The sequence below is a fragment of the Primulina huaijiensis genome, chromosome 7 (genome assembly GCF_012295235.1).
Source record: "Primulina huaijiensis isolate GDHJ02 chromosome 7, ASM1229523v2, whole genome shotgun sequence".
Lineage (NCBI taxonomy): Eukaryota > Viridiplantae > Streptophyta > Magnoliopsida > Lamiales > Gesneriaceae > Primulina > Primulina huaijiensis.
This window is the reverse complement of record NC_133312.1, coordinates 4015410-4087156: the sequence shown is the minus strand read 5'-3', so window position 1 is coordinate 4087156 and position 71747 is coordinate 4015410. Positions and strand designations below refer to the sequence as shown.

General features: G+C 33.0%; 7 protein-coding genes and 1 long non-coding RNA gene across 13 annotated transcripts in view; 3 read left to right on the top strand and 5 right to left on the bottom strand.

The window, feature by feature from the left end:
• The window catches only part of LOC140981418 (SPX domain-containing membrane protein At4g22990-like), a 10344-nt gene extending 8772 nt beyond the window's left edge, over positions 1 to 1572 (top strand). For all 3 annotated transcript variants that reach the window (XM_073447808.1, XM_073447806.1, XM_073447807.1), the window contains 2 exons: positions 585 to 718; positions 1105 to 1572. In XM_073447808.1, coding sequence (XP_073303909.1) covers positions 585 to 718; positions 1105 to 1343 — 373 coding nt within the window. In that variant the 3' untranslated portion in view covers positions 1344 to 1572. The remainder of the gene's footprint in view (positions 1 to 584; positions 719 to 1104) is intronic.
• A 15041-nt stretch (positions 1573 to 16613) lies between these two features.
• LOC140981412 (hydroxymethylglutaryl-CoA synthase-like) lies at positions 16614 to 21003 on the top strand. The gene is made up of 12 exons (XM_073447801.1): positions 16614 to 16936; positions 17398 to 17504; positions 18340 to 18472; positions 18553 to 18696; positions 18888 to 19046; positions 19460 to 19533; positions 19614 to 19689; positions 19806 to 19861; positions 19943 to 20030; positions 20099 to 20239; positions 20346 to 20495; positions 20631 to 21003. The coding sequence occupies exons 1-12, from the start codon at positions 16865 to 16867 to the stop codon at positions 20820 to 20822; spliced, it is 1392 nt and encodes a 463-aa protein (XP_073303902.1). The 5' UTR covers positions 16614 to 16864; the 3' UTR covers positions 20823 to 21003.
• A 1426-nt stretch (positions 21004 to 22429) lies between these two features.
• On the bottom strand, positions 22430 to 26147 carry LOC140981020 (homeobox protein HD1-like). Its single transcript, XM_073447231.1, has 5 exons — positions 25497 to 26147; positions 25227 to 25347; positions 23390 to 23580; positions 23179 to 23310; positions 22430 to 22677 (listed from the first exon to the last, which is right to left on the bottom strand). The coding sequence occupies exons 1-5, from the start codon at positions 25791 to 25793 to the stop codon at positions 22537 to 22539; spliced, it is 882 nt and encodes a 293-aa protein (XP_073303332.1). The 5' UTR covers positions 25794 to 26147; the 3' UTR covers positions 22430 to 22536.
• A 3928-nt stretch (positions 26148 to 30075) lies between these two features.
• On the bottom strand, positions 30076 to 42500 carry LOC140980516 (uncharacterized). 2 transcript variants are annotated; one of them, XM_073446374.1, is made up of 13 exons: positions 42238 to 42500; positions 40856 to 40974; positions 40582 to 40688; positions 40284 to 40371; positions 37607 to 38486; positions 37457 to 37525; positions 37236 to 37290; positions 37085 to 37166; positions 35539 to 35619; positions 32951 to 33055; positions 32819 to 32868; positions 32233 to 32344; positions 30076 to 30366 (listed from the first exon to the last, which is right to left on the bottom strand). In XM_073446374.1, the coding sequence occupies exons 1-13, from the start codon at positions 42413 to 42415 to the stop codon at positions 30286 to 30288; spliced, it is 2007 nt and encodes a 668-aa protein (XP_073302475.1). In that variant the 5' UTR covers positions 42416 to 42500; the 3' UTR covers positions 30076 to 30285. The 2 variants fall into 2 exon arrangements, with proteins under 2 accessions (XP_073302475.1, XP_073302474.1); XM_073446373.1 differs by having other exon boundaries at positions 37457 to 38486; positions 42238 to 42499.
• A 10105-nt stretch (positions 42501 to 52605) lies between these two features.
• LOC140981273 (agamous-like MADS-box protein AGL19) lies at positions 52606 to 59180 on the top strand. Of its 2 annotated transcripts, XM_073447628.1 has the most exons (8): positions 52606 to 53517; positions 55994 to 56078; positions 56740 to 56801; positions 56893 to 56992; positions 57286 to 57327; positions 57412 to 57453; positions 58550 to 58648; positions 58970 to 59180. In XM_073447628.1, the coding sequence occupies exons 1-8, from the start codon at positions 53336 to 53338 to the stop codon at positions 58979 to 58981; spliced, it is 624 nt and encodes a 207-aa protein (XP_073303729.1). In that variant the 5' UTR covers positions 52606 to 53335; the 3' UTR covers positions 58982 to 59180. The 2 variants fall into 2 exon arrangements, with proteins under 2 accessions (XP_073303729.1, XP_073303728.1); XM_073447627.1 differs by lacking the exon at positions 58970 to 59180 and having other exon boundaries at positions 52608 to 53517; positions 58550 to 58768.
• A 2962-nt stretch (positions 59181 to 62142) lies between these two features.
• LOC140981862 (expansin-A7) lies at positions 62143 to 63420 on the bottom strand. Its single transcript, XM_073448353.1, has 3 exons — positions 63231 to 63420; positions 62763 to 63072; positions 62143 to 62534 (listed from the first exon to the last, which is right to left on the bottom strand). Exons 1-3 carry the CDS (start codon positions 63391 to 63393, stop codon positions 62222 to 62224), a joined length of 786 nt encoding a protein of 261 aa, XP_073304454.1. The 5' UTR covers positions 63394 to 63420; the 3' UTR covers positions 62143 to 62221.
• Positions 63421 to 65106: 1686 nt separating this feature from the next.
• Positions 65107 to 67041, bottom strand: LOC140981104 (glyoxylate/hydroxypyruvate reductase HPR3). Of its 2 annotated transcripts, XM_073447358.1 has the most exons (3): positions 66547 to 67041; positions 65529 to 65847; positions 65107 to 65394 (listed from the first exon to the last, which is right to left on the bottom strand). In XM_073447358.1, exons 1-3 carry the CDS (start codon positions 67012 to 67014, stop codon positions 65354 to 65356), a joined length of 828 nt encoding a protein of 275 aa, XP_073303459.1. In that variant the 5' UTR covers positions 67015 to 67041; the 3' UTR covers positions 65107 to 65353. The 2 variants fall into 2 exon arrangements, with proteins under 2 accessions (XP_073303459.1, XP_073303460.1); XM_073447359.1 differs by having other exon boundaries at positions 65107 to 65847.
• Positions 67042 to 69734: 2693 nt separating this feature from the next.
• On the bottom strand, positions 69735 to 71171 carry LOC140980253 (uncharacterized). Its single transcript, XR_012175913.1, has 2 exons — positions 71106 to 71171; positions 69735 to 69916 (listed from the first exon to the last, which is right to left on the bottom strand). It is a non-coding gene; the product is annotated as an uncharacterized lncRNA (long non-coding RNA).
• Positions 71172 to 71747: the final 576 nt, after the last annotated feature.

The window sequence follows — 71747 nt, the reverse complement described above, 5'->3', positions numbered from 1 at the left end:
CTGGTGAGGAATTCTTCTAGATTTGCAAACAAATTAAACTTATGAAGATTCATTTTGTAGTGTTCAAAACCTAGATTTATCATTTTTCAAACTTTGAAGAAGTGGCATCCAACAACCTAGAAACTTTAGTGGAATTTGGTTACAGTTATTAATAATCATTGAGTTGGTTCTCTAAGTCGAGCTTGGATCTAGTTTCTGGGATCAAAGTTCGGTATCATAGCACTTCTGGTGTGATCTTGAAGAATATTGGTGGAGTATCGATCTTTATGATTCTTAATATTATGCCTGGGCTATGCGTTTGTATGGTTTTTTCTCATTAAGCTCAATAGCTGTTGAGTTTTAGCTCTTAGGAATGAAGTGAGCTTCATGAATGGTACCGGCAATTTGTTATGAAGGTTGTCTTATAAATTGAGTTCAAATTGTGTTTTCGCATCTTGCAAACTGTCTTTTTGCTCAAATTTTTATACAGATGTGTCTGATGTAGTGTAGTTTTTATTTTGTGAAGCTTTGCTAGTTAGTTTCATGTTAGCCAATTGTCTCGTTGATCATTACTGCTGATCAATATCTTTCATTGCTTTTTTTAGGCAAATATTATTGGCATCGGAAATTGTGGTCTTCCTGGGTATACTTTTCAGCTTCCAGTTTATAATCCCATACTCTGTGCCACAATATGTCTGCTCAGGCCTCATCATGTTTGTATCTGCTGAAGTATTAGAAGGTTAGATTTCTATTTTCTGTTACTCTCAACCATCCTAAATAATTTCTTTCAACAATTTCGAACTTTTGGAAATGGTTTTCAGTTACCATATCTGGTGTTTTGCCTCTCAACGATGATGCATATTACCTTCTCATCGTATGAGTGTCAGGACAGCAATAGAGTTGTATAAAAGGTTTTTTTTTATGAGGGATGCACTAGATAACCAAGCAGCATGGGTGCTGTAGAATCTCGTCAAATTTACTATAATTTGTCAAAAAACTTAACTTGGCCCCACTTCCACCTAAAAACACAAAGATGGCCACCTTATCAAAATTTTTGGGCCCGCCCCTACTTGTATGTTCGCAAGTTTGTAGCTTTAACATCGCGCTGATTTGGTACCATTTTAGGGGTAAACCTCTCACTCCTCTCAAGAGTAATGTCATCAAGGCTTTCTCGCGGAACGTTCAATGGTGGCCTATTATCAACAGAAGCTGGGACAATTGCTCGAGTGATCGCAGATGCAACAATCACCCTCGCAGGATATTTGGGTCGGAGTAAACTCTTAAATGTCACCCTTATACCTTCGCTTGTGATTTGCATGATGTCTATAGTAGCCACATGTTTTACCTTCAATTCTTTGTACTAAGCCACCATGTGTGTTGAATCGAAGTCCTCAAGTTGATTAGGTGTCGAAGATCATCAATTTTGATTCATTCTTTTAATGTTGTTAGTAATTTATATGATGGATGTCAATTTCGTCTGAAGTTATGGCAATTTTTTCCCAAGGTTTGGATATTGTCATGTGAGAGTAAACTATCAATTTTGTGTGTAGTTATTTATTGTTGTGTGAAAGTAAACGATCGATTTTGTTTGAATTTTTAGGTTTGGTCATTATTGTGTGAATGTAGATACGAATTTTGTCTGAATTTTTTTTATGGTTTTTACGAGATTGGACTATCGTCATGAGAGATGAGTCTAGCGGTTAAAAGTTTTGTAGGGTCAAGCTCGAGTTTTGAATCATCAAACATAAGCAAAAACTTGTGTGGGACGGTCTCACGGGTAGTATTTTATGAGACGAATCTCTTTTTTGGGTCATCCATGAAAAAGTGTTATTTTTTATGCTAATAGTATTAATAGTATTACTTTTTATTGTGAATATCGGTAGGGTTGATCCGTCTCACAGATAAAGATTCGTGAGACCGTCTCACAAAGCTCTTGTTGAAATCGTGCTTTTAATTGACTTTTTGATATTTTGAACAATGATAAAAGCTATTTTTATGATTATGAAAAAAATTGTGGTAAACTAAAAACTGTTAATATAGTATATCTATTTCAATTATTATTTGTGAAATTTTGGCGAATAATTTTGGTCAGTTTTTTTTTTTTTTTTTGGTGGAAAATAATTCGTTAAGTTGTAATCGTAGTTTAAGATTATCAGATCATATAATTCCCTTGATACTAAAGAGATGCTTATTAATATAAAAATATTTATAATATAATTAAATATTAGTGACGTTAGTTCTTTTAATTCTTTTGTATTGCGTTAAATTTAAACGCTCTAAGCTTGAAATTTGAAGATGCTTATTCTTAAATTAATATGTAAGAGAGACTATTGTAATTATTTGGCGTTTATATTAATTTTTTCCTCGATTGCATGTCATTGCTCAAATCTCGATCATCTCCACGCGTACAAGAAAATATAATAAATTGCAATAGAATTATGTAGATTGCGATAAATATTATGTAAATATTAATTACTATGTTATGTGCATATTTATCAATATTTTCTCACTTTTTTTGTGACACAACAAATAATATTTTACCTTGACGAGGCTCTCCAACTCATTCGGACAAAAGCAAAGAAAGCCATTTTCAAGAAAGCTTGTGGCCAGCGGTGATGATGCCTGCCAAACTTTGAAACATCAGATTGCTTGTCTTTTTGCATCAAACTAACACCACCACCAATCAACTTCACACCTTGCATCACTGCTTAGCTACTACATACGTTAAAAAGAGGTACTAGGCCTAAATCCCATTGATCTTCTGTCCTATGGTGTCTGATAATTTTGTTAGTATCTTATACGTACATGAATTAGACATAATGCAGTTCAGGTCAGGGGTTACAATTGGTTAACTTAATTTCACAGTATGGTTAATGATGTATAATACATTTAGGTATAGTTTGGTACACGAGATAAGAGAGAGATCGATAAATAATCCTCTTTATCCCACGTTTGGTACCTTTTTAGATCATGGGCCGTGATAAATAGTTTTATACAAGGATAATATATCTCTTTTATGACATGTGATAATTTTAATCTAATGATAAAAAACACCACAAATGACTTAATTGTCCTCAATATATAAAAATCTTAAACCATATCGTTCTCTCATTTCACCGCCCCATCAAATAAATATTTTTATTATATAATATGATAATTATATAAATAAACTCGAGATAATTATGTAAATGATTTTTATAAATCTCAATAAAATTATTAGTATCACTCGATTAACCTTAAAAATTGATATTTGAATTGACTCACAAAATCAAGGGCAAAATTATCATATTATATAATATATAAAAATTAGGTAAAAATAAATAAATCATGCAAACATTGTTGGCACATTAACAGATAAGAAATATGAACTCAAGCAATAACTTTGAAATTATAAAATTTATTATGATAAGGTTAATTTTGTCATTACAATCTAATATATAAAATTAAATACTCTTATTAAAATCATATCAAACATTAAATATAATAACCTACATCTTATATATACTTAACTTATCTTTATATCATATATCACATGTTTATCCTATCATGTGTATCAAACTATGCCTAACAAAAGTATGGTAGAATAAAAATTTTGTAGATTAAAGAAACATTAACCAATGAATCCCAAGTAAACAAAAAATAAATAAATAAAACAAGAACAATGATAATAACAAACATAAAATTGGCAAATATCAAAATAACACATAAAATAAATCTTTATTACCGATTATATAATAATAAACTGAGATGAAACATTACAATAAATATTTTCAAATAAACCTTACGATAAAAACAATCAGATATCTACGACAACGTCTACCAAAATCACGTCTTGGAATTATAATACTTATTGGAATATATATATATATATATATGCCCTTCGATACTCTGAATAAAACCACCAAATGTATACAACAAACAATGAGGAATACAACTGCAATCTGTAATTCGTATTATTCGCACGATTTCTTAATATAAACTAATAATTATAAGAACTTTTTTTTATACACCACTCGATTGAACTCAGTTAATATTAAAATATATATGTGTATCATCTGACAACTGTATAAAAACAATTACTCAAATCTTCTTTGACATTCATAACGCAATTATATACATCAAACTTCAAACAAAATGGCTCGCATTATTCTCCACAACATATAAGGCTGCAACTCGATAACGAAAGATATGAAAAGACGAACATATGTTTTGACCAAAGGCAATAAATGTCACTGAAATTAAATTAGATCATGAACCATTAATTACAAATTTGATATTATTAATAATAAAAATAATTTAAAAACCATGAAAATTGAATACAAATAATGTATTCAATCCTGTCACAAATAAAAATCTAACAAACGGTACAAATTTCACTAAAGAGACATATGAAACGACCAATAAAATATTTGACTACCACAAAAAATATACCACTTATATTATATGAAACGACCAATAAAATATTTGACTACCACAAAAAATATAACACTTATATTAGTTAATCATTAAATGAAATATAATCTAGAACAAAAATCAATTTCCATTAATGCTACACTACTAGATATCAACTATATAAATATCTCCACAATTTGCAAATTCTCACACCAACTTCAAATTCGTTATCATCTAAAAGTTCATTTTCAAACTCAAAACCGTATAATCATGGAAAAAGTTAATTATATATCAATAAATTTATTGACAGAAAATCAAAGGAATGTAAAGATACAACTAATAATACTTCGACAAGGAAATCCGATTGCCACGAGACAGAATTCAAAGTTGTTTCGAAAACTCATAGTTGCTGATGATAAGGTAAAAACTATAACTTTGCACACAACAAAATCATGCTATTGAATTCATAAATTTAGAACAATATAATGATAAATCAACATTTTATTTATATATAGGGACAAATGATTCATTGTCTTCTATTTTCAAACATTATCGACCAATTCCAAAGTCAATTGCTCAGCAACAAGAGATATCAAATATTTGAAGTAAATGTCATGAAGATAAATAAAGATTACCCAAATTTCAATCAAGCCATTGTTAGTCATACATACGAATACGACGGTTACAGAACTAATTTCAAACACCACGAATTTTATATGCAAATTCAACTTCAAATCATTTGCAGAAGTGTGTGATAAAATAACAAAACCATAGATATTTTGAATTTTTTTTAAAAAAATTCAAAATATTTTGCATTATGTTGAATTAATGTCAAAATTTACATCAACATATATCATCGAAATTGTGAAGAAGGTCAACCACATAAGTTGTTTCTCAAGGGAAGGAAAAAAACAAGGTTTTGGAAGAGAAATTGTCCCATCAATACACTGTAAGTTTTTGAAAAGAATTTCACTTATTCGAAATTGATAAATGATTTAATAAATTTATTCTATCTATTAGATAACACTAACGTTTATTGAAGTGATTATTACATACAAATACATAAATAAATTTACATTCATAAAAACTAAGTGGAAAAAATTTCTGCTAAATGTTTAAATATAGAAATTGAAAATTATTTCAGTTATTAAAAATTGATTGAATCTGAAAATTTAAAAAATGATATTAAATGTTAACATTAACAGATTGGAAAGCAATAACAACAAAGAAAAAATGAACTATATGTGGATAGACAAACAAACCAAATATTCAACTAGGATCACTATTGAACAATTGATAAAACACAAAGAAACACTTCAAAAAGTAAAATTCAATTGTTCATTAAAATTTATGCAAATATCATGTATAACTAATCGCACTAAATTTTTTTAAAAAAATATATCAATATTCGGAAAATTTTATGTATAAATCATTATAATCTCAAATTTAAAATTAAAAATGAAATTAAATCAGAATTTTCTTATCTTACAAAAAAATTGCAGGATATTCTCTATTACTTTGAAGCAAAGATATCAAAAGTGGAAAACAAAACCAAATCTTCGTACGAGGTATGTAACAATTATATGAGAAGTGTAATCAAAATAATTAATGTAGACAGTTACCCAAAGTGTGTGGGCTTCAAAATCACTAAAATTCCATGTAAGCATAACAAATAATTAAACATATATTTCAATAAAAAAATTCCAACAAAAAAATATATATTAAAATTACTATATTTTTATAGATATCGTTTGACATTATCAGTCCAAAAAAATGACCATGTTGCAATAGTAACATTTGTTTGAAGATACTGCTACAATGCCAATTGGAATACCAGTAAATCATTTCATCCAAATGGTAACAAATAATTCAATTTGAAATATTTACTTTATTATTATAGCTTATTATTTCATTTCATAAAATAATTAAACAAAATACTTAAGTGTATTTAATTACAGATAAACAATCAAATTGACTACTTGCAACAACTTGAAAAAGCACAAACACAAAAATACAAATTTGTATTTAGATTAAACAAATATGGTGAAGATCAAAAGGACAACCAATCGATTATAATACATGCATGGCAGAAGACCAAAAGTATGATAGAAGAAAAAGAAATACAGAAAATGAAAGTCAAAGGGATACAAAAACGAAAAAGAAAGACACGCAACAACCCAATAAAAGACCAAAGTACAAAAAAAAAGCACACAAAGATCGAAGTGATTGAAATTTCAGATGATGCAAAGTTATTGTAACGTTCCAGATTCGACGACTGGTCCCACTATACCAAGACAAGTCTTTCCAACGTGTTTATGTCCTCACTCACACGCACCCTAGGAAACTTCCCAAGGAGTCACCCATCCCAGAATTGCCCTAAGTCAAGCACGCTTAACTTTGGAGTTCTTATCTAGAAACGTCTGCTATTCGTTTTGCTTAAAAAGTACTAGAAATTTTTTTTCAAACCTCACTTAGCATTCGGCCGAACCATAAAATATTTTTGACATCATTTTAAAATAAATCAACCCACTAACATTTGAAAATCAAAGGAAATAGTGTAGCATAAAATTATCCAACATTTTACCAAACCTTAAAACATTATTTGAAAAGTATAGCCCATACTATAACCTCTCAAACACCCCTCCTAAACATAAATAAAAGTCATAAAATATCTTTAACATAACTTAAAATCATAAATCATAACTAGTGCGGAAAACTAGCGTCGATCCTCGGGTTATGTGCACCTTCAGTCCAGCAAAGTCAACCATCAAGACCTCCATTTTCATTATTATCATAGTAACCTGCATCAATCACACCTAGTGAGTCTAAAGACTCAACACATCATATTCTTGATACCAAATAATACGTATAAAACCACAAGCAACGGTGAAAATATTTTTACATAAAAATACTATTTTCATGACATGCATAAACTTCAAAACATAAACATTTTCATAAACATTTTTCATATCATCCTCAACATATTCATATACATATTATCATCAACATATACGTATTCTCTTTTCTTTTCGTTGAATTCATATCGTTAATTATGATTTTCGTGTTCGTCTATGTCTACGTGTTGGGCGATGGATCCATCTACATGTAACTACAGTAATGGGCGGCAGGGACATCAGCAACACTCTCACGGGTCAACTGAGCCTTGACCTTACGTATTAACATATCATCGTATACGTACATATTCGTATCCGTATCCGTATCCAAGGAAACATGATCGTCGGGCTCCCAATGAGACCATAACCCTCACGATATCTCCAACATATCATCGTATTAGTCACAATTACTTCACTTCCTTCAACGTTTCATATTCTCACCACTTTATAAAATTTAAACATACATATAAAGTTTTTCTTTTAAACAAAGCATGCAACATATCTTTCAACGTTATCGTTTAATCATAAAAATCCATAGACATTTTAAAATAAACATTTTAACATATTAAAAATCCATAAACATTTAAAATAACATTTTAAAATCATAAACATTTAAAATAACATTTTGACATATTAGATCATAAACATTTAAAATCAACATTTTAACATCATAAAAATTCATAAACATTTAAAATAATCATATTAGCATGTAAAACAACATTCAAGACACTGCCATGACGTTTAGTAATTTTTAGGTGTAAAATGATCGTTTTACCCCTAAACGTAAAATTTCACGTTTTGACATTTTTCTTAATTTCATCGACTCTAACATATCTCAAATAATTATTTAAGCTTACAGGAATTTTCTAATATTTTTATTTAGCTTAAATCGAGAACTTTTAAATTAATCTTTAAATAAGACATATTACTGCATTTTAATCCCGAATTAAACCAAACCTTAACATAAAAATTTTTAATAAAAAATTTAGACTTATAATAATTATTTAAGCTTAAATATAATTTTCCATAATTTTATAAAGCTTAAACTAGGCGTTTCAATTAATTCTTTAATTAACGTCTCGTGCGGCGATAAAATCTCGGATAAATCCAAAACTCATTATTTTGATCCCAAATTTTAAACATTGCATTTTTATTATTTATTCTACCCTTCTAAGTCATGATCCACACCCGTGGACCAATGGATTCAATTTTAGTCTTATTATTTTCGTTTTTGACACATGTAAGGACACACCGGGCCATCTCCTAAAATACTCGAGCCACGCCCGAGCCACCTCGAGCCACGCCCGAGCCACCTCGAGCCAAACCCGAGCCAACCCATCTAGGAACCCTACTGACTAAGCCCAGTCCAAAGAACCAGCCCTGGCCCGCTCAAAAACCTCCTGAAACTTGACCCAACATCCTGCATGTGTGCGCGAGTATCTCCTAGCTTATCTTAAGACTCCTAGCTAGCCTAGGTCTCTTCCAGTTGAGCCACCCCTAAACCACCATGACCCTAACCGACCTTAGATCACACCCAGACCCAGCCAAGACCAGTCCAAGCCTCTGGACCCGAGCAGCGAACCCCTGAACTCTGCACAACAACCTGCGCGCATGGCTTTTCTCACGGTTTTCCACTCTTGGTTCGAGCCACCGCGCCCAGCCACTCCAGCCCCTGGCCCGACCCCTGCACATCAACCTAGGACCCTGATGGACCACCTAGCCCAGCCCCAAACCGAGCCACCCTCTATAACTCTCGGCCACACCAGATATCACCTTCAGGAAGAGCCCAACCAACCGAGGACTCTACACCAGCCCTTCTGCGCGAGTCCTAGCCCACTAGGACTCTACCAGGCCCTCACCCCTAACCCTACTCGAGTCCCAGCCAGTCCTGGCCAATCCCCAAGGCCCCATGCAAAGCCACCGAGTTCCTTGACTTGTACAACAAACACAAACTCATGTTCCTTCTCTTGTTGCTGCCCACGTACGGTTCCACCTTGTTTCTATTTCTTGTGCAGCTATTTTGGGGTGTTCTAGGACCCCTAAACTTGTGTAAAAACTTGCTTAATCATATCCTAATTCATGGCAGCCCCTTCTAACACATAAAAACATATTTTTTTTTAAACCAAAACACATGCTTTAAAAATCACCTATGATGCAACTACGAAAATATTGTAAGGCGAAACTTGTTTTCATGAAATTTCATATATAAATACATAATATGGTGTGACGACGAGTAAAGAAAGAATATGGCATGCCTTTGCGTTTTTAACACACGATTATTCGTTGACGATTTAATAACAACGACGAGGAGACGAAGGCTTGAACCCTTGCAAACTTTTGAACTTTTCTCCTTGAAATCATGGTATGCGCCGTGGCTTTTAATTTGTGGTTGTGGATGCCAGAGTTTTATGATTAAATTAATGGGTAATTTGCACTTTAAATACTAATTAAAAAGACTAATGGTAGCTTAGGCCTATTAACAAAGTTAATTAGGCCCATTAAGACCATTAGTGTTTTTTAAAAATTATTTTGATTAATAAAGTTTGTGAATTTATTAGCCGGGTTGCCAAAATTTTCGTATTTTTGTTGAAAAACCAACACCGATAAAATTTACGTCCCGACATATAAAATCACCTCAAAACTTCTTATTTTCAAAAATATGAAAAAGCATCACTCATATTTTAAATAATTAAAAACACTTATTTAATAAAAACATTTTCTATTTTTCAGCCTTCGGTCTTCGTTCCTCGATCGCAACTCGAACAACCTTTAAAAATACATTTTAATGCAATCATGTAGAAAAATATATTTTAAACATGTCAATATGCACAACATAATTAATTTATGCAATTAAAACAATTAATTGAAATACACAAGGAATTTCATAACTTGCATATATGTGGTTCGCGTGTACTCTTAAATTTTCGGGTGTTATATGATGAGCTACCGAAAAGAAGATGCAGCTTCTTGATATGAGTAATACATATCAAATCTTTTAAGTCATCCTGAAATGCACAGTCTCATACTTGAACAGTTTCGGAATCACTCTTTTTCCGGTGTAAGATCGGTTCATTCATGTTCCCTCCACCTAGAAGCCTGTCAGGAGCCGTTCATTGTCCGTGCAACCTCATGGCACTGGCGATCACCCCTCGCCCTCTTCAACCCCGGGCCTCACATGCCCACCAACTTCCTCTTGATTCATCCCCGAACCACACCGTACTAGGAAATGTCGGCTCTGATACCAACTGTAACGCCCCAGATTCGACGACTGTCCCCACTGTACCAAGATGAGTATTTCCAACGTGCTTATGTCCTCACTCACACGCACCCTAGGAAACTTCCCAGGAAGTCACCCATCTCAGAATTGTCCTAAGTCAAGTACGCTTAACTTTGGAGTTCTTATGTGATGAGCTACTAAAAAGAAGATGCACCTTCATGATATGAGTAGTACATATCAAATCTTTTAAGTCATCCTCAACTACACAGTCTCATACCTGAACAGTTTCAGAATCCCTCCCCTTCCGGTGTAAGATCGGTTCATTCATGTTCCCTCTGCCTAGAAGTCTGTCAGGAGCCGCTAATTGTCCGTGCAACATCATGACATCGGTGATCATCCCCCGCCCTCTTCGGCTCTGGGCCTCACATGCCCACCAGCTTCCGCTTGGTTAGTCCCTGAACCACACCGTACTAGGAGAGGTCGGCTCTGATACCAATTGTAATGCCCCATATTCGACGATTGTCTCCACTGTACCGAGACGAGTCTTTCCACCGTGTTTATGTACTCACTCACACGCACCCTAGGAACTTCCCTAGGGTCACGCATCCCAAAATTACCCCAAGTCAAGTACGCTTAACTTTAGGGTTCTTATGTGATGAACTATCGAAAAGAAGATGCACCTTCATGATATGAGTAGCACATATCAAATCTTTTAAGCCCTTCTCAACTGCACAGTCTCATAGCTGAACAGTTTCGGAATCCTCTCCTTCCTCTTCTTCCGGTGTAAGATCGGTTCATTCATGTTCCCTCCGCCTAGAAGCCTGCCAAGAGCCGCTCATTATCCGTGCAACCTCATGGCACCAGCGATCACCCTCCGTCCTCTTCAGTCCCGAACCTCACATTTTCGATCATAATTTGACTTAATTTTTGGTAAGTTAGAAAAATGGTTACTCGAATATGCGTACATGTCAAAGTGCGACAATCTAAAGGCGCACGCACATTCAATACATATATGTGGGTGTCTTACAAAATGTCGACGTTTTGACATTACAAATTATTTTTTTAGAAAAATAAAGATAGTAAATTTACCGGCCACACTAGCAAATTTTAGGTACTAAAAGTTAGTCAACAAATTGACTTGGTTGGTAATAGCCCAATGAGTCCAATGCACACTTGTTATCAAAACCTTAATGCGTGACAATATGCATTCATCTGTATATTTAATAATAGGATTTTTTTTTAAAAAAAAAATCATATTATTTGGTGCAATAGTTGTCCCTACTTTGACAACAATCAAAACACGACATTTGAGTTGTTGTACGGTTTAAAAGATTAAATTTATATTGTTACTATTAATTATAGTTTTTGGTAAAACGACAACCACTCAGTACCTACAAATATGATAACTTAATGCATACTTGTAATTAAATTAAATAAATAGTAAATAAATAAATTTTTATTTCTCGCATATGATAGGTAATGAGGATAAAAGTATATATTTTTATAAGATAGGGGAAAAATGTGTCATTTTTCTGTTAAATAAAAGAGTTTGAAAATTATAATGAAAAAAAGTTATGCATTCAACTTTCGGAAGCTTAATACAAGACACGTATACAATATACTTTTTCATCTAAATATTGCAAATGAATCAAAGTTTATAATAATTACCTTAAAAAATAATTTTATTAGTTAATTTTGTAAAATAGAATTTATAAAAAAATATTATAAATCAGATTGATTTATCTCATAAAAATAAATCTATGAGATCGTCTTATAAAAAACACACTCTTTAAAAAAAATGATATTGAATGCATATTATATATTAAAATGACTTACGATATATAAAACCAAAATCGATATTAACAAGTTTTTATTTCATTATCTCCCTATATAATATCTTCTCTCTTTTTTCTTTTCATGTCTCCCTCAATGTAATTATCTTTATATTTTACATAATAATTTATTTTTTAAAAAAATATATATTATGTATACATTACATTATAGACCAAAATATATAACTGATTTTTATGTTTGGACGTGACAAAAATATATATTTGACAATTTCTAACACGATTCCATGTATAAATACAAATCCTACTAGCCCAAAAGTCAAAACTCTATCCATTATANATGAAAATAATCCAAAATTCTGAATATTTTCATTGGTTTTATAATTGTTGTTGGGGAGCATCTCCTGTCTCTCAAATCACTTATTTTCTAGTTCTAAATTTAATTTATGCCTAAAATTTCAATATGTCAAGTACCATCCTAAATGTGATAAAAAAAAAAAAAGTTGGAAAAAATAGAATTCTTTAGCTAAATAGCCATGTTTATTAGTTTTAAACCATTTTAAAGACATTTCCAACTTCAAATAATGCTTAACCATTTTTTAATGTGAAATAAAGCGACAATTAAGTATACTTTGTGATATGTTTGATTTGGTATGATTTACAAGTCAATTCAATAAGGTTGTGTTTGTATTAATGAATTTCAAATGTAATTTGTTGTTCAGAGAAGTAAGATAATAAACTTCAAATACATCTATTATATGTTTTATATAATATTTTATGTTAATAAAGATGAATTTCAAGCTCACCCAACAGTAGACAGTAGTGTCATTTGAAATTCATTCTACTTTGTATTACTAATATGTAAATAAATAAGATTTTGATTTAAGATTTGATCTATTGTTTTATTGTAAACAATAATATTAATCGAAGCATATAATATCTGAATTCATATACTCAATTACAACCTTAAGTCTTTTCGAGACCGGGAATTACATAATGTGTTAGAAAATGTAATATATGACTCATTATGCTCTCATATATAATCTTCTCAATAGTTAAATTATATAGAAATTAAGATACATGTTTTTAACATAAAACAAATCATATAATATAACTTATGGTTGTGCATAAGGTGATGAATTTAAAATCCATGAATTTCGATTATAGTTTTATTGTTTAATATGAACAATAAATTAAATCTTAAATCAATATATTACTTATTTACACTATTATGAATTTCAAATTATATTATTATTGGGTGAATTCATACTAACTAATATGAAATATTATATAAATATATAAATAATATATTTGACATTTATGACTTTATTTTATAAATAAAAAAAACTAAAATTTGAAATTGATGAATACAATTGTAAAATAAGTCTATAACGGACTAAGAATTTGGTTGGGTAAATAAAAATATATGATCTATTTAAACTTTAATTAAATAAAAGAGATTTTGACTTTTTAAAATTGAGAAAAAAGATTTGAATATATTAGTTAGGTGAGATCATTAATTAGCTCATTAATTAGTTAGTTGGATTTCATTTTTAAAAAAATATTTTTTAATTGATCTCATCTCCAGGTTTAAGCATTTTATTCTAATTATTTTTGTGTTCCTCACAAAAAACAAAACAAATTATAATCAAATATCATTTGAAAATTTGAAGATTTGTAAGAGAAGTAAGTATATACTCGTAATGCTATTACTATTATCGTAATGTTGTAGCAACTAGATTTGTTTTAGTTTAGGTCTGGTCGTTCTTGATTAGAATTTTTGTAGGTGGAGTTTGTGTGAGTGTTTACGGTCGAGCAAGATAGTGTGGGTTGAGTATGCTAAGTGTGTGGGTCAAGCAGGTGGGTGGAGTGTGCTTAATGTGTGGGTCGAGTGTGCTAAGATGTCAGTTGAGTGTGCTAAGTGTGTGGGTCGAGCAGATAGTGTGGGTTGAGTGTGGTGTGGGTCGAGCATGTGCGTGGAGTGTGCTAAGTGCATGGGTCGTGTGTGCTGAGATATGTTAGTATTGCCATATGTGATCAAAAGAAGACGTGAAAGAAAAAAACAAAACAGATTTCCTTCTATTGGAGAATTTGGTAGAAGATAGAGTTGAATGATATGTAATTTGTTTGAATTTAAAGACAATCAATTTTATTAATGTGTTATATTTTTCTTGACAGAGATTGTAATGTATTGGTGGTTAATTTTTAAGTTTGGGTCGAGTGGAAGGTGAGTTGGTCGATTTTGGGTCGAGTGGGTCGATTTTGGATCGAGTGGGTGGAGTTTGGGGTTTGATTTAGGGTTTAAGGTTTGGGTCGATTTTGGGTCGAGTGTGTCAAGTTGGTGGATTTTGAGTTTTGATAATGTTGTAATATATAATTGATATTTATGATGATGACTTTAAATATAATTAGAATGTATCTCAAGTATATAAAAAATTTAAAATTATGTAAACATTTAATATGATTTATGTATTATAAATTTAAGTGCGTTATTAAAAAATTCATAACAATAGTGGCACCTAATGTTAAGAATGTATCATTTAGTCGAGCCATGTGAGTTGAATATCCACTCGATTGAATGTTTAATGTATCTAAAATTCATAACTATAGTAGAAACTAAAAAATTCATAACAAATTTCACTCCAACATATTCCATCGACTGAATGTTTAATGTATCTCAATGGGTCGAGCCTCCATGTTTATTTCGTGGGGAAGTAAATATGCAAAAAAAACAAAAATTTTATTAATTGTCAAAATTTAAAATTAAGTAGTATTATAGTAAAAAATTTGGTCGAGTCAGTTAGATTTGGGTGGAATAACAGTAGGCTCAACCCAAACCTCGCCCCTCAACCCAAACATCAAGCCCTCGACCCAGGTGTGAAAAGTTCGACCCAGGTGTGAAAAGTTCGCCAACCCAAGCTCTTCACACCTCTGCATATTTCAAATGAGTTATGGGTTGAGTGGGTCGAGCATGTTACATATGTTAGTATTCTCTCAGGTGATCAAGAGAAGACGTGAATGAAAAAAATAAAACAAATTTCTTTTTATTGAAGAATTTGGTAGAAGATCTGGTTGAATGATATATAATTTGTTTGAATGTAAAGAAAATCGATTTTATTAATGTGTTGAGTTTTGTATTTTTCTTGATAGAGATTGTAATGTATTTGTGGTGGAGTTGGTCCAGTGGTGGAGTTTGGGTGGAGTGAATTATTATAATGTGTTGTGGTGGAGTTTGGGTGGGGTGGGTACATTTTGAATGGGTCGAGTGGGTGGAGTTTGGGGTTTGAGGTTTAGGGTTTGGGTCGATTTTAGTTCGAGTAAATAATTGAGTCGAGGTTGAGTTTAATTATTATACATGTTAACACATTAATAATTTATATTTATGTTAAATATTTTAATATTAGATAATCAAAAGATATTGATTGAGTTTAACATAAAAATTGATAATGTTGTAATATATAATTGATATTTTATGATGATGACGTGAAATATAATTAGAATGTATTTCAAATATATAAATAATTTATAATTATGTAAACATTTTAGAGGAAGTAAAACTGCAAAAAAAAAAAATGTTATTAATTGTAAAAATTAAAATTATTTCGTGTTATAGTAAAAAATTGGATCGAACAAACATCAAGCCTCGACCCACCACGTGGGTCTAGTTCTTTACATCTGGGTCGAGCTCCAAAGAACTCGACCGAACTTCGTTACAAGCTCGATCCGGCGTTAAGCTTCGATCCAAAATTCGTTGTATATGCTGTGTGTCGAAATCAATCTATTTAGGATGGGCAACAAGTCGAACAAAAAACCAAAAAATAGATCTGCACTCGAAGAACATGCTAATCGTGAGTCGAGCTTGACCCAATAAAAAAATTAATGGTAAAAATCAACATAATAAGTCGAGTTCTTACCAATACGGGATTGTCTCGTTGGATTTATTCCAAACCAATATCTTATAGACTCATTGTTACCACATGTACACTGAGAAACCAAACAAATTTGACAAAAATGATGATGAGAAAAATGGTACAAAAGGAACCAGAAAAAATGAAAAGAGCGGGTGAGATGTAGGTGGTGAGTATTTTAAGTCTTTTAATTTAATTAATTTTAAATTTTATTATATATAAAATTAAAATTTAAATACACTAATTGGAAAAATTTAATTTTAAATAAATTTAAATAAAAGATAAAACAGTAAAATACACTCAGTTCTCTTTTATTGAATAAACGCATCCAACCATCCCTATTTCCTCATTTTCCCGAATTTGGTTGGTGAGTGGGAAAAGGGGGTGTAAATTCAAGAAGTCTGCAATGGGGGGGCTGTGAAATCCAAGAAAATGGAATAATTGCTAACTAAAAAAAATAATTCCTTTTTTTTCCTCCTATAAATTAAGAAGGCAATAACGCCATCACATTCAACCACCCATTTGTACACTCTCCAGCTCCTGTTTTCCTACTTACTCGCACCTGTCTTTTGCGAATTATCTCCTGAATTTAGACGCAGGAAATAGTGGTTTCTTGGTCTGTTCGATCTGTTGCCTTTTTTTGCATTTTTTGAAGCGAGGGAAGAGGTAGAAGAAGAAAGAGAAATGGCCCTGCAACCTAAGAACGTCGGAATTCTCGCCATGGAAGTTTACTTTCCTCCTACTTGCATCCAGCAGGTTTGATTTTGTGTTTTCTTTTATCTTGGGTGTTGCTTGTTTTTATTGTACGTTAGTTGAATCGGGAAATCAAACGTGCCATGTACGTACACGTCTGCGAAGAGTTGCCTGCGTGATTGTGTGTGTTTTTGTGTTTTGTTTATTGTTGGCTTCTATTTTTCTGGCTTTTTTCAAGAAATTTTGTGGGATTCGAGAATGACGTTGAAGGGTGGAGAAAATCGCTTGAGTGGATCAGCCTATTGATTATGATGTGGGCTTCTGATGTTATTAGCTGTGAAGTTTTTATTCATTTCAATTTAATCGTTTTTAACACCTGGTTTCCTAGTATCGAAATTTCAGATTCGCTTTCAGAAATCTTCCTCGGTTTTCTTCTATTGTTTTTTGCTGCACTTTTGATTGTTTTGCAATGGAGGAAAACAGATCTTGATGCCCTTTAATGAAAAATGTTGTAATTGGTGCAGGAAGTGCTGGAGGCTCATGATGGAGCAAGCAAGGGTAAATATACAATTGGGCTTGGCCAAGATTGCATGGCATTTTGTACTGATGTTGAAGATGTGATCTCCATGAGGTATTCGATTCTTCCGTTATGTTAAATGTTGGAAAATTAGGAAAAAGAGGAAATAATGCATAGTTACTACCGCAGTCTAAGCAGAGGGAATGGAGGGATTTTCCCCATCTCTCTTTACCGCTTTTGCGAAATTAAATATTTTACACCTTTCTTTTTTGGCGATGGAACATATGGTTTATTTCTTAATAATTAACATTGTTAAAAATCTAATGTGTATGTTATAATTAATACATATTCAGTTGTTGCAAATGTTGGCAAATACCAAAGAGAGGCTTGGGGTAAGAGGATTTAAAAAGTAATTTTACCTTTATTGTTGAGAACTTTGGCAGATTGCATGTAAAAACTATACCGTCTTTTTCTCCAAGCATCGATTGACAAGTATGAGAATACTTGGCCAGCACAAAAGCAGACATAGTTGTTGAAGTTATGATCAACCAACTCTGAACATTTTGCCACTTGTAACTAGACTATCTGATGGGAAGTTGGTTAACTTTTTCGTGAATTGATTTTGAAATGTGCCCTTAAGCAAGAGAATATTCAAAATGTAAACGCACGGGCTGCTTTTCTATTTCTTAAAGGTTGTTATGCTGCTGTATTTGATAGAAGCTATATAACGAATAGTTAATATTATATGTTTTGCGTCATCGTTATAGGCATTATTGAAAGGACCGAAACGGTTTATAGGTTTCATGGATGGAAACTACTACTTTTTGTTGCTTGTGTTTCAAAATGTTAAGTAGAAATCTGGTGGGAGGTTATTGTGGTTTAGTATTTGTGAACCTAGTTGATTACTAGTTGCTTTCTGGTAACTGTTAGTTAACTCTTTGATCTTCAGTTTGACTGCTGTCTCTTCACTCCTTGAGAAGTATGGGGTTGATCCAAAGCAGATTGGTCGTCTGGAAGTTGGAAGTGAGACCGTACTTGATAAGAGCAAATCCATTAAAACCTTCTTGATGCCTATTTTTGAGGTATTGAAGCGTGTGATCTGATCATTTACCTTAGTGTGTTTAGGGTATTCATTCCATGTCTTGTCCTTTTGAACAAACAGAAATGTGGAAATACTGACATAGAAGGTGTTGATTCAACAAACGCGTGCTATGGAGGAACTGCTGCTCTGTTTAACTGTGTGAATTGGGTGGAAAGTAGTTCGTGGGATGGACGATACGGCCTTGTTGTCTGCACAGACAGTGCGGTATGACAATTATCGTCACATATTTTCCAATTCTAGATTACTTGTAAAACAGGAGGTGACATTTTTGTAAAAACTCAATAAAGTTAATGATAATGTTACTCTTGTCTGGCCATCTCATAAATGTTAGCGTTAAAATAAAACAATAAATGTGTTTGTTTTCAACATCTTAAGAACGATTTTATTTGTAACAGGTCTATGCTGAGGGACCAGCTAGGCCAACTGGTGGAGCTGCGGCGATTGCCATGCTTATAGGGCCAAATGCACCTATTTCTTTCGAAAGTAAGCTCAGGGCAAGTCACATGGCTCATGCTTATGATTTTTACAAGCCCGATCTTGCCAGTGAATATCCGGTAATCCTCCTCTTAGCCTCTACTAGCTACTTCTGTTTGTTTTCTATGCAAGGTCGTGTTTACATGTGTTCGTTGGGGCAAATAATTGTTAAGAACCATTATGAGTATTAAACAATCACTTATATACTTCATGTATTGTATTTGTCCTCACTGGGTTTTGTCCAAGTGTTTATTTTTCAAAACCCTTAAAAGTCTGCCCTGTCCAACCTTTTTAACATGCCCTTTTATGTTGGAAAATGCTTTCACCTCCCTTTTAAATTGTAATAAACATTTTGCAAGTTTACTTTGCCACTGATTAAATTTTCTTTGTCTGACCTTGACCTTATATTGGCATCATGAAAACTATTCGGCAATAGATTGAATCACATAACTGTTTTCTGTTTGTTTACATGCAATTAATGTTATGTTTGTAGGTTGTCGATGGAAAACTTTCTCAGACTTGTTACCTCATGGCGCTTGATTCTTGTTACAAAAGTTTATGTGACAAGTAAGAATTTTTTGGTACATTTCATCCCTTGATTGCTTAAATTTTATCACCAGGTTCTTAACTGCATATTATGTATACAGGTATGAAAAGCTTCAGGGCAAACAATTTTCGGTTATTGATGTTGATTACTTCGTATTTCATTCTCCATACAATAAGGTAGTTCATTGTAGAAAAAGTTTGATAAATGTTTTTTTTAATATTCTTTTCTTTTCTTATCAAAATCTTAAACTACTGGATCTAAGTTTTGTAACAATTTTACTCAAAAAATGCAGTTAGTACAGAAAAGCTTTGCTCGATTGCTATTCAATGATTTTTTAAGGAGTGCCAGGTAAATATTTTCTCCGGCTTTGGGAGCAGCAATCTGCTTAAAAGGTTTCTGCTTAGTTGTTTTGTCCATTATTGATTTCAGCTCTATTGGCGAGTCCGCGAAGGAAAAACTAGCACCTTTTTCATCGTTAACCAGCGATGAAAGCTATCAAAGCCGTGATCTTGAGAAGGTTTGAATCACTATAAAATTTCCATTAGCAGAAATTTCGTCTTCCATCCTAACTTGCTATATCAACAGGCGTCCCAACAAGTTGCAAAACCATTTTATGATGCAAAAGTGCAGCCATCTACTCTAGTACCAAAACAAGTCGGGAACATGTACACTGCATCGATCTATGCAGCATTTGCATCCCTCATTCACAACAAGCACAGCACTTTGGTAAAATACAAACCAATGCGCTCATTAAAAATTCTTGTAGCCTCGATAATTTTCACAAAAGCAAAATGCTGCAATCTTGGAATTGATATTTTCCACCTAATTTCAGGCTGGACAAAGAGTGATGTTGTTTTCCTATGGGAGCGGTCTCTCGTCCTCCATGTTTTCTGTCCGTCTTAACGAGGGACAACACCCCTTTAACTTGTCAAACATTTCATCCGTAATGAATATAACTGAGAAGTTGAAGTCAAGACAGGAGGTAGGTCATTTTTCTCCTTCCATTTTCATCTTCACTTAATATTTAATCCACCAAACCACATCATGGTGCATTTGACAATATTTGGATTCAATATTTTCTGGTTTTCTGATATATGAATGATCATAAATCCCACAGTTCCCTCCCGAAAAATTTGTCGAAACAATGAAGGTGATGGAGCATAGGTACGGTGGCAAGGACTTCGTAACGAGCAAGGATTGTAGTCTTCTTGCTCCCGGCACGTATTATCTCACTGAAGTGGATTCCAAGTACAGACGATTCTACTCCAAGAAAGCTAATGAGAACGGCACCCTCGCCAATGGCCACTGAAGTCTGAATGGTCTGGTTTCTTGCGTCTACTTGTTTTGGGACGTGCAAAAAATAACCTTGTTTCATTGTCAAGTACAAGCAAATAATCAAGTTTTCTTTTTTCTTTTTTCTTTTTTCTTTCGGTTTATTGGAAATGAATATTTTATTTTAGTTTATATATTTTTGTGGGTTTTTTATTCTATCTTAAAAGAAGATGATGCAAATGGTATGTATCTCCAAATATTGAAAGTGTCGTTGTAATTAGTTGCTCAGCGGAAAGACCCACCCAGAACTTATTTTGGGGCAAATAAAATTAGGTAAAAATTTGTGTGAGACGATTTTACAGGTCATATTTTGTGAGACAGATATCTTATTTGAGTCATCTATGAAAAAGTGTTACTTTTTATGCTAAGAGTATTACTTTTTATTATGAATATCGGTAGGGTTGATCCGTCTCACAGATAAAGATTCGTGACACCGTTTCACTAAAATTATTCAAACAAAATATGCAATCACATCAAGACAGTTTCCCAAAGACTACTACACGTATTGTATTGTCGATTTGCTTTTTAAAAAGTATTTTAATTAAAATTAATTATTTTAAAATTTTAATATTTTTAAAAAAGTAGAAATTAAATTTAAATTTTATGATTTTCATAAATGTTTATAATTTTTTTTTACACAAATTTAATTTTGCCAATGAAAAAAACATGAAAAATAAGGGATATTAAGAGGGTGTATGACTTAATATATTGTATATGTAAATAATAATAATTAAATTAATATATATATGACTAAAATCATTATTTAAATTATATTTCATATTGTCGTTTTTTGTTCGAACAAAAAATCTAGGAAAAAATTATTTGAGTACCCAGAAAGTTCTGATTTACAAAGATGATTAAAAATCATGCCGGCATTCCCTACTCAATACATAATGATTATTCTCTTTCCAGTTTTTTGATGGGGAAAGCTCATAGCTTTTGTCAAAACAAGGCGCCACTGAGAGCGTCTTTGTCGGTTGTCTTTGTAGAGAAACCGTACGATCTTGGACTGATTCTCTTCGCATGACCCAGAAAGAAAAAGTAGTCCATGCTATTATAAGATATCTAAACTCTTCCCTCGGGGACATTGTTGTGTTTTCCATGGGGACGGGGTATCCCCGACTTCCATAGGTCATTGGCTCGACCTCTTAATGAGAATTGAGATCCTTGCGCGGACATCTCATCCCTAATACTTGCTTGCTCTGTATGNAATATTTTATTAATATATATAATTATTAAAACAACTTGACAAACAAGAGCTTCAAAATAGTCACTCATCCTGGTACTTCTATGACTCGTGCTAGTTTTGAAAAATGTTTATAAATTTTGGGCTCATGGTTAAGAAATTATGTGAAATATGGAGTATGAAATCTTAAATGGCGATTGAAATAATTATATTTCGAATTGCATTCAAAATAAATTATCATCAAACAAGTCCGTGTGACACTTTGAATAAGATAAAACGTAGTGAGACCAGTTCTTACAAGCAATTTGTTAGCAAGTTTCCTTGCACAAAATATACGTAGCATCATGTATACTTATGTATCACCCAACCTCACCTCATTTACCACAAAATTAAGTATTAGTTCCCATTTTTCCAGTTTGCCAGGTTGAAATTTGATTCACATATTGCCTAAGATTCAGTTATGAACACAGATGTGCATTCAAATCCAAGATTTGTCATCGAATTTTCATCTCTTGCGTTTGGACTTGAGAGATGTAACAGACTGCGAGCCGCTGTGCCAGTTTCGCTTCCGTTGGTTGATGAACCAGTTGTTTATTTGCTTCAGCTGCAACCCTGTCTGCTCCACAAGCTTTGCCTTGTCATCTTCCTGCAAGAATGGAAAAATTACACGGCGCTTTTCAGGGTTCTTGATTCTAATCTCCGTGTTTTTTGTCTTAAATCAATCTCTTTCTTGACACCAACTTCAGTGCGGATATGACACAAAGATTGCTGCAGTCGATCATAACTATACGTGAATCGGCAGAGACTATATAAACTACTAAACCACATAGATTTTGACTTTTGTTCCTTCATCTTTATTGGAATTATGCATAACAAATATAATAACCACACCAGATTTCAAATTAATGGTTTTAAATATTTCAAGAATCGTGATTCCTACAAATAAACAACACTTACTATAAAGATTTGTTACTGTTTTAGCATAAAGAATTATAGATGGTCACGAGTCGTTTGTAGAGACTGAAGATTTTTTTTTTTGGTTTGTTTATATTGATCGGATTGTTTAATGAATAGAGTAGAGGTTCAGAGTTGAACGGATGCTGATTTTGATATTTCAAGAAACAAGGTATCTAGAAATGACACTTACAGTTGGATAGGGCCACTTTGCGTGCTGCTGCCACCAGTTCTTTAGAGTAGTAGTAGTGTCACCAGGTAATTTTCCGGCCCTTCTTTTTCTTAATATTTCCTCTCTCACGTCTTCAATTTTCGACTTGAATCCCTGCAAAAATCAAACCTTGAATCAAACTGCATTAATACATTATAATCTGCCAAGTTACCTGCTTTGGAAATAAATCCACCTGTTTCAGCTCGATTTTCAGTTCTTGCCTCACTCTCTCCATTAAAGACCTCTCTGATTCTGTAGGAAGCAATGGACCGAATCCCATCAAGTCATGACCATCACCCATGGATTGATCTAATGAGAAATCCATTTGTAGCTCATCTTCGTCATCTGACATAGTCGCACCAGTTCCTTCTCCCAGAGTTGCACCTGTGGGGAACAAAACAACCAAATTCTCATATCAATGTGTTCAGTCATGGTCTGGAAAAGCTTCCACATTTACTTCTCCTTGATTCATAACCATCTTAAGTTATTAAATTCTTGACAAGCAGTGTGGGAATCTGGTACAAGATCTTCATCTTCAATGGTAGAATGCTGTCTATATTAAACATATGTTTTCAAAGAACAATCACCAATTATAGAGCAAGAGACAATGCACAAATGCCCTATCGCGGAATTGATTAATGCTCTGATATAATCAGTTGCTTGATTCTCAGACTAGAAATCTCTTCCCAAAGATGGCCAACATACACATTTAAGCTGTATGTTCAGTTTATATTTTTATAAAAGCGAAAATTAAATTTAAGATTGATGTAAAACTTTTGTGGCGCAAATGTAATACCATATCAAAGATAACATTGTCAGCGATTTGGAGATGACCAAACACTTGAAATAAAGTTGGAAAATGTCATGCACAATCAATAAATGGATTATTATTTTTATGAGACTTAGAATAACGGTGTTCCATATTATGATGATCTACCAGAAATTAAATATATATGATTGCCCAAAATTGGACTAAGATCTGATTGTTCTAAACCCAGCACTCATGCTTTCTAGTTACTCTAATATTTGATTTCGTCTAGTGAATAAAACTCACCTAAAAGTCGTAGTCCCGGAAAAAAGAAAACATTGAAAAATTTACTTATATCACAAACCAAACTCATATTAATCTTATCTTGCATCCTTAATTTTCACTAACGTTTACTGGGTTGCATTCAATACAAGTATAGCTTCGGATGCAAGTTCCAACATTAATTTTGACCATGGGAAGTAATATAAACATCAAGTTAAAGTAACACAACACATCCTCATTGGTTGGTAGAGGTAGATTATAAATATTAGTAGGTTGATTGTCACTTAATTAATTGTTACATCCATCACCACGAACCAACCCAGACTCTCCAAACCATATAAACTAATCCTCAATGGATCCCACTGTACCCACCTCTTGTTGTAGAGTCAGACACACTACCTTACAGAATCCTCAAAATCCTTTGACTACCAAATGTGAATCAAGATATTCACAAGAATTATAAAATGAAATAAGCAAAATCTCCTGCCAAATTGGAATATAAACTACAGTATTTGATATTAGGTTTGGTTGTATCACATATCTAAACTCACCAAACAATAATGCCAATTTATGAAATTCATTGTCTAGGTGTGGACAACCACATTAAATTACATTACATTAAATGATACACAACCGACACTTCATTAATCATCTTCGTATGCCTATTCATTATCTGCAAAACTAAAATTTTCCCTTTCAGAGCTTTGATGAGTTGAAGTTCCGGGTTGGATGAAATTTAAAAAAAAAAAACAAAATACAAGCGGCCAATCAATGGGTATGCGCAGGCTGAGCGGTTGATTCTCTAACATTTAAATCTTGGATTTGAGTCGGGTATAAAGTTGTAAAGGACGAGAAAGGAAGAAAAGTTCAGTAACACTATCAAACGGATGAATTTATTAAACAACTAAAGACAGAATTGTCATTTGAAGTTCGTACCAAAATAATAACGAATTCACAAGTAGGAGATTCGAAACAAATGGGGAGAAACAATTAATTTTACCAGTAATAGACTGCAAATTTTGCTCAATTTCACGGCAGGCCATGACAGCTTCAACAGCATGGATTCTGACATGTTGCTGCAGCTGCTCTCTGAATGAACACAAAACCAACAAATACTGTGCCTGTCTCATTCAAATCACAAACAGTGAACAACGGATGATGTTTTTTTTTTAAAATGGAAGAAAAAACTCAAATATAGGAAAATAACAAGAAAATTCAAAGAAACACATATCAGAAATCGAAGAGCCGGGATTTCGTATAAGAAACGTACCAAGAAATTGTTAAGTTCTTGCCTTTCATGTGGAGAGAGTGAATGATGATTATTTTGAGCATAAGCCTGCAAGATATTGTGAGACTGAGAGAGCTGAGCATCAATCAATGGCAGTTGGTCGATAGGCGTCGCCACACGCAGGCATGACACGTGCGCAGCCAGAAGCTGGTCGTACAACGGGTGGGTGGCGATCTCCGCCTTGAGCTGGTTGTGGTGCTCGACGGAAACCGCCATGGACCCATCGCTGAATCCACCAGTTCCTCCGGAACCCATCATGCTCACCCCTTGTTCTTGCATAATAGATATTTTCGTGGCCCCAAAGATCCCGTCTTTTTCACACTACACGATTACTTCTTTTCCTTTATGCAGAAGTGGAACAGTGCAGTGGGGTAGAAAGAAAAGAAAAAAGGGGAGTTGTGTAGAAATCAAAGCAAAAAGTAGAGAGTTTCACAGGTGAGGACCACTTGGGGGGGTGGGGGGGGAAGGGTTTCTTGTTCAGACAAGCAAAGGGTGTTTTCCTGTGAAATATATATATATATGTATATATTCACTGAATAGCTCGGATTTATTTCAGATTTTGCATGATAATTGTGTGTAAATTTTCTGTGGGGAAGAGGAAAAAAGGGCAGTTTCTTGATATTGATGGGGGCAAACACTATATTGGAATCAGAAACACACAACTTTCTGCACCGAGTCAGCAAGGTCGCTGATATTTATATAACCAAAGAATATTATATCTTTGAAATTATTTCTGCATTAACTTTTTACCCTTAATAATATTTATTCAATATCAAACTCAAGCACATCTTTTCTGTTAGTTAAGTTAGTAATATAAAAAAATAAAACATAGCTGTTATAAAATATGGATTAAAGGATTTATTAATTTTATAAATTCTCATAATTATCATGTCATGTAGAATCTAACCAATCCTATTTAGCATAGGCACTGTAAACTTATCTAACTCCACTCTCTCTTTACAAAAAAAAAAAGTGGAAATATATAGAAATACAAAATGTATATATGATTTAAATTTAGTTTATGTAAAAAATAAAGATTGTTAGTATAGTATACAAATGAAGTTCTTTAGGCATACTTAAAATGATAAATCTTAAGAAATATTTAGAGTTTTGGTTACCATTTGTCCATTTCACATGATTTCGATTTTGTTTGTGTTTCTAAGAATTGTAATATCTTGATATTGGCTTTGGTGAATAAATTCTTTCCTTATTTTTTAAATAAAAAATACACTTATATTAGGACAAATGATTCTAAAGAAACCAACGGTAAAATCTAGAATAGTTGGTGAGTAGGTATTTTGTGAGACGGTTTCACGAATTTTTATCTATGAGACGAGTCAACCTACCGATATTTACAATAAAAAGTAATACTCTTAGCATAAAAGTAATAATTTTTCATGGATCACCCAAATAAAAGATTCGACATACGAAATTGATCCGTGAGAACCTATCACAAGAGTTTTTGTGATAGTTGGTACAAACTCCCTTTGCTTTTTTATTTATTTATTTTTTTAACTTTGGAAAACTACCACAATTATATTTGGTAATATCTGGATAAATTCAAATTATCAACGCAATAATATTCAAACTACGTTAATCACATAAACCACGTACATTAAATTACCCATATGACAAAGATAAAAACAAATTAAACCTTTGATTTATTGATAAAAAAATCACGATGCATGCCCTACCACCACCCCAGCTGCCTTTGAAAACTCGCTTGCTTTTTTTTTTTTTATTGTATTTAAGAAAGTCGGCTGAAAGTTGTTGAGGTGTCACTCTTTTATCTTTGCTTTGACCTAACTTGTCAAATATGGCTCCACCAAATATTATATTTTTCTTAATTAAATATTACTCCATGAATTGCTTAAGAATTTTATGATTTTATCCGAAGATTATAATCTTAATACTAATAATCAATAAATTTTAACTCCATGAATTGCTTAAGAATTTTATGATTTTATCCGCAGATTATAATCTTAATACTAATAATCAATAAATTTAAATTAAATAATAATAATTTAAATTATATAAATAAATGCACTTACCAATCTTTCACTTTTTCTTGATATAAAAATGAATGAATAATCGAAGATTCCACAAAAAGATAGATTGCATATGCAAAAATTGATAATTATATAATCTCAGGCTGTTTGATATTTCGATATATTAATTAATGATTATAAAATACAACGTTGAAAATTGGTACATTGACATTATTTAATCAACTATGCAATTCTCGTCAGTATCGAGTATTTCATTTTCCTCCAATTCTTGATTGTAAGCTCAAACCATACATCCGTTATTTAACGAGCGAGCATCTCTATTATTATTATTATTATTATTATTATTATTATTATTATTATTATTATTATTATTATTATTATTAAATAATGATCGCCACATTATTGACTCAATCGCCTATCAAGTTAAATAATATGTTGCGAGTGAATAAATTAGGACCACAAGAATCATTACTAAGTGGTCAATGCGTACGCTCAATAGGTGGATTAAAGTTAACAAACTATCAAAGTAATAAATTAGGACCACAAGAATCATTACTAAGTGGTCAATGCGTACGCTCAAGAGGTGGATTAAAGTTAACAAACTATCAAAGTTTATAATCACTATAAATATAGGGTTCGATTTCGATAGATGAGACTAGTTCGAATTTAGACATCGGATCTACTCTGAGTCTGAAATCATAAAAGAGACCATTAGAAAGGGGCCAGGAGTGTGTCCCGGCGTAACCCTTCTGACTTCAAGTCAGGTACTGAGGATGATCAAAATGAAAGAACAGTTAAAGATACTGCTAAAAGTTAATATATTGAATGAATAAATTAGGTTCTCAACCCTAATATTTATACGAGAACACATGAGATCTATCATGGACCACCTACCAGGGCGAGACGAAATAGTTGCGGGGTCCAAAGTTTAGTTTGAGCCTGATCATTTGATGGACTAATTCATGGGATATCAAAAGTGGTGAAGAACTTTAAAATAAAATAACATCATCATATTTTTTTAGTATTACACTATTTTTTAAAATTCAACCTTCAAACTTCTTAGTCAAGTTTGATTATTTTCTCTCCTTTTCATTTTTGAAAACATTTTTTTATTTTTGAGAAAGTTTTTTTTTAATTCGAGTACGGTCGAAAACATATTTTATTTGTCCTAGTAAATGGTGTCGTGTCCAAATGAATTTAGACCTGTTTCGATAATCTCAAGAATTTTAGCAAACAAGAAATCAAAACGTACTTAAATTGGTAACAAACTTCATTTTGAAGACAATACGCGTAAGAGTTAAGAATATGTATTGTTGTTATTATTATTATTATTTGATAAAAATAGTTGGCTCATCTTGTCACTCTAAGCCCACCCCATCCAAAAAAAATGTTGCATTTGTAAATGGATTTTAAGAATTATGTATATTCACACATTTCTCATAGAGTAGATCTCTTATGAGACGGTCTCACGAATCTCTATCTGTGAAACGGGTCAACCCTATCGAATATTCACAATAAAAAGTAGTACTCTTAGCATAAAAATTAATATTTTTTCATGGATAACTCAAATAATAGATCCGTCTCAAAAAATACGACCCTTGAGACCGTCTCACACGAGTTTTTGCCTTTCTCATAATTGAGATTGAAAACTTAGATATCTCATCCTCATACATACATAAATAATATTTTTTTTACTTAAAAAATCATATATTTACGTCCTAAAATCACTAAACACGTGATTAATTGCTTAATGGTATATTAATTTGACATAATTCTAATATATGGAGTAATATGTTGGTAACACACGATTAATTTATTTTTCTTGTGTGAAATAAAGTTAAGGTGAAGGTGGTTGGGCAGCGAAATGAGGGTAACGCTAACGTTTGAAAGGTTGAAGAGAAGTGGAGAGTGGACCCAAAACGTAGTTAAATCCAAACTGTACTCTAGAATAAGTTATATAAACATATATAGTACATGTACAAAGGGTTGGCACAAATTAAATTTTTCCAACATTTTCTACTTTTCTTACATTATTTTTTGAAAAAGAAACACAGTAACATATACAATTCACATTTGACGTAATATTTTCTTTAATTTTCCACGATTGGTCGTGGAAAGCCGAAAAGTCTACAAGGATTTTGCATGCATGGACACAACACGTAAAAAACATTAAAAGTTGCCCAAGTGCCTGGAAAACCAAATGGATTGGTGCTGGGATAACTCATTACCACTTAACGGAACATAATTCAAATTGGTAAGCTTAGGCCAAGAAGGTTTTCTTGGACAAAAAGTCCGTTATTCATTTCTAATCGAAATTCTTTTTTTCCCCTGTGATTATGCAAAGAGATATTTGACCTCCTGTGTTCGGGCTTTGAATAAATATATCTTTTAAACGATTTTCAAAATCAACCTCATCCAATATCACTGCATCATTCCTCACTTGAAATGCCATTAACCTTAATATACATACAGTGTTACGAAGCTCTAAATGCAGTCATGACATAACAGATCACACTTTTGTAGCATCTACCTGACTCCACGACCAGAAAACAAAATCAAGTGGAAGCCATTAACATCTCGATTCTTAGGACTATAATGAAATATTTACAACTGTGAGATACAAAAGCAAAGTTATGTAGCTGAAAAATGTGGTTTCTATCTACATGAAAAAACGTCATGATGGTGTTAAGCTTGGCTTACATTGCTACGAGATCAACAAACGATAACAGCATTCACGGAAGTATCTTGTGCAAAACAAGTAATCACATCACAATGCATTTGGCTTTTGATTTTGATTCCTGCTTCGAAGAAGAGGTGGTATACGTACCACTACTTCGTGGTACCTGAAAATTTGTTAAGTTCGAAGCATGTGAGCGAGGTAATAAAGGTCAGAATTTTCTGTTGGATCAAATAGAACAGTCGAATTGCTTCCTGTGCGGTTGCTTCTTCATAAATATGTGTAGGGACTGCACGTATTATACGTTTTGAGAAATGTAACTGCAATATTTTGCATCCAACAGAGAATTACACAACAAAGTAACATCTGGTGGCACAACTAACGCCCACGAGGGGAAAAAAAGAGGAAAAATTACTGCAGAAATGCTAAACAAGAGTATACAAGCACCAGCTCATTTCTTTTGCTGTTGTTCCCATTAAGTATTCCAATAACGGGATCAGAACCTGTTCAGGACTATCACGACAAGAGGCACTAGAAGGAAAATCCAACAATGCTTTCATGTACTTTGTGTAAGTTCACAAAGCTCAATAAGGTGCTCTGCAAACATATATTATGAAGTGCTCTTTTCCAAAAGTGAAGTTGAAGAGTTTCATAGTATGTGGTAAAAGTTGAAAACCATTTTTTAAGGGTTTCCCAGAAGCACTGAGAGCTCTATATTATATTTTTTTAACGTCACAATTTCTTACTTCGAAATTGAAATAGCCTTCAGGAGTCCCACCTAAACATCAATTGACCACTTTCACGCCCACTTTTCTCGAAGTTAAGGACTTCTTAATTTGAAGTGTCTAACCAAACATGTGAACGACATTGAGCACATTCTCGACATCTGACTAAGAATTAACTCCTTTCATCATCTCCTTCACAAACTGTTAGATGCGTAAAAACTCATCCTTAATTGGTTGTATGGGGGAAGGCTTTAGTTAGTTCACTCTTTCAGCAAGGTCACAAGTACTTCTAAGTTCTAACACAAAATGTTGCTGAAGTTAAAAGGTCCACGAAAATCAAATTCCGCTCTAGGTGCTCTATCGACATAGTCATGGCGAAGGTTTGTACACAATTTGAACAGCAAGAGTTTAAGTGGGGGAAGTGGTTCAAAATTTATCACCTCATATTGGTCGAGGGCCAAAGGCGTATTAAGTTTACAAGGCATGGTTAGCTCGTACAACCAATTGGAGGCTAAACCAAGTCCACGAATGTCACTTTTGGTCCATACAATATAACTTCACAATATTAAGAGCATTAACCAACATCTCCTCGAAGTGTTTGCAATTACTAAAAAAATGATTATTCGTTTTTAACAAATCAGTTTTTGGTGTTTTTTAACAGCAAATTTTGCTTTTGATTATGCTCAATTTAATGAAAAATCTCAAAGCCAGTCTCATGCTGATTTTGTTTCTTCAAAGCTGAATATAATATTTTGATAAATAAATGAAAATTCTTCTAGACACTCTTATTCCCAATATTTTTGTCTAATTTAAAATTAAACTTTACACTCGTTCAAATAAATGAAGAGAGATGTGTTCTCTAACAAGGGTATTTTTGTTATTTTATTTAAAAATAATCACTTATTTATCAAAAACTCTACTTTAAAAAATTTCAATTTTTCATTTTTATTTTCAAATACTATTCACTTCTAATTTTTTTTTACACGGGCTTAAGCAGGTCAAGGCCTGTGACATCGGTCCCCTTACAAAATAACTTCATAACATTAAGAGATTTAGTTAACACTTGTTACCTAAATAAAATAGAAATATCATTCAGTGATAAAAAAAAAAAAAAAAAAACCCCACATCATTACATTATATTTGGTGTAATATGCACTGAGTTATCCTACCTGAAGCTTTGTTTTTTAACAGAAATGGTAAAACCAGTTAGAAGAAAACATAAAGGACATGCACATTCATTAAATGGCACCTCAATGTAACTACACCAGATACGTAAGAAAGTGTACAAAGGGAAAACACAAAACTACCTGTGGACCAGTCACCATCCTTGAACTGCCACTTACAGCTGATTGTTGCACATTATGCTGTGGTTGCTCAAATTCTTGTTGCTGGAGAGCTATTGCCAACTGCAAATCAGAACTGCCAAAAACAGCATTCAAGTTTTTTATTTAAAATTATTCCCATGGCAAGAGGTTTCCCATTATCAGAAATTGAAATTTGGAAAATGACAACTGAAATGGTGAATAAAAGATCCCAGAATATAAAAATCCATTACAGATCCACAGGAACCATATGAATTGCTTCAAATCCATAAAAGAATAAATAAAGTATAGAATAACAAGATAGGTAGTAAATATGAATTGTTTCACCCACAAACAAAGAGAAATCTAAAACCTTTTCCAGAAAAAGACACCGCAAACAATGATACATACTATCACAACAAATTTTAATAAAAGCAGATGTTAACCAAACACTGAAAACATGGGACTCGTTTTGACGAATATCAAACTCGGGATGTGATACAGGGTCACGGTCGAAAATGACATTTCATGTTTCATCACAAAACCAGATAATTTTGAGGACAACGTGTCGAAGATAAGTTAAGAGTAATACTTGAAACTTGAATGTTCTCGAGGGGTGCTGTCAATGCCGGCTAGATAGTCCTGGAAACCAAAACCTCAGAATTGATAGAGAAAGGAAAGAAGAGAAATAACAGGAAACAGAGATTATCGAAAAGTTCCATACTGCAGTAGTAGACATGGCATTCTGCTCATCCCATGTGCTGTTGGAATTGTCATCCACCTTGAATACCTTAAAGTTTCCCGTCATAAATACCGTATCACCATTCACCTGATCATGGGAATCAAGTTATGAGATGTGAAGCATGGATGGAATACCCAGTCTAAAAGAAAGAAGTTGACGTCTACTCCTGTTCTTTAGACACTAAGGAACACCGTCCAACAAGCAAAGCATAATAATATCAACATACACAACAAGGTTTAGGCAAGGAAAGTAGGTAATAGAGAAACTATGTCCATTCAAGGTATATACGTCGCCATAAAAGCCCCTCCATGATTTGTGTTTCAGTTGTAATCATGAAAGAATTAGTAACTTGTTAGTTGGCGCTGGATCTCTAGCTACACAGTTTTGGGGAATGTCACATATGGTAGAGTCTCTACATACAGAAACTCTGAATTTTCATCTATGGAGAACTTATAGTTTAACTTTTTAAGAACTTTACTTTTGCATATCATCAAGGTTCCTAATACAGTTTACATGCTTCAGTATACAAATTTAAAACAATCTGAATAGCCAAAGTTTGAAGTTTGAAATCTTTTGATGATTTTTTTGTTGTTTGATCACCTAAAAATGTTAGAGAAGTGTCTCATGACTTCAACCAAGTGGGAAGCGTTATGCATTGGACAAGAGCTTTTGAGGAAATATGCTCACAAGCAAATTTCTGCAAGATGTATTCTTAAAGTGGATTTGCAAAAAACATAAGATATTGTGGACTGACAATTCTTGAAAGAAGTGTTGATTCTATTTAACTTCCCTTCTTGGCTTGTGGGATGGATCATGGAGTGTGTCACAACAACCTCGTATTCTATATCTTTGAATGGTCAGATTCAGGGGTTCTTTCATGCTCAACGGGCCTCATACAAGGTGACCCTTTATCCCTTTTTATGTTTACATTACGTATTGAGGTGTTATCGAGGTTTTTGAATCACATGTCTTCATCCCCATCTTTTGGGTTCCACTCGAGATGCGGTAAGCTGGGGATTACACACCTTGCATATACGGAGGGGATATTAGCAGTGTTTCTATGACGATGGATTGCTTGAATCGTTTTGGTAATATTGGCGGGGTTGAGAGTGAATTTGATGAAGTCTTAACATGTATATGGCTGGCATGGATGATGGTGTGAGGGAGTCCATTTTGGATGTGGCATGTTTTAGTGTTGGCTACCTTCCGTTTCGATACCTCAGTATTCCTCTTGCATCTTGGAAGTTGCGCACCTTAGAATATAGCCTACTTGTGGATCCGATTGGGGCTAAAATTAGCTTTTGACCGAGACATTCACTATATCATGCCGGGAAGATCGAATTGAATAGATTGGGTAGAATGCTTCCGGTTATCCATTCTACTTCTACCACTCCCTTCTAATGTCGTGGATGTCAGTTACATGATTTGTAGGAAGTTTGTGTGGCCCTCGAAGGCCGAAGCACTTTTTTATCACGTGGAACATGTTTTGTAGACCAAAGGAAGATGGGGGCATGGGGCTTAAGAATTTATTTGCATGGAACAATGCTTTGATTGCAAAAACGTTATGGACTCCTTTGATTAAAAAAATTCTGAGAATTCGTATGTTCTTCTACTAGACAACCCTCGGCTGAGAGCGCAGGGATGCTGCTGGAGAGTTGGTTCAAATGTCATGGTGGTCTAGCTCGAGCTTATGATTTCCAGGTTAAAAAAGAAGGGTGATTACCATGGAAACCTATCATTCGAAAACATTGCATACTCCCCAAGCATCATTTTGCCATGTGGTTGTTTGCACACGCTAAATTCCTAACTAAATATAAAAAATGCTAAATTGAGAACAAGATGCGTGCACTTCGTAATAATAGTGAGGAATCAACAAGTCATCTATTCTTTGCTAGTGACGTGACGCGTCGAAGAAAATATGGAACAACATCAAATAATGGCTAGGCATGCGTAAAACCATGGGATCTGCAACATCGGTTCTGAAAGCTTTACGTGGAGTCTATAGAGGGAATTTTGCATTGTCAAGGTTGAGATCATGAGATGTACTGCAGTGGCAGCATGTGTCTACAACATTTGGAATGCACGCACTCGAGATATTTTTGAAGAAGAAATGTTGTGTCCCGAGAATATAATTAGGAAAATCAAGATCCTTACTCTTCTATGTTTGCCAAGTCATCTGGATATAGGCTCTTTATTGTATCATTATTTTTTATGTTGTGTGTGGACATGATCATCTTTGCTTGTTTCTAGAACCGAGGTATGCACCATGTAGTTGGTGTGGTATCGTTGGTTCTATTGGTTTGATATTTGCTATCTCTTGGGTAGTGTATTTATACAAAACTCTTTTTACCTTATTTTAATGAATGTTATTCATTAAAAAAAAAAGTAGTTTATACCTAAAGTGAAAATAAATATGAAACAAACAACGTGGAGAACTCCGAAACACAACATGGTATACCTTCTATAATGTTGTCATATCTTAACAGAGGTATTCGGGCATTTCCTTCCACGATTGAATTAAAAATCACCCAATAATAAAAATAGAACGAATAATTTCCATGCTATCTCACCTCATTCAGCTTCTCCCATACCAAATCTGGCTGATTTATATAACCTTGATCTGTTGCTAAAATATACAATTCACCTTCATACTGCAAAAAAAGTAATAAGGTACAAAACAAACAACATGCATCAAGAAACAAAACACAACTCATGCTGTAACACTAGCATTAAAATAACATAGGGGAAACCATATGGCGCATTTTGAAATTAGAATTAACACAATGTTCATCCCCTAAAGCATTTGGAGACGTGAGAATATTATAGTAATTGATTCATATATTCGAATATCGTATTGATAGATAGATGAGCACTCATTTTATAGTCAATGGTATATTTATGATTTTTTCCATGTTTAAGACATTTTGCTGTACCTAAAAAGATTTCAAGAAACATAATTGTGAATGAGGGCATAATAAAATTTATACACTCCGCAAAACTAGCATGTAGTGGCTTTACCACTTACTCATTGAACTTTAAGAAGAGATTTTTAATTTTAAAAATTAAAATTTCGATGAATTATTAACACCAAGTATCAATAAAATGCAATTAGTTAACATTTAGGTTGTCATAACAGTTGAAAATATCAATTGGTATCATATTTTTTATTCAGCATTTACATACGATATCCATCACTCATTTCAAATGATGTGAATGTTTAAATTATTTGAGAAGCTTCAAGTCTTCAACATCAATAATTTCTGTAAAATAAACAAATGTAGTAGAAAATTTAGATTAAAAAATCCATATAAGTGTAGGTTACAACCCCTATCACTCATTTCAAACGATGTTGGTTTTTAGATTAATTGACAAACTTCAACATAGATAATATCGGTGATATTACAATATAATTAAATTTATACAAAGAATTCTAATATTATAGAATAACAAATAACAACCAACTCTTGTAGGAACTTCATTTTTTGGTCACATACAAACGAACTATAGTCTTAAACATAAAATTAATGGTTCCACCATAGTGTGACAATTTGACTAAAAATAGAGAACTTGTGTTTCCAGCCATAAACATGAACCTATGAACAAATATACCATATTGATATTTTCTCATGTTGCAAAATGTTTCTAATCCGATCAGACTTTAGGAGAAAACGATTATGATTTTCTCCCGAAACTTGAACAATCAACAAGAATTAACAGGAAAAGTCATATTGATATATTATGGCAACTCGACTTCTTAAATTATGGAGCCTACACTTCTATAGTTTTTCAAATTCCAAGATGGGGCAAAGAGCAGATTTTGTATCCATAATCTTTCGTCCCGTGTTAAAAACCCTGGACCTAGTGATGTAGGCATGTCATCAACCGCCAAAAGAAAAAGGGTAATTTTATCATTATCCAAACCGATACATCGACCCCAGAAAAGTGAGCATCTTCCACGCACAGTTATACTAATATGATGAATATCTCAATCAATAAAAAATAGTTGCTAATACACAGTATAAACTTAGTCAACATGCAACAGATTATTTGGGGATCAAGAAAACATTTGCTAGTGGAAACAGATATAGCTGTACAATCTAATTGCTGCATACTAACCTTAAACATAGTGTTGAAATGATTATTTCTGAAAAACACGCAAAGCTCACGTTCCTTCACTTTGTTTTGTAAGCAAAATAGGCTGCAGAAGACAACCGAAAATCAGAAACTAATCTTCTAAACCATGGGGCAACACAGCAAACAAACATACCCATATTTAGTCAACTGACTAGCGCTGTTCTTTATAAACTTCTGGATCAGTTCCCCTAATGAATCAATCCAAAACGACAAGATGAATTAACAAAGATATCCTACATCTTTAAGAATTAAAATAATTAAACAAGAATGACTGTGTCACTTTTTCCAGTGGAACAAATAAACCAGGTTGAACACTAATTAATCGATGTTTTCATTCAGTTAGGGCAGTTTCACCTTGTCTTATAGATATTCTGTCTTTGCTGTTAAGGTCACTATCATCCAAACCATCTTTATCCAATTGCTCTGCAAGAACCACTTCACCTTCATAAACAGGTTCTCGATTTTCATAAACAACAATTTCTGGCTTCAATATGCGTTCTTCACCTTCATAAATGGGTTCACCACCGTCGACACTTGGAATAAATACATTAGGCTCATCCTCGCCATGCAAAATCCCGCTAGATGAATCCATAACAATGGTGGTGGTCAACACGCTAGAAGAATCTCCTGCTTTAAAACCATTTTGATTCTCTCTCGGTTCCTCTGAGCCAGAAGTGGAAGTGAAGTCACTCTGAGCATGCTCACTCCTGGATTTATCTCGAAAGCTATCAGAGACAGACGGAGGATCTTGTTTAAATGAAACAGAATGAACATTTTCATTCTCAGCTCCAGAACCAGTGTTTTCAGCCACATTTTCGTAATGTCTAGTAAATTCTTCAAGAGTAGGTTGGGTACAGAAGTTTTGCGGATAAGCATTTGAGATTGAACAAACAGTTTCCAATGAAACTGCTTCAGGGTGTTTAAGATCTACAATGTCATTGTTCAGAATGCTGATATTATCTGACATTGATGTCCCTGTCTTTACAAGACCAGTAACATTTTTTTCCAATGCTTCTGAATGTGTTGCCAGTTCAGATTTATCAATTTGTACAATATCAGGGAAATTTACATCAGTAACACCACCACCAACGGGTGGATATGAAGTTTCGGCCTCTGACAACTTGAGAACTTTGAGGAGCTCTGCTTCTTCCTCAATGTCTCCTTTTTTTGATCTATGAGGAGAATTATTAAAGGATTGGCCTCGGGAAAGACAAGGTGAAGGCACTCCAAGAGTTGCAGTGGTTGCAGCCACAAAATCAACACTATCACCTTCTTGATTCCTTTTCTCATCATTCTTCTCCAAAGTTTGTGTGTCTAACGAAACAAGCTCACCCATGAGAGAGTTATATGATTTTGAACCAATAGCATCAGCAGTTTCATGGTCCTGAAACACATCAACAGAAGAAACCATCATTAAAATATAAGCACGGTGTGCCTGAGATTTTGAAAAACGGTATAAGCACAGCCAGATGCCATTACACCATACCACGAGAGATTACTAAGTTTCAGCATCGGACTAACATCATTTTCGCCCAAAAGATATCCAAAAACCAAAGAACCACACCTCTCACTACTTTTACACTCCACCTTAATTCTAATGAAAATATCACCAAAACATTTTCTGCTGAAACTGTGTTCTTGACATTTGAAGACCTTGAATCCATAATCAGATTCACATGCACTCTATCATCCGCCAATTAATACAATTTTGGCATCCAATAAATATTTAACGTCCAAAAGGAAAATGGTTGCAAGAACTGTGTATTCATGCGAACCACAAATCAAAATATTTCAGTCACTTTTTCAAACCACCTGACATTCTAGTTTTGTTGACAAGGTTGACTTTTAGTGCATAATATATGTTTTCCTTTGCCAATCACTTTATTAAAGGAAAGAATGTTTGAGATATAACGTGTTTGAATAGAATAATTAGCTTGGCAAGAAAAACTAAGTTTTAACAAACAAGAAACACTATAAAAATACAAATGGTTGAACAACTCGGCCACGTTCTTTCTTCGCTACGCCTACGTATTTTCAGATCCCAATATTCCCTGGTATGACGTCATTGATTTTTTAGGTCTCTGGATGGGGGACAACATCGTTGCATATTACTCGTTTTACCGTTCAACTCGGCCTGGCAGACAATCAAGTTTTTCGTGTTTGGATATTCTGAGCTATGCATCATTCATTTGAGTTAATTTAGATTCATATACCTACATTCAGATATAACACTTCAAACATTTTAATCTCATACCATTAAAGGGAAAGCTTCTGGGATTGAACACGAGTCAACTCAATCATGCAACAAAATGAAATAGCTCAGAATTTGAAAATATCCATTAATTTTGGCATCACTTAAAAGAATAATTAATTAATATAACCATAAAATTTCATGTCTGAGTCCCAAGTCGTCCTTTGCCAATTACAATACCCCTCGATATTGCATCTTTGTGATGCAATTACGCAAAGTAGGTTGGCACCTAAACTAATACAATGAATCTTCACACTATATCACCTTTGGAATGAGAGAAATCACCCAATACAAAACCCAAGATTTTAAAGCAGAGGTTCCACTCAAAGCATAGTTTGCATTCAAACATGGTTAAGTCAATGAAGATCATTAAAACACATTACTCTCAGACTAATTTTATGGATCTTTATTTACTGCATGCCTTTTGGATCATCGTGAGAGAAGCTGTGCAAGGAGGAGAAAAGGGTAGATACAGGCTATGGGAGAAAAAAAATCTAAAGATTGAGTGCAGGCTAAAAATCAACTTTAGAGCTTTGCTTCTGTTAATAGCCTTGTTCATTTTTCTTTGGGTCTAGAATCATTGACTATAAAATTGAGAAGGATGCTTCCAAGCAGCACACTTAAGTAAACCAAATAAATCAAATGTTATTTATCAATCTGGAGCTCGGGATGCATACAAAAATACACAGCATTATAGATGAGCAAGACAGATAAAATAAGTATATGTAATCTCTGAAAAGCCATAATTGCAAAATATTTCCCACCGCCATTAAAACACTTATTAACCGAATGATACAGAACATGAAATGCCTCAGGAGAATGCAAGTGAATAAGATGATAAAACTCAACTAAGAAAATAACAAAGGAAGTATTTAATACTCAAAACGTGAAATACCACTGTTGTTGATTGGTGTGGCACAAGATGCATACCTGTGAATCAACAATCCATCCATGATAGAGTGGAATATCCAACAAATCAAATATTGCACACTCTCGGGTAAACTCAAAATCATCAATTCTGCAAAATACAATATTTGCCCGTCAAATTTACAATGATAAACAAAGGATACTCTCGTTCAAATCAAAATAGATAAGAAAATAGTATTTTTCTTTCAATATTATGCATATTAAATGAGTGCACCAGGACCACCGCCAACATAGCCTGTAGCATATAATAGTGGAATGTAATCTTTGACGAATAATAAAAAGATAATAAGAACTATTCTACCTTCTAAATTTTATATTCACATCAATTCCAGTTGTCAATCTAGGAAGCAAATCAATTGCATCTGCAATGTTCTGTTGTTGATTTTCAACATAGCCAGTATCTTTGTTCTGCCGAACAGTTAGCAAGGTCAAACCAATCAAATTCAGAAAGGAAAACCTAAAAAAAAGATCGCTTAAGTTTTGTAAAGCGATGTAAACATAACGAAAGAATAATATGTATACAATTTGTCAATGTTAATAAATGGATAAGATAAGAATGCACCAAATGTGATTACTTCAATGTTACTGTTTGAATCAATCAACCGCTCAGCAACAAGTGAAAGCAATTTCTCCTGTGAAACCTCAGGAATATCTGGACTCAAATTTAGGCTGTTCTTCAGGGAAAGAACGTTACCTATTGTAACACAAAACATCAAATTAATAGGACAGAACCTACAAACAAAAACAAAACTCAGGTATTTCATAAGAATACCATTGCATACATACTAAAACAGTACAAATTTTAGGCAGTTTGTTCATAAGATGTCAAATACAACACTATAAACAAATATCATCCAACAGGTAAAAATCTGTTCTTGATCCAAAGTCATGAAAACATGCTATGCCAACATACCAAATCTAAAATAGACTAAAATAATCCATTCTGGCAGTAAGGATTCACCATATTTGAACAATTATTAAGGACCGAGAAAAAAAGCAGAAAGTACTAATAATGTGCCAAGTAACTCGTAGTTGAACAAATAGGTTGATAAAACAAACGGAAGAGTTTTTTCATAAAAATTCCCTCAGAGACAAATTAGGTTCAACAAGATCTAACCCCACTCCTTAATTTCCAACTTCAGATCAATTACTGGACTTTAATCCAAACTAGACCGAAAAAATTCAATGTCCAAATAACTCATTAAACTTCGTAAGTGCCAAGTCATGCCTAATGGGAACACACAATTGGCCCAATATAGATCGTGATGACATGCTTTGAATATGTAAAACAAGAGTCACCAATAGCAAGTACCAAATTGAAATAAATCGAAGATTCGATTTGCAATTAGTGTAATGAAAACAGAAATTAGTAAATCAACAATTCAAAACATTATACAAATCCTTTCCTCGAAAATAACCAAAATTTGATATGTGCGGGCGCATACAACCATAATTCACGATCTCAGAAATGCTTGCTTGTTAAGTCGTGAGAACAATTCGTTCATACTCAGACTAGTGCCAACTGCCAAAACAATTCCAAGGTGCTACCAACATTCACACATGATGAGCCACGTGATAAAATATAAAATAAAAAGCCACGAATGGTCTAACAGTTTTATCTTAAAATTAAATACCCAACCTAGTCACACTATAACTCAAAAAAACTATAGAGTTCTGGGGTGGAATTAAGCTTCTTTTGCAACAACTTTCCATTTCTTACTCTTTGCCCAAACGTCACCAATTCAACCCACACCTCTAAACTAACTGATATTCGCAAGTATTCCCTCGAATGGAGAGTGGGGTCGATAAAATTTAACTCAAAGTTCCATTAAAATTTCCGATTTCTAGCATTTCTCCTCCAAACAAAAGATCAAAATCTTCCTCAAACATAAAAAAGACAGATATTCTGACGCATACATAAACCACAATTATTACAAATCCCTATGGATGAAATTACAGATAGCAAGGAGAGGACAAGGGCCATTGTCGTTCTGGAGAATGATCGGAGTCGTTCGTCCTAAGAATTGTACGACTTTTGTTCGGTGCACCATCTCTTTTTCGTGTTCTTCCCTCTTTGCCTCGTCATCAAGCAGCGGCTGAGCCGCGGCGGAGCTCGAAGAAGAAGAAGAATCCATTTATTTTCCAGGAAACAATTTTGTAATTGTCAATTTTGGGTTGATCAATTTCATTTTTTTTTTTTATCGATTTCTACTAAGTCAAAAAAGCAGAAGGTGTCAAGGTGAGCAGGTGAATTCATAATTAACAACAATATATAATAATTTAGATAAAAAAAATTGATTATTAATTAAATCATTCATCAATAGACTAAATTAATTAATCTAATAATATTAACAAACTTGTACAAACATTTTACGTATAATAAATTTGACAAAAAAAGGAAAAAAAAGTTGCATTAAAGTTTGTAAAAATATACGTAGGAAATTGACAATTTTTTTATTATGATTTTATCCTCGATGATTACACTAACTTAAAAAATTAGTAAAACTCAACGGAGAACTTCATGGTGTGCAAAACTTGTGTGACAAGTGGATTGTTTGAAGTTAAAGAGGTCGAAACACTCGCTCTTCTTGATGATATTCAATGGACATCTTCTTTGGAACTTCAGGATATTATTTTTGAAACGGTCTCAGAGACGGTGGTCAAAGCAATAAGATCAAACAATGTAGAGTACACAGAGTTTGGATCGATTATCTACAGATGCTGTCAAATTTTAGAAGCTCATCCTTCTTTCAAAATTCAACATGCTAAAAGACAAGTAAATATAGTGGCTCACACATTGGCACGCGCGGCAATATCTTTTGTTAATCTTTTTATCATGTATAATCCTCTAGATATTATATGTAATTCAATCAACTACGATCGTGGGAATAATGACTGATTAATGTATATTTTCATTTCAAAAAAAAAAAAAACTCTAAAATATTCAACACACTAAGAAACTAACGATTTTGTTATGTCAATTTTTATTAATAATTGAAGTAAAATAAACATTGTTTAACTCGAACGATAAGATAATGAAATATTCTTCATATATAAATAATAAATCAATATATACAAATAATTTAATATTTTATAAATCTAATCCTTTGTAAAAATTGAGTCCGGCGTTTAATAAAATAAATATTATAATCAAATTAATATTTCATTATTAGCAGCAAACAGTGTCATTTATGAAATGAATGTATAGATGAATCTAGATAGATTGACTAAATTTGGATATAATTTTTTTTTATCCAGAGCTTTCTATATTGTTCATATTTATGTTTTAAATCCACAGTGACATTGACAATGCCCAAAAAAAAGAATATAAAAGAAAGAGAATTTTAGAAAATATAAATTTGTGATATATATTTTTGTTGCCGTAATTTTTATTTTAATTCAAATATTTAATATGCGTGAAAAAGATATGGGGTGTAAACATCCGATACTGCAAAAGTTGAGAATTTGGAGTTCAATATTAAAATAAAACGACATAAACATTAACATTTTTTTTTCAAAAAATATATATAAATGAAAACAATTATTTATATAATATATATATATATAAAATCTTGGAAAGTTTTATTAACGTCGGTTTGGCATACTTTGGAAACTGAAAATGAAACGGAAAACAACAATTTGTTTAATAGTGATAAAATAATTGAACTTGGAAAATAGTCATCATTTTTATTGCACTGGAACAATGGCCTACAAGATCATTATTGGTTTTGACGTTGTATAAAGATGAAACACAAATGAAATGCATCATAAAGGACATGGCTCGACCAAGTCATGCATGATATGTGACAAAGGGGCGGGCCTGTCTTACATTAGACTCGTTCCGTAAATCTGACAGGTCCAATCGGAGTTTAACTTGTTGGATCAATCAAAATAATATTTTTTTAAAAAAAAATAAATACAAAATAAAGAATGTTGCTTACGCCTGCCTAAATGCGTATATAGATTTGTTGGGTTAAGCATACATGATTGAGAGTAATATTAGTGTGAATGACTTCTTGGAAAGTTTTCGTTTGTCAAATTGCTAACGTTGCGCCACTTGATCTGTTTGACTAGGTGAGTTGTAAAAGAGAGATGTCATATCTTAATAGGTAATAATGTCTCTACTTGGGATAAGGACGACGGTAAGAAAAGAGTGAGACTAATATAAGGAGAAAACACCAACATATATACACGCACCTCCCCGGACTAATGAGTCTAACATCCCGACTCATTAACACCCAAGCAGGTGAACTTTTCTCTGCCATGAGCATAAGGAAATAAAGTTGAGATTTGACGAACAACTATAGTTTTTGGCCTAGTGTTAAATGCTTGATCATAACAATTTGTTGGGATCAGGTTAGAGTTCAGAGCGGTATAAACTATTTTAAAATTTTCAAAAACTTTGAGCTTTTCTTAACAGTTTTTAGTCTGTTAAGAAACTATTATCGAACGGCTAGCTTGCTGGACCACTGAAAGTGAATAAGTGCGGAAACGGCCTGACTTGACCAATGATAAACTATATAATGCAGTTGGTAGTTAACAAGAAATGACTTGAAAAAAATATGTAAGAATATAAAGTGCGTAATGAAATGAGACAAATATTTTATGGATGTCCTGAGATAAAACTCAAACGTCACCCCTTATTCTACTTAGGAAAGATTTCACCAAAAAGCTATTATTTTACAATGTTTTGTAGTAAATCACTTCAACTAGGACTTATTACTACCTAAATCGAATAAAGATCTGTACGTTTAAGAACCACCAGTTCACCATAAAACAATACAAAATATCCAATGGTCATGTTGACTTCTTGAGTTGATAATGTACCATATATTGATCCTTGAAAGATTTGATATATTCTGATAGGCGTATGCCATGTGAGCAGCTTGAAATATGAAAACTTTGAGTGTGCTCGAAAATCTTGGAAATATGCAAGTTTCAGAAAATAATCAAACATTTTGTAGTTTCGACAGTTTCTTCTCTTTGAAATCTACACATATATAGTTGAAAAGCTCTAAAAATCGGATTTGATTTTCAACTATCATTTGTACTGTTACCCGACATAATGTACATGTCTCTTGCAATCGCTGTACCTATAATTAAATGCTCATTTAATGTTCTTTTCGCTTTTGCGACTTTAAGCTCCTTGCTTTCAAAACATTGACATACCATGGACAAAATATTGAAAGTTTTGGTATACCAGAGTTACCATTACGAAAAATATTGAAAACATTGATATTTTCGGTATGATGAAATTTTGGCATTCTATGATAATGATATCGAAATTTTCGGTACTGTATTAATATGAAATTATGAAATATTCGTTATATACGAAAATATCGAAACAATATTTATATATTAAAAAAATATAATACTTAAGTAATTAAATTATAAATAAAATAAGAATAAATCAAAGATTCGGTATGAACGATATATATTGATAATGTACTGATATCTCGGTATACATCAAATATTTTGTATAATTGTTATGTTACTTGTAATGTAACGAAATAATGGTAAACCAAAATTTCGGTATATTTCGTTACGGTGCTAATATAATTTTCCTATATAAAAAATTGTCAGTACGATATACCGTATGACCAAAATATTTCGGTATACCATAGTGAACCACCCCTATTTATGTAGCATTTTACATCACCAATTTAGCTTTTGCTATTGCCATTATTTTATAGGAAAAATGTCTTTTAAAATGTAATTATCAAAATTCATTTTAATTCAATAAAAAATATAATAACAGGTTTCATCACACAAATATATGAATTTTTATGTTCTTTTAAAGACAAAATTTAAAAATCTGCATAATTTTTCGAAAATTTCATACAACACAATTGATTTTGAAAATAAAACTGTGAAGATGTTATAAAAATCTCTCACAAAATTTATTTTTCTCAAAATCTTTTTGATACGAGGAATAACTTAATTTTGAACATCTTATAAAGTACTCTTATACTTCATCATCTATTACAGGGGTTCACAAAACATCTCTTATTTTTAAAATTATATGTGAGGTATATACGACTAAAACTTTTTATTATCGATATGAACTAGTATTGGATGATATGAATATTTTAGATTTATTTTTTATTTTCATATTTGAAATTTAGTTTTATCTTATCAACTAAATTAGATTTATTTGTTGCAACAAATTATTTGTTCCTATATTTTTGTATTCTTCGATCTGTGTAATCCATCTATAAAATGTATAAATGAGATGAAATTAAATTCATTCTATTTTGGTCTCATCATTTTCACATGGTATATATCAATATCGGGTTAACAATACCCTATATTATTTCCTCATTCAATTCAAAATCTTTCCATCGTCCTTCACCATGGCTGACAAAGAACCATCTCCAAGCTAGCTCTTATCAAAACCAATCTTTACGCTATTCATCACTCTGACAACCATTCAACTGTCCTTGTTACTCTTTTATTGACTGGAGACAATTATGGTTCGTGGATCCATGCGATAAAGATGGAACTTTGTGCTAAAAACAAGTTTGGCTTTGTTGATGGATCTCTTCCAATACAAAAACAAAAGAATGATTTTTCCAACTAGGACCGGTGTAACGACTTAGTTTGGAGTTAGATTCTTTACTTCGTTTCACTAGAGATACATACAAGTATCTTTTATGCTGAAATTGCAGCTCAAATCTGGACGAATCTTAATGATCGTTTTTCTCAATAAAATGCTCATAAGATTTATCGATTGAAACAATCAATCTCAACTCTCAAACAAGATGGTATATTTGTTTTCCTATATTTCACACAACTCAAATCTTTGTGGGATGAACACAGTTCCATTATTTCTATTACTCCATGTATATGCGACAATAACAAAATCAAGATCATGCCATGGAGTTTCTTCAAGGAATGCATGATCGTTTTTCAGCTGTTCGCAGTCAGGTTATTCTAATGGAGCCTTTTCATTTAATTCAATGTATCTATAATTTGGTATACCGAGAAGAAAAAAACATGAGATTAATATCCGTACTATTCCTATTGTTGATTCGGCAACACTTCAAGCATATAAGCCACCTTCTCGATCTTAAGGAAAATTCCAACACCCTTTATTTGAGCATTGCAACAAGCATGGTCATACTTTTACTATATGATATCAGATTCATGGCTTTCCCATACACAAGTTAAGAGATCAGCGACCCCCTACGACTTTGCAGATTAGCAGGTGAAGAAAACAGAGCCGCTTTCCACTACCTGTGCTAGCCAATTAACATATGAACAATTCAATAAACTTATTGCACTTCTTGCCAAGGAAGACTCTGGTGGATTATCAGTCCACTTGGCATGTAAAACTCTCATTTCTTTACCCTCTTATTGGATTATTGATTCATGTGTCTCTAATCATATATGTACATCTGTTTTTTTTTTCTTCATATTATAAGGTCAATAAAAGTTTATCGATTCAATTACCTGATGGTTCTCAAGAGCCTATGACACACATAGACACTGTTACTTGTTCATCTTCACTAACTCCCATGAATATTTTCCACATTCGATAATTTAAATTTAACTTACTCTCTATCTCACAATTAACAAAGTCAACAAATTGTGATGCAATTTTTTCTTTTTCTGCATGTATATTTCAAGACCGAGCAACAAAGAAGAAGATTGGCCAGGGTAGTGTTGTTAATGGCATTTTCTATTTATATGCATGTTTAGCTTTAAATTATGTTTTTTTCTTTCAAGCAATGTAATAAATTTGACCTATGACATTCTCGCATGGGCCATACCTCTAGGTCTCATATTGATTTCATTGTTAAGAATTCTCCAAATATTTTGCTAATAAAGAATTTATTTGTGACGTTTGCCCGCGTGCTAAACAGTCACGTCTCATTTTTTCTTAAAGTACGTCTCGCTATTCTCATTGGTTTGAATTAATTCATATTGATATTTGGGGTTTTCTTTCTATACCTTCTAAAAATGTATCTCGTTTTTTTCTTACTATCATTGATGATTATTCAAGATGCACTTGGATTTACTTATTAAAACATAAATCTAAAACTTTTCACATGTTAATCCATTTTTTAATCAAATTAATCATCAATTCAATAAGAAACTTTCTCGCATCAATTCTAGCAATGGGGGAATTTTCTTCTCTCAACTTCAAACTATTCACTTAGACAATGGTTCTTAAACAAAATGTGCACTTGGTTTCATGACAGTGATATTACTCACCAACGTAGTTGTGTTGGAACCCCACAAAAATGGCATTGTAGAACGTAAGCATCGACATTTACTTGATGTCGCTCGCGCTTCACGATTTCAGACGATATTGCCTATTTCATTTGGGGGTGAATGTGTTCTCTGAACTGATTTCCTTATTAAAAAACTTCCAACTCCACTCCTTCAATATAAATCATCTCGTCAAGTTTAATTTTGAATTGTTCCGTCATACTCATATCTTCGTGTTTTTGGATGTTTATGTTTTGCAAAAAATATGAATATTCGATGTAATTAATTTGATGAGTGAGCTAGGCCTGACATCTTTGCTGGTGACCCATATGGTCAAACCGGGTATCACATATATGATTTCCAGACTCTTCAAATATATGTTTCTCGCGATGTCGTATTCCATGTATCAACTTTCTCGTATCAAGATCTCAGATCTCCATCATCACAAAATTCAATCTCCATCACCCCAATCGAAGATGATGGATTCTTTGATTATACTATACAATCAATTGATCCATCTCCTAATGTTTCTTCTAGTGATCCAATCCATCATAATGTAGTTGATCATTCCAATGATTCTTCAGTGGATATTCCCACATTTTCTCTGCTTGATTGCTCTTCCAATTCCCTTCATACGAATTCTGCTCCTATCGCCAATAACCATCTTCAGAAAATCTGACGTCCACCCACCATCTGAAAGATTACATTTGCAATCGAATTTCGCTCTCGACTGATTTCCCTCTTGCATATTATTTCTCGTTAACTCATCCAAATCATTCTTATCGTGCATGTGTTTCTAACTAATCTTATTGAAAACCATGAAACAAAATCTTTTTCTCAAGCCATGAAGTCTTTTGAATGACGTGATGCCCCGACCATAGTAATTCAGGCTCTTGAATCCAAAAATACTTTGTGTTTATGTTCATTTTCTAAAGACAAATCATTATGTTGAAAAATGTAAAGATCGTCTAGTTTCCAAATGATACACTCGAATATAAAGTATCGATTATCACAATACTTTCTCACTTGTAGCCAAACTAGTCACTGTTCATCTCCTATTTTCCATTGATGCAATAAAAAGTTGGTCTTGACACAAACTTGATGTCAACAATGGGTTCCTACAAAGGGATCTCAATGAAGAGGTCTATATGAAACTTCTTCCAGGATACTCTCATAAAAGTGAGACTCGTGTGTGCAAATTAAACAGATTTCTCTATGGTCTTAAACATGCGTATCGTCAATGGTTTTCTAAATTTTCAAGCACATTTATTCAATGTGCTTTACATCAATCTATTTCAGATTATAGTATTATTACGTACAATAGGGATGACAATGGGTAGGGTATGGGTCGGATTTTATACATCCATCCCCATACCCATTTATTAAATTCATCCCCATACCCATCGAGTATTGAATTTCATCACCATCCCCATACCCATCGGATTATCGGATACTCATACCCTACCCAAATACCCAGTTATCATATACAATTGAATTTTTTCAAATTTAAATTGTTTAAATGAAGTTATGAATATTTAAAAAATTATTTAAATGAACAATAAGAAAAATTATTCACGCTTTATAATAAGTATGTGTGTGTGTATATATATATATATATATAATGAAGTTTTANTCCGATTACCCAATTATTTAATCGGGTCTAAAAATTCCTCCATACCCTCTTCTATTCGGGTCGGGTATCGGATCCTCCAACGGGTTCGGAGGAAATTGTCATCCCTACGTACATATGCGTGCATCATATTTTTATTTTCATTATCGTATATGTCAATGACATTATATATTATCACTAGAAACGATGATGATGCCATTTTCGATATGAAAATTTTTCTTTCTCAATCTTTCTCCATTAAAGATGTTGGTAATCTTAAGTATTTTTAGATATCCAGGTATACCTTTCTAAATAAGGGATTTTCTATGTCAAATAAAATATACTCTTGATATATTATCTGATTCTAGAATGATCGGATCTCGGCCATCTGATTTTCCTATGGAACAACACCTTCATTTGAGATCAAATGTTGTTACTATTCTTTCCTATCCAACATTTTATCATCGACTCATGGAAAGAGTGTTATGTCTCACTAAAACTCCACCCGATATTTAATTTGTCGTAAATATAGTCAATTCATGCAATGCCCTTACTCTAGTCATCTCGATACTGCATATCGGGTTCTCCGTTATCTAAAAGGAACCATTAATAAAGGTTTATTTCTTTTCTGCATCTAGTCTCCTTACTTTGATGAGATTGCGTATTCCGATTGGGATGCTTGTCCAACTACTTGTCAATCCACCACGATCTATTTCACCATGCTAGGTTCTTGCCCCATTTCTTGGAAAACCAAGAAACAACCCACAATTCCTCGTTCCTCTGCAGAAGCTGAATATCTTCTCTGGCTGCACTTATTTTTGAATTACAATGGTTAAGATATCTCCTTTCAGACATGGCTTCCATCATCCAAAACCAATTTCTATTCATTGATAGTCAAGTTGCTATGCACATTGCCGAGAATCCTGTCTTTCACGAGCAAACAAAAATAGATAGATTGTCATTTTGGATGGGAAAAATTCGGGTAGGTCTTATTGCTCTTGTCTACGTTCTTGTGATCAATTGACAAACATTTTTACCAAGCCTCTTGATGATGATGCGCATCGTCGGCTACTTCCCAAGTTGCGTGTTCTTGATATTTCAATCCCGACTCCAATTTGAGGGAGGTGTTGGATGATATTAATATTTTTAGATTTGTTTGTTATTTTCATCTTAGAAATTAATTTTATTTTATCAATTAGATTAGATTTATTTGTTGTAACAAATTATTTCTTATATTTATGTATTGTAATCCATCTATAAAATAAACACGTGAGATGAAAAAAAAATATATATATATATATATTCTATTTTGGCCTCATAATTCTCACAAACAATAGCAAATAGGCCGTCCGTCCATTCTTTTTCTTATGTTCTCGTCACTTCAAACATATTCGAAAAACAAAATTTGATTAATAACTTTTAAATTTTTTTTATTTATGTTTAGGCAAATTAACAGATTCTTAAGTTAAATAACACAAAAATCAATAAAACTGCATACAAATAGTTTCATTAAGTCTGGTAACTTTGTAAATTAAATAACAATGGTTGAAGATATTGTTAGGATATCACGTAATATTTGTTTAAATACTGATATTTTGTTTTGAAATTAAATTAAAACTCTTACGAGACAGTTTTACATATTAATTTCGAAAAATAGATCTGTAACCAAATTTAATTTATGAAAAATATTATTTTTAATATTAATTATGAATCAAATTTATTTATCTTATAAAATATAATCGTAAAACCATCAAACAAAAACTTAATAAACAATCTAGCAGTGGTGGATGGAATATATAACAACGTATGGCGTGCCAAAAAAATAAAACTAGTCGAAACAAATTGCCGCAGACATTAAAGACCCATGCGAGACACGTCAAGTGGATGATGACGTGGCGCATCTACATTGGCTTAGAGTCGCCCGACCGTACGGATAGATGTCGACGTGTAGCGAACATTGTACGGACATTTAGTTTTCTAACACTATACATTCAGCTGTGGTCCACCGCACTCGGTATTTTTTTCTAGCTGTCGTTTTCAGAGAAAATGATCCATAAAACCTCAATAATATACTTTTATTTGTTGTTATAGTATTAAAAATAAGATATTAATATATGATATTTGAGTAATAATTATTTCAAATTTAATAATAATATATGATATTTCAGTATCCAAATAAATGTAATAAGTGTTGATATTAATACAATTATTCTAATTTATTAGTACCATATTTTCTATTTTCTTATATCAATTTTCATCGATGAAAATATATGTGCGTCCAAAGAGTGCAATTTTGTTTTCACGTATATTTCGAATGTGCCAGACTATATATAAAGTTTACAAAAAATAAAAAATATTAATATATAACATAATATCTTACTTGTGGCAAAAATATGGATTGAAAGTCAAATTATATATATATATATATTGACACGAAAATATCGTGTGTATCTATATATATTGTCTATGAATGGTTCTGAAAAGCCCAAAGCATATTGCTTCAATTGATAACCCAAAAATAATATAAATAATTCCATAAAGTTTCCACTTATCTTTGCAAGTCATTCTCTCAATTGAATCTCTCTATCTATCTTGTCCATATTTAGTGCTTCTGCGCTGTGTTTACCAAAAGAAGAAAGGGATGAGGTTATAGTAACTTTCCTAAACCATCTGTATCGCTGTTCCCATGGTTGAGTCTTTGAAATCACTTCAAATCCATTTGGAAAAAATCAGCAACCGACACTTTCCATCACAATTTCTTGGAGATATACTAATCTAGGGTTTCTAATCTTGATCCATCTCATGTCTCCCTTTCCAGCTTATAAATCTTACAGATCTGAGAAACCCACGTAAAGTTTTGTCCGTTCTTTGCTATTTTTTGAGTCAGTCAACGCGATACCCTTTCTATATTTGGATTCCCACCTAGGTTCATGGATTTTCAGGCATTCTTTTGCTGTTTTCTTGGCAATTACCTCTAACCCTTTACGGATATCAGCTCATTCCTGGTCACAGATCTGAGAAACCCATGAAAATTCTTCTCCTTCTTCTGCTATTGTTGGAGTGAATCAAGTTCAACAACCCAAATTTGTGGCATTCCAGTTAGGTTTCCATATTCCACCACTCCCCCCTCTCCCTTTTAGTTTATCATAAACTCGAAAAACAGTTGATTGTCTGGTCTATGCTCCAATAATCCCGGAAATAATCAATCTTTGAAAGCATATATATACAGAAAATGGTGAGGGGAAAAACCCAAATGAAAAGGATCGAAAATGCGAGCAGCAGGCAAGTGACCTTCTCCAAGCGCAGGAGTGGGCTTTTGAAGAAGGCTTTTGAGCTCTCAGTTCTCTGTGATGCAGAAGTCGCACTTATAATCTTTTCACATTCTGGTAGACTCTATGAATTTTCAAGTTCCAGGTACAAATTTTTTATCACATTATTATTTTCTGATAAAAAAATAGAAAAAAATCTCCCTTTATTTTTNTATTCGTTTTAAAAAATTTGACCTGTTAGTGTGTATATATAAGCAGTGTTAGATAATAAGTTTCTGTACGTAGAATCCTGATTGACTTCATTTATTGGCACCTGCTTGGAGTAGTACTAAAATGGTTGACTTTTTTTTAGGCAAAAAAAAAAAAAAATTTATTCTCTGTTTGGAGGGTTTGGCAAAAGAAAAGAAAAGAAGATATTTCTACACATACAATGGAGAGTACTGTCCCAAAAATTTATATTTGAATCATTAAATTTCAAACTTATAGACTTCAAATGTATTTTTATAGATTTAGACTATAAATTTGAAGTCCACTCACACTTATTTATATAGCGTTTCATGTTAATTAGGATTGTTATAGCGTTTCTTGTTAATTAAGATTGATTAAGATGAATTTCAAATTCATTTAGATTGTTTGTGTAACTAACCTGTAAATAAAATAAATAAGATATTAATTAAAATTGTATTTATTGTTTCATTGTTAACAATAAAATTATAATCAAAATTATGGATTTCAATCCAAAATTAACGTAAATGATTAACAATATTTTAGTAGTTTGCATGATTTCATGTTAAAAATTTGCCATGATTAAAAGCCAAATGTGCTTAGGAAACTCAATCTTTTTTGCTGCCTGAGTAATTGACGCAGAAAAATTAAATTTTCTCATTCAAGTTTGGCAAAAATTTGTGTGAGACGGTCTCACGAGTCGTATTTTGTAAGACAGATATCTTATTTAGTCATCCATGAAAAAATATTACTTTTTATTATTAATATCGGTAGGATTGACCCATCTTACAGATAAAGATTAGTGAGACCATCTCACAAGACGTACTCTTAAAGTTTTTTCTGGCCAGGTGAAAACGTGCCCCCTCAGTTTTCATGGGAACAGATAAATAATTGAACTAAATCAATCATTGTAAGAATAGTGTGTATATATACATACATTTTGAATGTATATACATTTATTAATTTACACATTTACTTGTTTCATCGCGTCATATAATAGATCGGAATTAACTTGGAGGATTTCAGATGTTAGAGTTGAAATCCCATATTTGTACGTAAAAGTGAATATTCTGACGAAATCTTGTTATTTATTATATAAAAAAGAGTAAACATTTATTTTTGGGTAGATTTTAAAGTTAATACGCTGAGACTATTAACTATATATACTTTGATATTTTCTTTGTTCTTTATATAAGTTTCTTGAAATTATCTATCCCAAAACTCGAATTTTATTTTAGTATATCCCTATATGTATAAGCTGGAAAACTTAGAATATATCTTCAGATTAAACTACACTCGCAAGTTAATCGGACTTTAAACTGAAAAAACCGCATAAGACTAACTTAATCAAATATGTAGCCTAGGTTTTCCCCTCCTAATTTAAGGAAATAAACCTTTGAACTTCTTGCTTCGACACCATGTTTAAACAGATTATCCTAAGATTAAGCTCGAGTTTGTTAGACACAATACAATCAATAGTTTTATACAAATCCTTATTGTAATCAGTATTGTATAAAATGTTGAAGAACTCCTGTTACAAAGTTATTCTTCATAAATTATTCGTTTTCATGTTTATCATTTCCTTGTGCTTAAAATTTTGAACTATACGAGACACCATCTCGATCGGGGGAAGGATAAGACATTAAATGATTATATATCCATGTTTCGTCTAATGTTTGACTCAATGTCTCGTTATATATACGCCCACACACTATCAATCCTCAATGATGCATATCCATGTGTAATCAGTCAATCACATGTCTATTTGATATCCAGCACACATCTGTCTAATCTTATCTTGTTTGAGTGTTTTTTTAATGAGGACATTCACTTCACTAATTTCCTCCTAGCGTTAATGAGTTTAATGTCTGCTTGCAGTCTAATCTTCAAGAGAAGATGATGTATGGTAGAACAATATTCTAAATGATTATCGACGACATTCACTAGTAAAACATGTAGATCATTTTTTTAAAAATCATCATATTTTTACGAATCGAAGGAAAATTAAGCGTTGCGCACTTTCTGATTATTCACGAGGTTCCATTTTTTTCTAGAATCATATTTACTCACCAGTGGCACTCGAACATAAAATTTATGCCCTAGTCTCTAAAGCATATGTATTTTTTAATAATTTAGTAACATGAATTTTGTCTTAGGATTTTTTCTAAATGTAACAAGTCCTATAATCATAAAAAAAGGAAAGAAAATGTTATTTTTACAAATTGAACAAGAAAAGACTATAACTTACAAACCCTTGAGAAAATCTAAGTGTGTATGATCAAAAAATTAAAAAAAAAAAAAAATCTAAGTGTGTATTACATCTGGATTTTCCAATATTGATTCTGAGTGATTTCTCTTGGTATATATTCTATTTATTCTGCAACTCGTGTTGGCAGTCTGATGAGCAACACAATTGAACGGTATCAAAAGAATGCCAAGACTCTAGCCAACCTGAGAATAACTGAAGAAGTATATATGCAGGTAAGGATTCTTATTCATTGTTCATCTTTAGCTCATTATATAAGGTTGCATTTTAGATCAGAGGATTTTGAATTTGACGAGGTATTTGAAGGAAGAATTTGAAATGACTACACATTGAGATGAATTTTAAGTCCATTACATTAATGACCTAACAAATAACCAGCTAGTTTCTGATTTGAAATCTATTGTCAAACAAATTTACTCATATAAACCTATTGATTTGTTATTATGGATTTGAAATCCTTAGTTTGATCAAATCCATTAACGCAACAAAGAAAGGCTATAAAAACCGGACAAATTTTCAATCTTATACTTTTGTAAATTATTTTGAATCATTCCCTTGGTGATGGTCTAAATATATTTTGGCTGTCATTCGTCTAAAATATACTGATAAATATGATTTTTTTTCCTTTTTAATATTACAAAGAAACTACATGTACCAACAACCATTGCATAAAAATTGCTTCTTTTGTTTTTTTGTTTTTGTTTTTTTTTATCTTAGAGAAAAAATGCAATATTCTTAGCAAATCATACGTGCATTATAACTACAGAAGATACGTGTAAGATACAAGGATTATAAGTATCATCCAAGCATATATAAAAAGAGGTGAATGGTACAGGATCTTTCTTACATTTTTCCATATTATTGAATCCTAAGCAGAAACTGAAAGATGAGGCGGCTGATTCGTATAAGAAACTTGATCACCTTGAAGATGCTAAAAGGTATTCAGGAGCCACTCATCGGTTATATAATTAGGTTCAATACTTGACAAGCTGATGTTAACTCAGAATATGATTGCACAAATATTTGCAGAAAACTCTTGGGAGAAAATATAGATTCGTGTTCTATTAACGAGTTAGTACATGTGGAAGAACAGTTGGAAAAAAGTTTAAGCAAAATCAGGGCTAGGAAGGTGATCTCATTAATTTCATTGTGTATAAAATCCATATCCATTAGTAACAGTATCGATTTGTTTTCGTTTCATACCAATAATCAATTCGAGTTATCATTCATGTATTAGGCTATGGTAATCGGCTAGTACATATGCTATAATACATGTTTTTATATTCAATTACATTCAATGGTATGAACCATAATGTGACATACATAGTTGATTCAACTTCCTCTGCATTGATCATAGTTTATTATATGGATGAAATCTGGAATTCTATTTATCTGACATGAATATTATTTTTATTTGGCCAGAACGCTTTATTTCAAGAACAGATCCATCAGCTAAAACAACAGGTATAAACTGAGATCGAGGATCAATAATAATCGATTTCTTGGTGCTGCTTGATAATTGGCAACCCTAATTGTTTTATGTCGCAGGAGGCGAAGCATATGAAAGTAAACACTGATTTAAAGGAAAAGGTGGGTACTGAATCCATAAATTATTCTTTGGTTACTTGTGTTTATATAAAAGGAGGTGAAACTTTTTTTTTTCATTCCAAAAAAAACTCTTGTTTAGGTCAACAAAGCTAAAATCTTTCAGAATTTTCAACTCATAGGTTAAACCCGATTAAAGATATGCTACCCTCGGGGTAGTACCATGAGCGAGCATCCAAGGGCTCAATTTTTTTTGGGTGATATTCTCTCACACCTTTTTTTTTTTTTTATGGAATCACAAGATAAAATTTTTCGTTCTTACGGATAATACCCTCGTCGAAGCAATTATTCAACCGTTAAACCCATGACGGTAATTTTTTTATTTTTATTTTTAAATTACCATTTCAAATTAATCTGATTTGAAATTAACAAAAATATGAATATGTTTATCATAGCACTCCAAAATTGTCAAATGTTTTTAGAGATATTGTGCTTGAAAGGAGAAAGAGATATATTTAGCTTTTATTACATTTTATTGTAAATATCGGTAGGATTGACCTGTCTCACATATAAAGATTTGTGAGACCGTCTCACAAGACCTACTCCCTAAATTTTCGATACAATATCAGTATTTAACCAAATGTATTTAGAAAATTCAAAATATCATCATCTAAGTTCAAAATCTGTATGATTTTAGTCCTTTAATTAGTCGAGTTTTGTTTTAATGCAAAACGATGTGTTCTGTACATTTAGTCCAATTCCTGTCAAAGTGCTAAAACATAACATATGTCTGTATTATGATGAAAATCGTATTAAATTTGGTAAAAGCTAACTTGTTCTATTAAGACGAAATTTTAATCAAATAGAGGACCAAAAGTTCGTATAGAACAAATTAAATGGCCGAGTCTACAATTTTTCATGCACAAATTTGATGTGAAACTTGAGAAAGTGAATTACACATATATAATTGTGAGATGAGTTAACAAATTAACTTAAAAATGCATAAGCCAATATCAAGAGTGTATTTATCAAACAATATGTATTATTAGATATATATGTAGGATTTGTGTATATTTGATGTAGGACTAACTAGTGATTGAGGTGGACACTATGTTCTAATCTCTTGTTATTTTTGTGATAGTGTGAGATGTTGGCGATGTCCAGCGTCCCCATAAGCCAACCATTATCGCCAGATATGGAGGTGGAGACGGGGTTGTTTATCGGACCGCCGAAAACGAAGGTGGCTCATGTTTAGTTTTAAAGGCCAGCTATTTTATTACATAATGTATATCTTGTTGGGTCAATTTCAGTTATCTGAGCTTATATGTGCATTATTATGTGATGTGGGTTTTAAAGTGAAGCCAAAAACTTAAAGTAATTGGTTAATATATATATCCGATAGGTTGTGGACATTTAATATGTAAAGACAAAATTATAATTTATTTTTATAAGATGAGCTAAAACAGAAATATCAGAAAGTAATGTTATACACTATTTATAAATTGGTTATGTTCTCCGGATCGCGCGTTATCACGTTCTCTATTCTTTACTCTTATTATAGAAAATATTCTAAAGAGAAAACAAGAGGATTCTCTCAAAGACGAACACATAGATCTGGATGATCAAGACTCGTTATAAGGAATTAAGGATTATGGCTTCAGGTACACTTTGACTTAAGATTTTCAGTTTAATTTTTAATGATTTGACATGATGGATTTTGTATTTATATTGATTTTCTCCAACAAGTGGTGTCAGAGCCATTATGTTGAATACTTGATATTTTGGTTAAAATGTATGCATGATGTTGGCTTCATATATGTAAAAGAAAATTTTGTTTGAAATTTTTTTTATCATTCCTTCAATTGTGAAAAATATTTTGATTGAAAACAATAATGCATGTAGTTACAATTCAGTTTCGGTAAAGAGATTTTGGTTGAAACTTTTAAAAATTTAGTATGAATATATCGAGTTTCCGTCCAGTTTTTTTTATAAAAAAGTTAATAGAGAAAAATCGAAATTTTGGATAAACTTATCGCCAAAATCGACCTAAAGCACATCATAGATGAGCCCATCAGTATTGAGCGTGCATGGCCGCAATTTCAATGCTCCCCACGCGCTACTTATTGTAAAAAAAGATAAATTACGGTTCAAGTTATTCGGTTCAGTTTAAAATTTTAATTATTAATATAATGATAAGATTATATATATTTTAAAATTTATCGATTAAAACAAAATATCGTCAAAATAATATCATTTATGGAGATTAATTTTATTTAAAAATATAAAAAGATTTTGGCATATATAATCCTTATGGATATTGTTTGGCCCAAAACAAGTTTAATATTTAATATAATTATATATGCGTTTGTAGTGGTTAACAAGAGATAATTGATCGGTTTTTCATATAAATACAAATCGACCATAAGGAAGGTTGTTATTTGACATAATAGTTACTGTCAGTGTTTGATTGTTGCGTCGGGATATCACTTATAAGTTAATCTTTGTCCAAAGATAAAAAATTAATGGAGTGCTCGATATTCTGTTATGAGGTTTACGTTAAGTTATTTGAATTTATTGATTATTTTACTTGGATATTTTGATTGTGCATGTATATTATTTTCAAAAGGACTCTGAATTATGAAAGGATAACCACTGCCACGTGTGTGGTTAGGACTCCAGTTGTAGCTTCGACTGCATCGGTCGAGTTGATGGAGAATAGCGAAGCTTTCGACTACGTGACTACACAATGAGCCCATATAGCAACTACTTCGTATTCGTCTCGTTTTATGAAAATGATTAACTCAAGTTGCTATAGAAGTCCATTGTAACCCATTATATGCTAAGCATCAAGCAAGCAAACTTTGAATTCAAAGCCACCTAAATTTGAATTCAAAGAACACCATTTTTGAATTATAAACAAATGTGTTGATTAGTAAAAAATTATTAGGTTTGATTATGTAAGCAATGATGTTTTAATTTTTGTTTTTTTTCCCTAAACTTCACCTATAAATACCGATTCATTCTTCGTTTCAAAATCACACAAAAAACACAAAATCCTCTCATCTACAATCATAAGTGTGGATGTGAGACAAATGATTTAGTGTGAGATTTCTTATGGAATGTTTATCATTGGAAGGAATATGATTAGTGGAGAGAAAGTGAGTTTTAAAATCAGAGTGTTCTGAGTGAAATACTTTGTATTCTCAATTCTCTTGTCTTCTTTGTTATTAATAAAGAAGTGATCTTCTTGAGAGGTTTAAAGTGGACGTAGTCCAATCTTGGGGTGAACCACTGTAAATATTAGTGTTCATGTTATTCATTGTTGATATCACTTATGATGTTCCGCTGCGATGTTACCTCGTTTATTTCCCTGACATCCCAATATTATAAACTCATTTTAAATCTTTAATTTTTAAGATGTGGTACAAGAAGTATCACAGTTTTAACATACGTCCTACGGGCTTTGGGGTTATGTTTTTATTGAGCTATACTCAGGAATTGTAATTAACCAGGAATTAATGAGAAACAACTGAAGGAATGCGGTAAGGCACTTCCTTACCTAGAGCCACGAGTTACACAGCTATGGAGCTACGCTACTATGATACATCACCTTGAATCATGTTTTCATCTCTGAAAGTCTCACTTTCAATTGAATCAACTATCCAAAAATTTCTATAACATACTCACTCTGTACTCAACCAAATCTAAATAAAATGTGCTCCCACTTGATCCGAAGTACATAGTATTTTCATCATCAGTAATTAAATTCCATCTCTGACTATCCAATTATATTATTCGTTGCTCTCATCATCGAGAGATGGCATTTTCATCTACGGAATGTCATTATTATAAATTAATTATATAAAAAATTTTAATAACAGTTATGTTATTCAATGATGTAAAGTAAAATGAATATTGAAAACAATGATCAATAAATGGGCCGAAATACCTGCAGAATGTTCTGTATATTATACCAAGTGAATCGGGAGTAACATTAGACACAGTGAAGGTGGATTCATCGGGAGATGTCATGGATGCAATCTCATATCTTCGTTGTTGATAGTTTGATCAGCGCCATGCATGAAAGATATTATTGCATTCGTTCTTCTGTCATTGTCTGTCTTCTTATTCATTGAAGCATTGTGCTTAATTGACGTCTTTGATTGTTGTTCGGATTAACATCAATTGTAGCACGTGGAAGAGAAAAAGTCATTGTTACTACATGCAATAGTCTTTTATATATGTATTATTTCGACCAAAAAATTAAAATGTCATGGTTGAAGATATCACTGGAGGAGAGAACTGGACCGAAACTGGACTCCTGGCATATCAGTTCTCACGTTAATAACAAATAATCAACCAAAAGATTGATGATAATTGTACATAACTAAAATATTGATAAAAAATAAAATAAAATAGAAAATCCAAAACAATGGGGGAAGAGTGGGTGGAAGTTTCAAAAGAAATTGTGGGGAGAAAACAACATAAATTGTGGATGGGAATTTAAAAGCAATCGGGTGTGACAAATTCGATATTGACGAAGAATCCAGTGAAAGAATAAAAAGGTAACCCAATTAAGAAGAATATTTAACAAAAACATATATTCAAAGAATTAAATGCCCATTTCCAAGAATATGTCTCCGATCTTCAGTTCAACTCCGCACTTTTCTCTGCTGAATGACATGTATTAGTTAAAAATAATCTATGTCATTCAATATATTGAATATCTATAGATAAATATCAATCATTCATCTATGTATATCGAAAATCATTCAATATTTCAGAGAAAAGACATACTGTATGTTTTCCGTAATCAATGGAAGTTGACATTACAACCATAAGTCATTCCAGCTTGCCAGTTAGCAGGTGCAACATTGTATGCGACCACTGTTTCATGGTTAGTGTAAGAAGTAATCTTGAAAGAAAGAGCTTGGCCTCCAAGCGTTGCGAATGCTTGATACGAAGCTCCCCAGTTATGGCTCATGCTTATCCAACCTGTCTTGGTCCCCTTCACCCACATGGTCGATACATCCCCACCCCCGCCAACGTTCATGACGTACACCAGCGGCCAGTACCCGTTGCCCTGGAAGTTGAATCGTAGGCCCGCGGTTCGAATACATGGTACCCTGCAATGAGGCAGGGGGAGTGCTATTAATATATATTTCAAAAAATTGTTATCATCGTTGGTTAATTATCATAAACCGGATGGGTTTTCTTCTTCTTCAAACAATCCATGCATTTGTCTTAACGCCTGTATTTTTTTTAGTTTGATTATTTCATAAAAACAATATGTTTATGAAAATTTGAGAGTTCTTGAGAACAAAAAGTGAAAAAAATCTATTATATATATATACCTGCGGAACATGACGGGTACAATGCCGGCCTGCATCTGGGCAATCTTGGTGAAAGCAGACCTAGACATGTCGAAATGCGTGCGTGGCGGGTTGCACCAGCCGCCATTGTTGGAGTCCTGAGCCCAATTTGGAGGGCAGAGGTTGGTGGCCGTGACCGCGATGGAGCCTTTGGTGCACCACTTGGAGTTGGAGCATTGAAGCTGGAAACACTGCCCACAGCCGTAACCGTTGTTGAACATCACTGTGCTCAATGCCGCCGTGTTCGCCCCGTATCCGCTGCTATACACGTTTCCATATCCACAAGCTCCGCCTAGGTAGATCAAAACCAGTATGGCCGGTTAATGAATCAAACAAAAACATGACTGAATCATCTATATCGAATTCTATATATGACACGATTATTTGTACAGCATAGTTAATAAGATACAGCGAATGAGATGATATTTATGTAACATCTGAAGTACTCACCCATTCCATTTCCCGAATCATCACCATAGAATGTTGCAAAGGCATTACGCCATGCACTAGGTTGAAACCGGGGTGTCGAATATCCCGCAGATGTTGCTTCGCGAATGAAAGCCAACACCAAGAAGAAGCTAGCAAGGTTCCATGAATGCAGCAAAGAACCCATGATCACGTTCTTCACCTTAATCTTTTGTTGTTGTAGGATACTAAATGATACGGTGCCAAATTCACTTGAAAATGTGATATTTATATTAATTCAGGGTTGTTTAATGAAGAATATAACCACCTTCGTGACCTTCACGAATAATTTATATTTCTATGTGCCGACAACTTAGTATATGCATCCCCATTCCCCCATATATATATTACAATTTGTTAATAATTCATAGAGTCGATGTTGAAACGTGCACGCAGGTAATTTGGGGGGTCGGCCAAACATTTTCTCTATTTAATTAATTTACTTTTTTATTTAAATGTGCAAGGAATCCATCGAGTGTATTATATAAAATTAGTCCGATTATGTGAAAACAAATTAAAATTGCTCCCCGACCAGTATCTATTTATCTATGTAAACCTATATGAATTTTCAGATTTAGAATCAATAATTTCGAACATTATCTATGTTGGTCATAAATATCCAATTTTTTTTTAAAAAAAACATATTTTTGGTATGGTTCCAGTCCAAATTAGTTGTGCAATCGAGTCGAGTCAAGGCCGAATATCACACTACTCTAGCTCGACTCAAAAAAAAAATTGAAGTACTCGAATTCGAGCTCGACTCAATCGAGTATTAATTTTAAAGATCGAGTTCGACTTGATAACGTGTCGAGTTACTGAAGCTCGAAAATATATAGCTAGCTACTCGACCAGATTCACTAATTACTTGAACTCGATTCGAGCTCGATCATATTGAGCTCGAGTCAAGCTATTTGCGAGTCGCTCAAGTTGTATATAGCTCTAGTCCAAACTATGATCATACATAGACATGTTACCGGATCGGAATCGGTTGTGGATTGCAGGATAATGAGACAAGAACAATCTGGTTTGATATCGGATTAAATCGATTTCAGATTTACTGGATTGAGAATGTAACCCAATCCAAAATCGAAATTGAATTAAGCAGGATTGGAATCGGATTGGACTAGATTGAGACTAAATTGAATTTAAAAAACCATTATAAATCTGAAAACTTAGATATAATTCTAATATCAATTCATAATTTATTTATTAATTATCTATATATATAGATAAAAATAGTACTATGAAACCAGTCATGAACTAGTTTCGGTACCCGATTCAAACGAATCGGATTAAAATACTATTAATGTTGATCTTGATTCAACCCGGAACCAATTATATTTGTTCCGCATTGAACCGGATTAAACCAAACCAAATTCAAATCAATTCTGGATTGATTCAATCCATTAACCATGTATAATCATAAGGATCAATAATATTCATGGATAGTGATCGGTGATTAAGTCTTTGTACTAACATTAATTACCGTATAAACATATCATAAAGAAATTGATCGAGACCGTAATTTTAGCCTTATTTTTAGAATTCCATAAAAGAATCATTTCCTCTCAAAACATGTGTTCCCTCACTGTCTCATGTACAACATGATAAGATAAGTAAGCATCGCTTTTTAGCTAAATTTTTCATGGCTTCTTCAAAATACTCTGTTACTGTATATTTTAAGGTTGTAATATAATTTCCTTAATCAATTTTCAAAGGACTTGATAAACAATGCATTCATTCATATTGTTGCAAACTTCATACGTAGTAACTCTCTCTTATTTGTCACTTGTCGTTCTTAAGTTTCACTAGTTTCTGCCTTGACCTAACATAAAATAACAAATATAAAGGAAACGATGAATAAATAAACACACTGACTTCTTATTGATTCTTGTTACATATGTATTCATACTCATGTTCCAACAACTTATTCCCAGTAGCTACAAACTGATTTGCTCAAATGCTCGTCAAGCACCACCCCGAAACTCTACATGGTATCGGTAGCATTGTTCGCAATGGAACAAAACAAGTTGCTACTGTCTAGCAACCGAAACACACTTCAAAGTACTAGTGGACATCATTCAAGATTGATTTCTGTCTTTAAAGGTTTATCGGAGAAGAAAGCTTCTAAGTTGCTCATAATCAACTCCTGCAGAGCAGCAAAAGATTCGGGAGTCAGAACGGCCTGATGCGGAGATAAGACAACACTATCCAACATGAATAACTCGTTGGGAACTTGAGGTTCGTGCTCAAACACATCAAGACCAGCACCACCAATGTCACCTCTCACCAAGAACCCAACCAGTTCTTTCTCATCCACCAGTGACCCACGTCCAATATTAATAATTATACTGGTTTTTCCAAGAGCAGTCATTACATCCTTATTAACAATATGGTATGTTTCGTTAGTCAATGCACAGCAAAGAATTAATATATCGCTGTTTGATGCAAGGTCGAGAATGTTTTCGTAATAAGTATATGAAACACGAGGATTCATTTTCCTTGATTTATATGATATGCGGCAGCCAAATGCTTCGAGCCTTTTAGCAACTCTCGAACCGATGCTGCCTAGCCCCACAATCCCTACACGTTTCCCACTCACCTAAAGAAGTACATAATAATCACGTCAATATATTTATGAGTTACTGTAGATGTACTACTGGTTGGTTCACATTAAAAAAACAAAAAAACAAAAAAAAAAAAAGAGAAAGAAAGACACTATAAGATCACATTCAAGCGTAGCCCAAAAATTTGATGAAACCTCCATTTTATTAAATGGCAGACCGCAGATATAAGTTATCCAACTACTTTCTAATGGTCATTTCAATGTTATATCCAATGAAAATACACCATGCATTTTCAGATAACTTAGGCTGTGAAAAATTATATATTTTTACGGTCGCATTTCATCACATATTTCCTTGTCCTAATAACTTACATATCATTTTTCAAATCCAGAACATAGCTTTAATCTTTGCGCCAACCAAAAGCACGATGTTTATGGTGAATAATTACTGGGAAATTCTATGTTCCACCGGATGAGTTTCAGCAGGTTGATATAATCATTTATTTGGGATGGGACCTCATTCCTCAATGTAGCATAGAATTCTCGCTAATTACTTGTTAGTGTTGGCTGCATAGAATGAAGTAGCCCACTGTGGCAGCAGTAAATTGAAGACTTTTGGTCAATAGCTAATAGGAATTGACTTCCCTTAGGAGAAATATTAGTTCTGAAAAGAATTTCACAGTACAAATATAAGAAAAGAAAGTTGATCCACATGAAGTAGGTAGGTGATTTAACCTTGGAAGCCAGAGCATATTCTTTCCCAGGCCCCCACGACGAGGCGCGAAGAAACCGGTCCGCCGCAGAGACTCTGCGTAGAACATCAATCACGAGGCCAACGGCGTAATCTGCAACATCATCGGAGAAGGCGTCACCGGCGCTCGTGACACGGATGCCGCGGCGGCGGCAGGCGACGAGGTCGAAGTGGTTGAGTCCCGCGCTGGTTCCCACCAAGCATTCGACGGCAGGGTAGCGGTCGAGGTCTTCAGAGGCAACTGGGGTGGGACCCACGCAGATCATGACGCGCGCGGATTTGGAGAGGGTGGAGAATGATGGGTGGGACGGGTCAGCAAACGGATCGAGGACGGTGAAATCGGTGTTGAGTGAGGAGAGGAAGGATAATTTGAAAGTGGGAAATCGGTGGAGGAGAAGCAGGCGCGACGGCTGTGGGGATTCACTCAGGTTATCAGGAGCAGCGGCAGCCATGTTTGATCTGGGGAACACTTATCGATCTTGTCTATANATTTTTCTAAAACGTAAAATTGTAATATATTCCAATATTTTGAATTATATTAATTATAACATTATAATTATACTAGTACAACAATTATTTATATAACTGTTATTATTGTTATCCCAAAATTAAAAATAAGACAATTACAAATTTTTTTTATACTGAACCTAACTTTTCAAAAGTGGTTTTATGGAATTTGTGAAAAAATCATCGAAGAATATTAATATTTGAAATAAATGAAAAATATTATCAGAAATATTACAAAAACAAAATAATTTCAAGATTAAAAAATATATAATAAATATCTTACACGTAAATTAGAAAAAAAAAAAAACAAACTACAAAGGAAAAATAAATGTTGAAACCGTGACAATTTAAAAGTTGTTTGTTGCTTGAAGAACTAATAAAACAATTTTCCCTGCAGTTCTAAATTATATACCACGATATTGAAAAAATCAAAACAAATAATTGAAAAAAAAATTTATTTCAATAATAAGTTAAATATATAATTACATGTACGTACGTAAATTAGAACAAAAAAGAACCAACACTACTTCAGAAGAACATTGAATGAATTAAGGCTCCGCAATTTATAGCACAAAAGGCGTAACATTTATAGCAGAAAAGAGCAACACCATGCGAAGAGAATGAACTAATTAGGCTCGGCAATGCACAAAAGTCGTAGTATTTACGTAGCAAAAAAAAAGTACTATATTTCAGCTTTCCCCGGATTGTTTACTTTCACAATTGATTCAAAAGTGCTATATTTTTATATATATTTAATATTTATTTTTTTTATATTATTTTAAGAAAACTCCAGTTCTTAATATAGTCAATTATTTTTCCTTAGAATTAATAAATTAAAAATTAAAATTATTAATGTTAATTGTTTCATTAATTAAATTGATCAAATAATTACGAATTTGATATCTAATTTAGCAATGAATTATAGAAATAAAAATTAGTTGACGGCCACTGTAATAATCAAACGAATAATCAATAATAATATTGAAAAACAGGAAAACAAATAATCACAGATTGGAATTATAGAAATAAAAATTAGTTGACCACTGTAATAATCAAACGAATAATCAATAATAATATTGAAAAACAGGAAAACAAATAATCACAGATTGTAACAATCTGACAATTATAGAAACATAGCCTCTGAACCTGTTTCTGAACCCAGAACGGAAATTCCAGTCTCCCTATCCACATAAGGCAGTAAGAGCATGACATGTAGCAATGAGATATGAGCTTCCGAACTAGGGATGCAAATGAACCAAACCGTTTGTGAGTTATTCGAAGCTCGATTCGATAAAAGCTCGTTTAATGAGACTCGTTAAGATAAACAAACCAAACTCAAGCTTTACAGTATTCGGCTCGTTAGCTCGTGAACGTGTTCGTTGGTAAGTTCATGAGTAATCTTTTAGATGAAAAAATAATAGTTTTGATATTTGATTTATTGATTTTGCATATTATTTATGAAATATATAGAAAAATCTATTAAATTTATTTATTATAATAAATTTACAAATTTTAATAAGAATAATATATTTTTCTTAAATATATAATTTACTTTTTAATTAATTTAATGAAAATTTAAATGTATAATTCATATTTATTAAGCTTGTTTAGGTTCGATAAAGGCTTGAATAAGCTCGTGAGCCATGCATATATTCGTAAAATAAAGCTCGAGCTCGAGCTCGGCTCGATTATAAACGAACCAAGCTCAAACATTCAAGAGTTCGGCTCGGCTCGACTCGATTACATCCCTATTCCGAACCCACTTTGGAGCTTCCGAACTACCTTGTCGGAAGAAACACAACCTAACCAATGAAAGATCAACATGTAGCGGATAAGCTGGTTCGGACCTTTTGAACTCCCCAGATTATAGTCTATAAATAGGCGTCAAGATCATTCTAAATCATGCACCATTTTTTTCATCTCTCTCAGTTCATAAGTAGTGTTTTACTAACTTCTCTATTATAGTCGCGAAGCCATTTCAGAGCAAGCGACAACTCCAGGATCAGTCGGTGAGTTAGCATCACAAATAGCTAACGACGGACGAAAGTATAAACCTAAACACTTTTATAGTATTCTGAAAGTTTAATATTGAGCATGGTTTAGTGTTAGTTGTCCCACATCGGTTGGATGAAGGTTCTTTGTTCATGCGGAATGAACTAGAACACTGTGGACAAGTCATGAAAATTCTAGGTTCTCGCGGAACCTAGAACATTGTGGATGGAACATGTGTAAGCCCATGGACCTATCTCTTTTGGGTCCTGCAATCACAGCTTTCATGATAGTCTATGGAACATTACTCATAGAATTCTCACACCTGGCTGTGGAGTACGTGCCTCCCCAATCTCAAACCCAAGACTTCTGTCCAGGTCATAAGTACTTGGATTAAAGAGAACTGATATCAATTGAGCTAATTCTCTTTAATCCAAGTACTTATGGCCTGGACAGAAGTCTTGGGTTCAAGACTGAGGAGACACATACTCCACAGTCAGGTGTGGAGAGTTCTGTGTGTAAAGTTCCATGGGCTATTGAAACGTCTACTCGTTTTAAAATACGGAAATATATATATATATTTTTATTTTATAAAGCTCATATTTTCGAAATAAAATTTAAAGTAATCATATTTATTTTAACATAAAAATAGTGCGGTTTAAAATAATCAAACTAATTCAAAATCATACGTAAACATAAACGAATAAAATCATAAAATCATCATCGTAAGAAAATGTTCATCTCCTCTCAATTTCATAAATCATAATGCGGAAAACTTGTGGTCCTCGGGTCATGTCACTGCACCAGGACTGCCTACTCAGAGTTCGGCACCTCCAGTCTCCTCATCATGAAGCTCACCTGCATCACACACGTCTAGTGAGTCTAAAGACTCAGCATACCTGTACCAGAAATAACAAGTATATATACAGGTACACAACAGTGAAAAATATCATACTCAACATATCTTTCATGAACTTAAAAACATTAACATAAACGTGTCGTGTAAAATCATATCGTGTCAAACCATGTCATCTCATATCATGTCATCTCATATCATCATATACGTGTCAAAACAGCTCATCTTGTCATCATAAACTTAAAATTGACCCGAAGCTTACCAAACTCATTATTAGACGTAAACTCGAGCCCAATACCAAACTTCACCGATTCGTTTTAAAACTTGGACCGAGGTCTCGGTTTTAACCCGAATCGCACCAAAACTTTCCTAACTTTTTAACGTACCTTAAAAACACTTAAAAGGTCCTAAAATTCTAATATTAGGCCTAAAGACCCTCGGCTAAATTTTCAGCCTTATCCACAACTCACGGCCATCTTCTAAACCAAGCCAAACTTACCACACATGCCCCCAATTCTTTAAACATTCGGTCCTCCCTTATACTCCACCTGTCCAGCACTTAAGGCACACTATTAGGACCCTAATGAACCTTCTAAACCAAGCCAAACCAACACATAAGGCCGCTGCACCAGCCACGTTCAGACACCAACCGAAATTAACACCTCTATCTCCATTAACGCTATGCATCCAAGGCCCAAGGGTCGAGCTTCTCCTTCAAACAAACACCCATGACTCATCTCTACCATCTTACTAGACTCTACAAGGTCTGAAACCCAGCTTAGATCGAACCCATGACTCATCTCTACCATCTTACTAGACTCAATAAAATTTGTTTTCTGTTAAAAATTAAAATTTTGCGGGTAAAAATACCCAAAAATTCCCATTTTTGAAGAATACCTTNTCAACCCATCGGCCTATGCACACAATGAGCCTTACTCGACCAAGGCTAGCCTCTAACCCTTAAGCCCTTTAATTCTTGATATTTCAGCCTCCTTTGCAACCGAAACCCCGCAGCCCCTTGCACGGTACATGAAAAACGTGAGTGGAAAACAAAGAATGCATGTATTTGACAAGAACAAACGGAAAACTTCCCTGGTATGGCTGGATCGAGATATACACACGCATATAACACATCACAGTATTTATAAGACGTAAATGATGCAGAAATAAGGGTACGGGGCGTGCCTTAACGATTGAAGAACAAGAACGATGCAATGGAGACCCGGATGAAGCTTTTCTTTTGCAAACCAAGGGGAAACGAAATCTTCAGCTGCTGTTCTCTGAAACCGAGGGTGGGGAATGCTGAATGGTGAGGGAATCTGAATGGAGAGGGACATATAATAGCTGTGGGGGGTTACGTGAGGTTAAGGGATTTAATTAGACTTAATGAGATTGCAATTACAAAGTTTAATGGGCTCTAACCTTGATAATTTAAGGTTTAAAAGGATATTTAAGTCCGATGAGCCTAAAAGTTGACCCGTTAAATTCAAACACATTCTTGAAAATATTTCGGGTTGAAAAGATCTTGAAAATATTAGCCGAACTCTCAAAAAAATCCCCTAATTCAATAAAATTTGTTTTCTGTTAAAAATTAAAATTTTGCGTGTAAAAATACCCAAAAATTCCCATTTTTGAAGAATACCTTTAAAAACGTTTTAAATTAATTTATAAAAATAAATAATGTAATTAAAGTAATTTTCCTTCAATTTATCCGGTCTTCGATCCTCGTTCGAGCGTGAAATGCATTTAAAAACCCTAATGTATGAACTTTTAAAATTTCGTGAATTAAATCCTATCATGCATGAATTTTGCATAAAATACATAAAGATAATT

Excerpts from the sequence above, each read along its gene's own strand:
- LOC140981862 (XM_073448353.1), bottom strand. The coding sequence starts at position 63,393 with ATGGGTTCTTTGCTGCATTCATGGAACCTTGCTAGCTTCTTCTTGGTG. Across the intron at positions 63,073-63,230 it reads TGATTCGGGAAATGGAATGG|GCGGAGCTTGTGGATATGGA; the intron begins GTGAGTACTTCA and ends TGATCTACCTAG. Across the intron at positions 62,535-62,762 it reads GTACCCGTCATGTTCCGCAG|GGTACCATGTATTCGAACCG; the intron begins GTATATATATAT and ends GCCTCATTGCAG.
- LOC140981412 (XM_073447801.1), top strand. The coding sequence starts at position 16,865 with ATGGCCCTGCAACCTAAGAACGTCGGAATTCTCGCCATGGAAGTTTAC. Across the intron at positions 18,697-18,887 it reads TTGTCTGCACAGACAGTGCG|GTCTATGCTGAGGGACCAGC; the intron begins GTATGACAATTA and ends TATTTGTAACAG. Across the intron at positions 19,862-19,942 it reads GATTTTTTAAGGAGTGCCAG|CTCTATTGGCGAGTCCGCGA; the intron begins GTAAATATTTTC and ends TATTGATTTCAG.
- LOC140981273 (XM_073447627.1), top strand. The coding sequence starts at position 53,336 with ATGGTGAGGGGAAAAACCCAAATGAAAAGGATCGAAAATGCGAGCAGC. Across the intron at positions 56,079-56,739 it reads CTGAAGAAGTATATATGCAG|AAACTGAAAGATGAGGCGGC; the intron begins GTAAGGATTCTT and ends AATCCTAAGCAG. Across the intron at positions 56,802-56,892 it reads CACCTTGAAGATGCTAAAAG|AAAACTCTTGGGAGAAAATA; the intron begins GTATTCAGGAGC and ends AAATATTTGCAG.
- LOC140980516 (XM_073446373.1), bottom strand. The coding sequence starts at position 42,415 with ATGGATTCTTCTTCTTCTTCGAGCTCCGCCGCGGCTCAGCCGCTGCTT. Across the intron at positions 37,167-37,235 it reads AGTCAGTTGACTAAATATGG|CCTATTTTGCTTACAAAACA; the intron begins GTATGTTTGTTT and ends TGTCTTCTGCAG. Across the intron at positions 30,367-32,232 it reads GGATGGTGACTGGTCCACAG|GTACCACGAAGTAGTGGTAC; the intron begins GTAGTTTTGTGT and ends ACAAATTTTCAG.
- LOC140981020 (XM_073447231.1), bottom strand. The coding sequence starts at position 25,793 with ATGCAAGAACAAGGGGTGAGCATGATGGGTTCCGGAGGAACTGGTGGA. Across the intron at positions 25,348-25,496 it reads AAGAACTTAACAATTTCTTG|GCACAGTATTTGTTGGTTTT; the intron begins GTACGTTTCTTA and ends TGAATGAGACAG. Across the intron at positions 23,311-23,389 it reads TGAAAATCGAGCTGAAACAG|GGATTCAAGTCGAAAATTGA; the intron begins GTGGATTTATTT and ends TGATTTTTGCAG.
- LOC140981104 (XM_073447359.1), bottom strand. The coding sequence starts at position 67,014 with ATGGCTGCCGCTGCTCCTGATAACCTGAGTGAATCCCCACAGCCGTCG. Across the intron at positions 65,848-66,546 it reads AATATGCTCTGGCTTCCAAG|GTGAGTGGGAAACGTGTAGG; the intron begins GTTAAATCACCT and ends GTACTTCTTTAG.